Here is a 72,089-nt window from a genome sequence, read left to right on the forward strand (position 1 = left end):
TTGCCCCAGGGTAAGGGGTTCTGGTGCTAGGGCAGGGCTATATAGATCATATAGTGAAAGTGCATTATTTCTTTGAAAATCCTCTTCTCTGCCCCTGGGTATTATTTAAACAAATCAAATACATAGTTATGATACGCAAGGATGCCTCTTCCAAAATTATGAATTTCATGGCCCCAGGATCAAGGGTTCTGGGCTGGGATTCATAAAACTTCTAAGATTATTCTTAAGTGTAAGAAAATACTTAAGTTATAGATTTTTTACTTAAGTACTCTAAGCATTACTTAAATTTATTAGAAATACTTAAGCGTGATTCATAAACTAACTTAGTGCTTAAGTATTCACTTAAAGTTAAGGGAAGTAAAGAGGTGTCTTAAGTATATAAGTATTTCTTAAGTTCTTTCTTAATTCTAAACAAAATGGCGGCTCAAAGAAGAAATTTCAGGGAAAGAAGAGATTATTTCAATGAATATTCAGACATGGAGTTGGTTAAAAGGTTCAGACTTGATTCTGCTGGAATAAACTTTGTTGAAGGGTTAATAGGAAATGAAATTAGATCTGCATCCATTAGGAATCATGCACTCACATCTACAGAAAAGGTTTTATTAACCCTAAGATTCCTAGCAACTGGCAAGATGCAGCTTTGTAATGGGGATGATATGGGAGTTTCTCAATCTTCTGTATCGAGAGCCGTGTCTTGCACCATAAGAAGTTTGTCATCAGACCGAATGGTGCGTAGATTTATTAAATTTCCAACATCACCCGATGCAATTCGACGAAATCAGGAACATTTTTTTCAGATAGCAGGGTTCCCTGGGATTGTTGGTGCCATAGATGGCACCCATGTTCAAATAATTGCTCCAAGAAACAATGAGAATGAGTTTGTCAATAGACATCATTACCATAGTTTGAATGTGCAAGTTGTCTTTGATACCCAATACAAACTAATTGACATTGTTGCAAAATGGCCCGCATATTAAATGAAAGTGGGCTTCGAGTCCTGTTCGAAAATGGCCACATTCCTGTTCACACACATTTGTTGGGTGACAGTGGCTACCCATCTCGTAGATGGCTACTAACACCATTTAGGATTCCTCAGCCTGGGCCACAGACAAATTACAACAAGTATGTATAATACATTGAATATATGAAAAAGCCAAGATAGGGTTAACAAAAACAAATCTTTAGTTTCTCGGGCCCCACAGCATTGGCACTGATCATTGAAAGGGGAATAACTCAATATGCCATTTTTATTTTAAAAGAAAAAAGTTATTTCCCTTGTCACCTAAACATTCCCATTCTTGTTATACTTTTATTCGAGTTTTATGAGTAGGTGGAGTATAAAAATGTATAATATCATAACTTTTAACACAAAAAAAAAGGAGAAAGCTCTTGTTAAAAAAAAAATTTCTGTCTCCCACATTTAATTTGGAAATTTTTGGCCTGAGACACTAGTGGGTTTTTTTTTCACCAAAAGGCACAATAATATTTATGAATTTAATAGCATAGGGATGCTATGATTGAGCCATAGACTACATTTCTATACACAGCAATATAAAGTAAATGTATAAACGAAGCTATAATTTATGGTTCCAAATTACATGTGTGACCAAATAAAAATTTGCTGTAGCATTCAAAGAAAAAATTTGGTAGTCCACCATTCTGTGTCGGTTTCTTCGTTGTAATCATTTAACATGACTTAAAACAGAGATGAATCAGTACTTAAAACATCGGTAATAAAAAAATACACATAATACATGTACAGTATATATGGCAACATATATCAAATCTCCTTGTGAGTTAAATAGCTTTAATTATTTATAGTGCACATAAAAGGACTAGGAGCATAGGGGGATAGGCCAGTTAAAACGCCGCTTTCATGTTCTGCATGGAGAGATACGATTGTCGCCTCAGAAGGCATGTCAGGTTGTGATAGCATGCGCGGTCCTCCATAATATTTGTAAAGATCGACAAATTCCAATTCCTGCTGATGATGATGATGATGACAGCAATGATGAAGACGATAGTGATGATTATGCTCAGGATCACATGCAAGCAGGAAATGATGGTGCTGCTCGAGGCAAAAACATTAATGGCACATTGTACAGACAGCAGTTTGCTGAAACTCACTTTTGACATCACAAATGAACAAAGTAAACTGTCAACAATTAATATTTAATATTCATGAACACACTTAACATGTGAAGAGCCATTATCTTGACTTATTTCAGGTCAAATATAAAATTTTATATCTTAATAAATATCATTTAAAATCTGATAGGTACAACAATAATATGCACAGTATTTAACAAGAGGCCCATGTGGACTTTGGCTAGAGAAAAGCAGAAATTGATTATTGAATAGATCAAATATATAGTAGTCCAACCCTCACCCCCCCCCCCTTTTCAAAAAAGGGGGCTAGGGATGAGGCATGATTTGAACAAACTTGAATCTACACTATGAAATGAAACCTTCAATGAAGTCTTTTTTCTTCTTATTCTTTTATGGCCCAATGGTTCTTGAGAAGAAAATTTCAAAAAGATGCCTTTAATTTTTCACAAATTCTTAACTATCTCAACTTGAAAGAGGGTGTGCCACTTCACTTAAACAAACTTGAATCCCTTTCACCCATGGATGCTTTGTTGCAAGTTTGGTTGGAATTGGCCTTGTTGTTCTTGAGAAGGAGTCCAAAATGTGAAAAGTTTACAAATGACGGACAGATGCCGGACACTCTTCGATCAGAAACACTCTAGCCTTCAGCTCAAGTGAGATAAAAAGTATGTATAGATTTCTTTATATACTGGAATATAAGAAGGAATACCACACTTGGACTTGGCCCTTTATTTTAACAATTTAAGCTCCCTTTCAGGTAAGTATACTTTGTACCAAGTTTGGTTAAAATTGGCCCAGTGGTTCTTGAGAAGAAGTTGAAAATGTGAAAAGTTTACAGATGGACGGACGGACAGACGACGGACAACAGGTGATCAGAAAAGTTCACTTGAGCTTTCAGCTCAGGTGAGCTAAAATGGTTTGATTACATATAAGATATTTTTAAAATTTGAACCAATCCAGATTGAAATAAAACTGAATTAAAAAGAGAGATAGTGTCTTTAAAGATTCATTATATAACATTTTGGTTCGGTATTCCTCCTTTATTGTAAAAGGTCACTTCAAAATTTTCAATCCTCACTCTTCCAGTTTACGTTGGAGGGCCTTTACTTTCAAATTGAAATATTCTATCTCTAATTTTAGCTTCTTTACAGTCAACTCCTCAATCAAATCTTGCTTGCTTTGAGATGGCTTTCTTGACATTACTGGTGCTATTGTGCGGGGCATCAAAGGTGACTTTTGTGTCACCACAGGCAATGGCGAAGTTGATGTAGGAGTTGGTGATAACAAACCAGGGGATAGTGGCAGAATGCTAGTTGATGCTGATGCTACATGCTGATGATTGTTGGAACTTGCTTCTTGTAAAAACTGAATGGAACTGAAACAATTAAAAGACCATCAACTTTTATAATTATTCACATTGTTTATCTTTTTTTAAGGAAAGTCTTATGTTCATTGAAGATAATGTTTATGACTTCCAAAACATTTTATTCCTTATTCTCCTAAAATTTTTTTTACCTTATATTCAATTCACAATTTATTTCCTAGAAGAAAGTTATCTTTCTTTCTGCTTTCCCAAACAACCCTAATTTATAACGCTGACCCTAATGTTTTTTACTGCTTTTTTCAGTGAAGATCTGAATTTAAGAAAGGTTTTAAAGAACTATTTCTTTTGTCATCAGTGCTACTTAGAAGTTTTGTTTTTGTAAAGAAGTCCTGGAAATATTTCTTAATTGATTTCCTACTCTTCATTACCATATATTTGTTTTTAGCCTGAAAGCAGAATCAAACACTTTTCTTCTAGAATGTTAGAATGTCTTCTAGAATTTAAAATGTTTAATTTCTCATACCTGCATGCATACTGATCGAGCTGAGAAACTAAAATTGATTATACAATGTATAGTATATGGTAATGGAAGAACATTACTTTTATTTACCAAACATTTTCATCTGTAAAAAGATGTAGAACCTGTGAAGAGTCAATGCCTCCATCTATCCCACTTATTATAGAATTTGTTTCCCCAATTACCATTTGTACTGTCTCTGCTACAGCACTGAGAGGTTTTGAGGGAGGTCCTCCGCCTGTGGTAATACAGAAATTGATAAGCTAATCATGCAAATAACACATTGCCATGCATGTACATCTACAAAAAATATAAATTTATACCAATTGATCCAAATGCCAAGTAATAGTTATTGTATATTTATTATGGTGTATCCTGATTCATTTGGACGAAGGGCGGTGACGAGTGCGAAGCACGAGTCTCCGCCCCTTCGTCCAAATAAATCAGGATACACCATAATAAATATTCAATAACTTTCTTGTATCATGGCCAATCAAAACGTCAATAACTGTTCTGTCCCAAATTTTCAAGCATGATTTTTAATTACACCAATAAAAAAAATTTAGTTTTTGTCAGGTGACCGCATGGATATTCTCTCCTTCCCGCCAGTATTTTTTTTAATTTGCACATTTTATGTGCGTGTTCATGAGAAAGAACGTCGGATTGCAGCTCTCCAACTTAATATAAAAACGGATTGTTAATGAAATTCATAAGAAAACCTTCGGATTTCAAGGATGAAAAATTCAAAGTTGATGAAGGGAAATTCAGGTGTTAATTGAAAGTCAAGGAAAAAAAAGATACCCATTGATCATTTGACATATTCGAGAGCTGTGGCATGAGCAAAAACGCTGTAAAAACATTTTGTATTTTGGGATACATGTGCACTGTAATTTATTATGTGAAAGACCTTTATTTCATTTTCAGAAATTTTGTCTTTGTATATATCAAAGCCTATTTTATTCTGTATTTCTTCAAAATACATGTAGGCCTAATTTAAAATGTTGAAATCGCCTTGGTGTTCAATAATTTATTTACACGGCACAGTTTTGCTGGCTCCGTCCATAGGTGTATCTCCATTGTACACTTTACTTCAAAGGAAAAACACCACAGCCATGATACAAGGCACTTTACATACGTACATCTACACCACTATCTATTCATGTTATTGCGCTTCACATCTGCAAAGTTCGTCAATTAGGTCGAATCATATATAACTTGAATTAGTGTTACCTGTGGCAGTTACCTCCTTTCTGTAAGAGGAAATCTCAGATTTGGCTGTTGACAAGATATTCTGCCATTTTTTTTCCACTTCTTCGACGGTCCTCGGCGTACTTGACGACGCGTTGAGTTGCTCCATCACCCTCTCCCAAGTGTCTTTTTTCATTTTAGATGTAAGGTTAGGCCCTAATTTGGAACGCAGAATGTGCTTCTTTTCATTTACAAAGGTGGCTAGAATCAAACATTCATCCTGTGTCCAGTTCGCTTTCCTCTTTTTTTCTCGTTTTTCATCGGACGCCATCTCTCGTCTGTATCTAGATCTATTTATAAACTGTATTTGACAAAAAATACCTCCATCACATAAGAGCGCTCTTTTTTGTTCGGGAATTTCTATGCGTTGCTAGGGTGATTGAACTTAAGTGTTCTAATTTTCTTAGAATTCAAACTTAGCTAAGAATTGTACTTAGAACTTTTATGAATTGATACTTAAGATTTTTTCTTAGCTAAGATTTTTTTTAGTACTTAAGTGCAACTTTTAAGAATAATCTTAGAAGTTTTATGAATCCCAGCCCTGGTGAAAAGGTGGGGGGGGGGCTCTATTAATTATATATTGAGAAAGCAAAATTTCTTTGAAAATATTTTTCTTTATTCCTGGGTATTATTTAAACAAATTAAATACATAGTTATGATAGGCTGACTCTACCAAATTTGTGAAATTCATGGCCCCAGGGTCAAGGGTTCTGGTGAAAAGGAGGGGGGGGGGGCTCTATTGATTATATAGTGAAAAAGCAAAATTTCTTTGAAAATCTTCTTCTCTACTCCTGGTTATTATTTAAACAAATTGAATACATTATTATGGTAAGCAAGAATGCCTCATCCAAAATTGTTAAATTCATTGCCCCAGGGACAGGGGTTCTGGTGCTAGGGTGGGGCTATATAGATCCTATAGTGAAGGTGAATTATTTCTTTGAGAATCTTCTTCTCTGCCCCTGGGTATTATTTAAATAAACTAAGTACATTGTTATGATATGCAAGGATGCCTCTTCCAAAATTGTGAATTTCAGGCTCCCAGGATCAAGGGTTCTGGTGAAAAGGGGGGGGGGGCTCTATTGATTATATAGCGAAAAAGCAAAATTTCTTTGAAAATATTCTGGTTAAAAAGCAAAGAAGCTAAGTGTATAGTTATGATGAGCAAGAGTGCTTCTTCCAGAGTAGTAAATTTCATGACCCCCTGGGTCAGATGTGCTGGTGTAAGGGTGGGGGCTCTTGATAATATAGTGAAAATGCATTAATTCTATTAAATAATCCTGTCTGCTCTTAGTGTTAAGTAGACAAACAAAGTGATTACTTATGATGAGCAAACTTCTGGTCCCAGGGTGAGAGGCTCTGTTGTTTCTCGGTGGGGAGGGGGGGGGGCTCTTTGATAATATAATGAATATAGTGAATCTGTAGTAAAAATGCATTATTTCTTTAAAATCTTCTCTGCACCTGGGCATATCAGAGGCAAAAAGAGTAAAAGTTTTAATAAGGAAGGGTATTTTTACCAGATTTTTGAACATCTGGACCATTTGTTCAAGTGTTCTGGTCCGGGCCAGGGCTCTATTAATTTGTATTCTACTGAGAGGAGTTATTCCCCTTTGCCATTTACTTTTGATAATTAATCACTGTAAATAATGTACTTGAAAGGTTAATAGAATAGGAGAATTATGCAAGAATTGTTATTGTATAATACAAAAAGTACTTTCTTAGTTTTAATGATCAGGTAGACTTGTAAGTAGTAGATAAATAAAAATCAGACAAAAATAACTTGTCTTATGAAATGTTGATCAAAGACCAAGAGAGGCTAATGTAAGAGATTTCAACAAGGAATTAAAATATTACAGAAGCACTGATAGTTTGTTAATAGACTTATGGTGAGAGTGATAAATGGGGAAGAGATTAGAATCTAATTTATAACTGTTAATGAATACTAGACTAATTATTTTGTTGATCCTGATCACCCTATTTTTCTTGCATTTGGGCAACAAAGGTTCACCTTTTAGTTCATTTTATACTCTATGGATTCTCTAAATTGTTGTATGATACTCAGGTGACCGTTAAGGCCCTTGGGCCTCTTGTTTATCATTACAGCCTAATTTAGCAGACTTAAATAGCCATGAAAATTACAACATACACGTAAAAAAAATTAAATTTAATTACACCTTTGTAAAATCACTAAATCTAGAAATTTTCTTTGAATTTCGTGTAGAAACACATGCATATGGTCCACGTATTGCAGTCCTTTTTTAAAGGACGGCAACTTGTCATTAATTTTGTGACCTTGACTCCTTTTGATACGATGACATATAACACATTTTAAGGATTCTTGACTTTTGATCTAGATAAATAATTTTACTACAATAACTATTAAGATCTTTATAAATTATTTTCACCATTATTAATTTTGAATACCATTGAGAATCAGAAACAAATACACAAGTTTCACAAATATCAGTTTGACAGATATCGCCACAAATGAATTTTCTTACTTGTAATTATACATCAAATAGAATGAATATAAATGTATTTATTCTAAACGTGAAGTGTGAAGAGAATCAACATTAGAAGAGTGAAAAAGAACTAAAGAATGGTGGAAAATGAGAGTTACCTTCATACAAAGGAAATGTAGAAAACAAAATATAAATCCACAGTCCCATGATCACAGACGTCTGGGTTTGACCGAAACTGAAAGGTAAATGCTTCAACCGATAACTTCTTGGTCACTGATTAACCCGTGCAACTTACGTGTATTTCGGACTACTTAACATATTTGCTAAAATGAAAATAGATTGTGAAAATTCACGACACATATTTGTGTTGAGACGGCTCAATGTCAAGATAAACAAGTACTGTGGGTTTTTAACGAGAATAGATTCAATAACATGCCTGTATTTTCCTCCCGTGTCTGTAGTTTTTCAGAACCTTAAGTTCTTATGCAAAATGTTAATATTCTCAGAAATTGTTAGGATTTTTACATTTGACGACCAAAAAAATCTATGTGTATCACTGACAACTTAGGGGGTTTGTTTTTGTTGTTGTTGTTTTGTTTTATATTTGTTTTTTTTTTTTTGAGCCGATCAAAGCTGCACTAACGGAACTTAATAGAGGACAACCCAAATACATACGCAAGATATTGAGAAAGACAAAGAAACATTTTAGAGCATTCGAAGAAAATGGGTTTTAGGAATGTATTTCAAAAGAAGTAGATGATATCTTATATTTCAGCCATATATCGGCGATTCAATTTAGTTCATATGACAATATGTACATGTATAACTTATCAGCCGGCGATAATATGTACCGATGGACGACAATATGTGCAGTGAGGATAGGTACATATTGTTGCAATATCTACCGTCATAGACGCAGACTGGTGATATTGTTTCCCCATTGGGATGGTATATTTTGTCACCAGCACATATTGCCGCCAGCGACATTATTTATCTACCCTCACTGCGATATTATCGTCCAAATTCAAATGAATGTCGCTTCGTGTATACTCACGCGTTGAATTATACACAGTAAAACTAGCAGTAAAGTGACGTCACATGACCTACAGAAACGTTAATAATCAAAGTGCAGAAAGAACCGATGAGAGTTGATTTTAATTACGGTTTCAATATTTGATGTTTTAAACTCTACAAATGATTAAAGAAAACGAGAATAAATTCAATAACATGCCAATATTTTCCTCCCGTGTCTGTAGCTTTTCAGAACCCTAAGTTCTTATGCAAAATATTAAAATATACTCAGTAATGGTTAGGATTTTTACAATTGAGGACCAAAATAATCAATCTGTATCACTGACAACTTAGCGATTTTTGTTTTTTGTTTTGTTTTGTTTTGTTTTTGTTTTTGTTTGTTTTTGTTTGTTTTTTTTGTTTTGTTTTTTTTTTTGAGCTGTTCAAAGCTGCACTAACGGAAGTTAAGAGAAGACAACCAAACAATACATATGCAAAATATTGAGAAAAACAAAGAAACTTTTTAGACCATTGGAAGAAAATGGGTTATAGGAATGTATTTCAAAGGAAGTACATGATTTTTTTTTATTACTGTTTATTGCTGAGTCAGTAGTATTTCAGCCATATATCGGCGATTCAATTTAGTTCATATGACCGCTTTTTGAAATTTTGTAGTTTTTCTTGGACCCCAAGTGAGCCTATTCTATTTTGAAAAACAGAGCAGTTGGCACATATGTCAAAGGGGTTGTAATCCTTGAAATGGGCACCATCTACCCTCCCATCTATCAGTATTAAAGTTTGAAAATATGTCAACAGTTAAATTTATACTCATATTAAAGTTTGCCAAGTGTTCGTGCATCGTTTGTATATTATTAAAATGTCTTCGAATCGGTGAAAAATTGGTACATTCTAACGAGATATGACTTATAGTTATTGGACAGTAACAATGCAAGTGAGTTAGGGCTTTGTATTGGTATTTCTAAGCAGATGAACTACATGTACTTAAAACGCATATACCGGTTCCTCATTCAAAAAGAGATGAAAATTTATTTTCTTACACATGCATTGTACAGACGGTATAATGTAACCAGGACACGTTTTGATGTCATATGATGTCACGGTTCTTTACTATCCGAGGTTATATTACATAGCAACAAAACAATTCCAACACAAGGGCATACCTTATTTAATTTTGCAGAAACAGGGTAAATTAAGGAGCACAATAATTTAAGGATTTGATGTTATTGCTACACAAACGTGGTCAGTGCAACTGATTAGTCACTATTGGTAAAGATTTCATTGAAAACGGGATAAAAATGCACAGACAAGCGTAGGTTTTCTCAAATTTTGATCAAATGCGAAAGTGCAAGGATTTGTGGAGCAATTTCATAAATTTTTAGAATATTCCTCCTAGCATTATGGGGGGTGTCCAGTAAAATCGTGGACATTTTTTTTTTTTTGAAAATAATACACGCTCTGAGTTTAAATTTTCAACAAAATTTTTTCGTATCACTTTGAGTATGATTTTCTTTTTGGTTAAAAAATAAACAAGAATAAGGATTTTATTATGCTTTAATATGCGCAAGATATGGTCCTACGACGCACGACCAAAACATTACAATTTCCTCAGAAAATGTGTTAGTAATATTTCAAAATAAAAATTATATAAATCAAATTTTGATGAAATTATCGTATTTCAATTTCTTGCCTATTATGCCGTCATTTTAAGAATTGCAGGGTGAATTGCGTCATTTTTAACAGTTTCCCGAGCTTTTCAAATGCAAGAGTAGCGAGCAGCAAAGAATGAATATATCGACGTTCGATGAGGATACGGCGAACCGGAATGCTGTTTAGTTTTACGTAAATTTAAAAATGACCCCTGTACAGAATTTAAAACAAGTGTAACAGGAAAGGAGAAAATGAATGGCTGGACCGGGAATCGAACCTGGGACACTTGCATCACTAGTCAGGTGCTATACCGTCTGAGCTACCCAAGCCGATATCCACAGCCCAAACCATTACATTCCTCCCTCCTTAAATTTCCTTTGCCCTCGAAGACACAGCCCGAGTTCTTATTAGCCTTTGGCAGGACTTCACCTGTAAGTCCAGGGGTGGTCAACGGCACCAAATCTATAACAGGAAAGAAGAAAATGTATTTCTGGACCGGGAATCGAACCTGGGACCCCTGCATCACTAGTCAGTCGCTCTACCGTCTGAGCTACCCAGGCCGATATCCATTGCCCAAACCATTACACAAGTAAAGACGACTGAAAAATCTATGAACATCTCCAGATCTTTTATTTACAAATGGCATGGACGATTTATTAGCGGAATTTCTGGCATTGTGTCCTGTGGTAGACCGAAGCATTCAGACAAACAACTACTGGCTGCAGTAAAAAACCACCATCAACACAGACCGTGGAAGAACGTTCGGGAGATAGCACGTTTTGTTGGATGTGGTAAAACACCGTCCATACTATATAAACACATAACTTGTGTTAATCTTACGTGTGTGTGAGATGGGTACCTCGCTTGCTTACTGAGGATCAAACGGCAGCTCGCGTTCGAGCATCAGTGCAATTTCTGGACCGTTGTTGGATATTTTACATATATTTTTAATTTTCATAACATATACTTAAATTTTCAAATCAATATTAAAAACTGATTATACATTCAATATTAGCTCATTCCTTTTGTACATATTTTGGCCCTGATTAGTCAAAATTAAATATTTCTTAAATGAAAATGCTTAAATTGATTTTTTTTTAATTTCAGGTAGTTCGGACTTGTTGCATGCTATACGCAAGAAACGCTTACATCTTGCAGAGAATTTTTAAAATATTGTATTTCACCAAGATAATGCCCCAAGTCATCGGTTGAAACGCACAGAATTTGAGCTGGACATGTTAAGTTTTCATAGAATAGAGCATCCTCCGTTGTTGCCGGTTCTGGCCCTGTTGGATTTGGCATTTCGCAAACTTAAGGATCACTTGAGAGGTCATCGTTTTGAAAGTCGTATTGAATTAACATATAAGCAAAATGACATTCAGCAAGGACTTAAATTCTTAGTGGTTTCAAGATGTTTTTTAACAAATGTGCTGGCACCAGAAATGAATACGGGGGAGATTATTTTGAGAAAGCGTAGAAAGTGCGAACAGAAACTATGACAGTATTATCCATGCGCCGTTCGGCTATACCATCTATAACATGAAATGCCATATATTTTTTTTTATTATTTGACCATATACCTAGTATTTGAAATTTGCTATAAATATTGAGAAATTATATACTTAAGTATAGTGAAAATTTCAAAATGCAGTCTTTATTTTTTTTTAGTCTAAACAACTTGTCAACGATTTCACCGGATAACCCTCGTACATGTATACGTTAGTTATATAATTATATATCAATAGGATATGCCCTTCCGCCGAGGCCATTTTCTTGATGTGCTTATTTACCTTGACTAGTAGAAAAAAATGACGTTAAATTAATAAAGTTAATTCGCATGCTAAATTTCCCCAAAAAGGTAATTTACCTTGTTGATCGTGTTGATAGTACAGAATTTAAATATCCAAAATATGTGTGTAGTTAATGTTCATATTTGGATGGACCGAAAGCGCTTGAGAGCAAATTCAAAAAATAATTTTTTGTAAAAATTATAACTAGAAGATTTTATATATTCATATGCAAGTTCTAAGGCTTTTGCTTCAGCTGAAAAAAAATTGCTTAATTTTGAAGCCGTGTAGGAAAAAAACCCCGATTTTTGTGTCGCCTGCAGAGGAAAGCTACACTATGAGATTACTTTAACTTGCGTCTGTCTCTCTGTCCATCCGTCTTACATATCAAGAGGTTTTGATTACGTATGGCTTTCGTAAGATACCATGTTTACCACTACTGACCTTTCAAACTTGACCTTTGACCTTATTTTCTAAATAGTTCATGATGCTGAAACAGCATATTTTTTTTTAAATTGAGTCTCTGTTATTCAGCATGCGCATTGTTTGTCATAGGACATAATAAAAGAAGAACAGCGCTACATTCCACTTCACCTTCGATCTACTTTTCAAATATACTCCGAAAGGTTAATTTATCTTGATCTTATGTCTCTAGATTTTGAGATGCAGGTCTCCGATAGCTGTCGTATATATTACGTTTATGAGCTTTTGCAACTGAACATTTAAACTGTATGAAATGCAGTACCATACAAACTGAAGTTTGAAAATAAATCGGTATCGTTGTAGCAAAATGCATCGTTTGTCGCAGTAAAGACAGGTTGAAATCTCTTTCTAGTTATGAATCGAAGAACTGCAAAGTATAGTATTGTTCTACTGCCTTCCTTCAAGTCAATTTTTTAAAAGTGAACATTTCTGAATGATTTTCAATATTTATATAAATAATTTTGTGACATTTTAAAAAAAAGCATAACTTACTTGGAAAAAATGAAGAGAGATAACATTATAATTTGTTAAAATTTTTGGCTTTTTCACAATAGAAATTATCGGAAAGTTTTTTTAAAACATCATCCTTAATCAGTGAAACAAAAATTCCTTTTTATACGTATTATGAATAGTTATTTCACAAATTCATACATGTACCAAAGCTTTTGTTGTAGCAGCAAGAGTCTTTTTTTTACCAATTTAAAACGACATTACAAATTAAAAGAAATGTACCTTGTCCATATCTTATATGCTAATTTTACCTAAATTAAACGTATGGACAACTTTAAGGGTCATTTGTCCATTTCCATGCTACCGGTTGCTCAGTCGCTAGAGCGCTCGCTCCGCGATTGGAAGGTCATATGTTCGAATCAGTCGATAAAAAATAGGTAGCAAGTGTTCCTTCGCTAAACGTTTGGAACTTTGCAGTGAAAGTTGCGGGTGCTTCGTATGAGCTAGACCCTAAAAACCGAGACCCTGTGTCACAGTAGGCGTTGGCACGATAAAGATTCCTCACTGCTCAATGGCACCTGAGTGCCGAGTTAATGACTAAATTTGAAGCCTTTTACCGGTATATGGTGACATCTCTATATGAGTGACGAATTCTGGGGACGGAAAACAACATACAATCAATCAATCCATTTCCATGAGTATCTGAAAGTCTGGTGATGTTTTAGAGCCGGATTTCGATTGATAAAATTATTCAACATTCAATTAAAGAATTGCTCACAAATTTGTAAAAGAAGCAATATTTATAAGGAACTATTTATTGTGGTGGAAGGATATTTAGAAGAAAATTCTTCAAAACTAGATATTTGTTAAATTAAATATCTTAGAAATTTAGCCCTACATATTTTTCCTTAGAGAATATTTTCCGTTATGGTATGATAGGAATTTTAACTATAGGTCTCAATTTATATTTTTGGAGCAAATTTTACATATTCACTCAATATATCATTCACATTCACTCAATTCATACCAAGAAATGAAGATACATGTATATTAAAGAAGTCATGATTTTTTTAATAACACAGTTTTTTGCCTAAAATTCGCATCATTGGCTCCAAATCTTTCTCTCTCTTTTTTTTTTTTTTTTAAAAAAACACGATACTTCCAACCGATTAGCTGTTAAGTCATAAAAAGTTTGATACAAGGACATATTTTATTTTCTATTTAGATATTTTGAATCCCCAGTGTAATACTTTTTTACTGCTAAAAGGTCACACAATAATTAATGCGCATTAATTTGAATGATTTGTTAAATAATAAATATTATTCAAACTATATTAGGTAAAATAAGATTATATTTATTGCCATAATTACGTCTGATAAAATATGATAAAGATTAAAGTGATTAACCAATGAGTTACAATTTACGTGCAAAAAGGTCAACTTAATTGTACCGTAGCTCAGTAAGATGCACACTGACACCCTCCCCCCCCCCCTTTTTCTTGTCTCTTTTTTGAGACATGTTATATGTAACGTGCGGATGCACCAACTAGAACTTTCTTCACTGTTTTCAACAAGTCAAGAACTCCATTGAAAGTTTATAAATTTATTTCACAGGACACAAACAAAACAATACTGTTCATTATTCACAAAAAATGGTGTTTCATAAACTAATAAAAAACTCTATAACTGGAATCGTATCTAGTAATAATAATGCATGTGCGAAGCTTACTCCCTAAGACCTAATAAAAATTCTGGTAATCCTAAGTATAATCCCAAACTGGTAATAAACCAGTAAACGTGAAAATCTAAACCAGTAATATACTGGTAAATAAATATTATTCAATCTCCGAATAAAGATTTTCCTAACCACTTAATATTATCAAATTATTGACCTAAAGAACTAAATTAGACAAACACCTTGATACAGTCGTGTAGACTACTTTTCAAACGCTGCAATTCCGCGTTCTTACTATAGATACGTCATTAAATAATACTAAATAACGTAAAATACGTTAACCAATCAGAAACATCGCGCACCTGATCATCAACCAATCACAGGCGATACTCGATATCCCACGGCAACGAAAAAGTGTGCACATGTTTCACCAGAAAATAAAAACAAGTAAAATATTATAACTACTTTATGAACAATAAGTAACTTTCGTAAAATTACAATTAATTAAATAAATCGCCGCTTACAAATTTTCATATTTGAAAAAATGCATTATTTTTTAAGGCTTTGCATCAATTTTTTATCTTGTTTGTTGATTGTATCTTTGAATTATTTAATGGTTTGTTTGTTTGCACACACCGTTGCAGTTATAATACGACATCTTTCAAAAATGTTTATTCAACGCTGAAATGAAACGGCATACACTCTTACTTTATAACAATAATATGAACATCTGTTGCTGAATACATTGGGGAGAAACTTTGCACTATATCTGTCATTTTTTTTCTTACATAGAATGCTATTTGATCTATGACTTAGTCACAATTTATTTATAATAAATAATACAGAAATCACTTGTCCTAAAATGTCCAACCTGCTTAGAAAAAAAAATCCTGTAAAAGGTGTACAGACATCACAGTCCTAGATGAGCCATAACAACTGGTGATTATCTTATTTAAAAGGGGTGTTAACAGAAACTCGTGATCATTCATGTATATTTGAACACCCACGATGAATGAAGAGTTATCCCTAAATGTAGATTGGTGTATTGATAGGACTTTTTTTAAAGTATTCGAAGCGAACTTGACATATCAAAACATTCACGTAGACATATGATAAGATTACAGTTCTGTTTACAACTCGGGCATTGCACGATTAAATGGCTCAACCCTGGTATATAACGTGAAAACAAAAACAGTTGTCTCAAAAAACCAATTGAGCAATACACTTTTGTAAAAGACAAGTGCACTTACTGAAAACGAATCCACAAATCTTGTTTTGTTAAAATCTTAAATAACTTCAATATACCCGCAGTCATAAGTTGTTTTTTTTTTTATATATAAATGCTTAAACAGGATGTATTTGTACTGAAATTGACCTGCTATTTGTTTTCTTATATATATTTTTAATATTCCAAACAACTAACATGAATTTGAATTACCATATATATATTGGATTCCAAAACTTCATAAAACTCCTTACGAACAAAGATATATAGCGGGTTCCAGTAAATGTTCTACCAAACCTCTTTCTTTACTCCTCACTAAAATAGTGAAGGAGGAACTTCAGGAGTACTGTGCAACAATGTACTCGAGAAATTGTGTAATTCAGATGTGGATACTTAAAAATTCCAAGGAACTTTTGGAAAATTTGAAATCATAAAATTTTACCAAAATCAACAACATAAAAACTTACAACGTTTCAACTTTACATATAACCGCTCCCAACGATAAATTAAAGTCCAGGCTTTTTGATATCATTGACAGCTGCTTTTTCAATAAAAATGGAACTCGTAAATTAACTTACCTTGTCATTGGTCATTTGCAAAATCATTTTGTTAAAAGATATTCTGATGGTACACTAGTACTCTGAAGTTGATATTAAAAAGATGCGTGACGATATCTATGTGGTTTTTGGAGACCAGTTCTTCCAACATTTTGTTGGAATTCCCATGGGTATCAATTGCGCCCCGTTATTAGCAGACTTATTTTTGTATTCATATGAAGCAGAATTTGTTCAAAATTTTATACATGAAAAGATCACTTACTGTGGCCTTCTACTCGACATTTAGATATATCGACGACGTATTGCCAATTAACAATAGTTATTTCCACTCTTATGTCGATACGATATTTCCCAGTGAGCTTGAAATAAAAGATACCACAGAGTGTAACACATCTGTTTTATAATTGGATATTTTTCTAGAAAAAGACGTAAATGGTAGTCTAACAACCAAGGTTTATGATAAACGTGATGACTTTAACTTTTCAATCGTCAACTTCCCTTACTTATGCAGCAAAAAAACCTTCATCACCTGCATACGGGTTTATATCTCTCAGCTGATTCTATACGCAAGAGCATGCTCTACGTATGAACAGTTTCTAAAACGACATACAAGTTGATGAAAGAAGAATATCAGCAGTCACGTTTAAAGTCGTTATTTAGTAAGTTCTATGGTCGATACAATGACCTTGTCAGCAAATACAACATATTAACTCAAATGCTGACTGACGTTTTTCATACTAATTGTTAGGCCATTATTCACACACTGATTTGTCGATGGATTTTTCCGTTATTCCCCGATCATGACAAGGAGCACACGGCGGGTGTGACCGGTCTGCAGGGGATGCTTACTCCTGCATGACACCTGATCCCACCTCTGATGTTTTAGAGGTTCGTGTTTGCTCTGATCCATGGTTTGTATTATTAAAAATGCACTTTGGAGCTTGAATACTGTTCGTTATCTCCATATATTTCATAAAACATTAAAACGTGAACTTTTGATATCGGGTACGAAACGTATATTAAGTTAAAATTCAGGGGAATATTTGTTACGGAATTTTTACGGGAGATAATTTTCAGCAACAATTTAAGTTATAATTCTTGAAATATGATAAACTTTTGTTTTTTGATATAATTCAATAGTATGAAGTGTTTCTCTCCTCCAAATGTTTTTACACCTTTATTGCAAAAAAAGATTCTTGGATTACGTTACGAAATTTAATTTCTAGAAGAGACAACTCTGAATTCATTTTGGTACGTAGAAAAAGAAATAATCTTATTATCTGATACGCAAATATTTGATTGTTTCGCCACATATATTTCTTTAATATTCCATGCAATTTACTCTGAACACTAAAGCAAGAGAAAAATCGTCTTAGTTTGGAATAAGTTTTTTTTGTCACAATATTTTTTTTATACCTAAACTCCAATAACTGCTTTCAATTGTTAAATATAAGATACACCACGTGTTTATGTTGAGTTTTATAGTTTAAATGTTTTTTTTTTATAGATGTATCAAAGATAATATTAAGCATACAACTATAAACTTCTTAGTGACAAAATTATTATAAAAATATTCTTTGGTTATTTATTTTTTTTCTTTTAAACTGAACTGCGTTTTTGTATCTATCAAATTCAAATTTTTAAAAAATGATGCAGATCAAAGAATTTATATTAAACTGGACAAGCCTTAAAACTCAAGAACTTTGTATAACAATAAGATAGAAAGTTTTCACAAAATATAAAGGAATAAATAAAAAAATAAATTTAAAAATAAAATAAAAGAAATAATAAAGAATTAATAAAACTTAAAAAAAAAAGGGGGGGGGCACTGTAGTGGCTTGCATTTTGGTTTGTTACTTCGAATTTTAGTCTATGATTCTTAGGTACATGGACGAATGTAGAAAATGTTGCAAAAATTAATCTATTGTTTATTGTTCATGTTGTTTATAAGTCTCATGCTTAATGTTCTGTTTGCTGATCAATAGTTCTGCCTGCTGTTTATATTAAAGTCAGATTTGCTGGTTTATGTATTTTGGTCTGTATTTGCTTATTGTTCATGTTGTTTATAAGTCTCATGCTTGATGTTCTGTTTGTTGATATTAAGTTCTGGCTGCCGTTTATATTAAAGTCAGATTTGCTGGTTTATGGATTTTGGTCTGTATTTTGTTATTTATCTTAAGTAGTCATGCTGGTTTCTATTTAATTTTCATATTAAAAAAAAAATTTCATTTATACAGAAATCATTTTAGTAAGAGTCCCTATATGTACGACAATATGTACCTTACCTCACTGCATATAGTGTCGTCTATCGGTACATATTGTCGCCGGCGACAATATATACCGAGACGAGCCTTATTTTACTCCTGCATAATGGATGAAAAAATGTACAGTCAAGCACCAGCACATATTGTCCAACAATATGTACAGTCAAGGTCGGCACTTGTAAAATTATGCTAATTCCCTTAAAAATGTTTGAAACTAATGTGCTTGTACACAATGCAGACGATTTGCTAGGGAACACAGGCGTTTTGATAAAAGAAAGCTCATAATACAAATGAATTTTATCTTAATTTTTGTTCTAAAAATTGCGACGACATTCATTTAAAGACAGGTCGTTGTATGCATTGATTAGTTAAATATCTATGATGAAATGTGTATCCAACCGCACCTTAAAGTGATGGATAATATTTCATCTACTTTGGAAGATTTTTCAATAGTAAACTGTTATAGGCACGAAACCTGTCAATAGATGCATCAATTAAATTTAATTATCTATTTGCGTCTATGTTTTACAATGAAGTTGACTTTGTCAGGAACATCATGTCAATGTTATAGAGAATTACACTTTAACTTTTTCTGCTCTGTAATCAGTGAGCTTGAGAGGAAGAAATAATGGCTCAAAGCTTCATCTGAAGAGGGTTAAAACTATTCTTGATTTAAGACATTTTTATAATTTAAAACCAGCAGCTTAAAATCTTGTACGAACTGAAACCGCAAGATTGAATTGTTAATATTTGAACTTCTAAATATTTCTTTTAAATCTAGTATTGCATGTAATAACTAATTGAAAAAAATATGGAGATAATGTATTAACGTGGTACGTAAACACAATGTTTGTTTTTTTAGCAGAACGACAAGACAATTATATGCTCGAAGAACTGATTAATGTTTGTATTTTTAGTTACATATCTAAAATTAGTATATGGAAAACCCAAACTTATTCTAAGCCGGAATTCGTTGTATTCATGCCTTCACGTGCTAAATCGACAGAGTGCTCAGCAATGAGCTGTTATGATAATTTTTTATACGTCCTAGCTAACTAACTTTATCCTCAATTCAAAGAAGGAAAAAACAAAACAGGCTATCTGATACCGTCGTTGATGTGTTTTTTTTTTTTATAGTAAATCAATATACACACACACAGAGAGAGAGAGAGAGAGAGAGAGAGATTTAAATTTTAAAACATAAAAAGCTCATTCATCAAAATTTTTTTTTTTTTTTGTTTTGCTTGCTTAATTTACCCTTTAAAATTTTTCACCCATGCTGGGACTCCATCACCTTCAGGTTGGGAGCTGCACATTTAGCACCCGACTTGGCACATAATGGCCCTTGAGCAGTAAGAGATTTTCTTTGTAGCAACACCTACTGATATACGGAAATTCGAATCACATGTTCCTGTCTCGAACATACAAAAGGTGATCTGTGTTAGTTATGCTCGCTAGAGTCAATGCTGATTGTTAGCTCCAATTTCTGATTTATATATGTTTCTGCTTACACTTGTAATTCTACATACTACCTTTGTCCTTCTGTTTTAAATTTACCAGTATGCAATAAAAGAGATCCTTCTACGTGACTAGGTGTAATGATGACAGTTTCATATCATTTTAAAATAATAGTTTTTATTTTATTTCTTCAAGGAGTTTTGCTAGTACACCTCATTAATAAAAATGCCACACATATAGATGGTGACAATATACAAACAACACAACATAATTCTCTAAAATACATATCAGTGCACTTGAAAAAAAAATAAAATACCAACAGATCTATGTTAATTTTTTGCACTAATATCGATATACGAGGGGTGATCAAAAAGTTCGCGAACTAATTGAATTACTTCTTTAAAAGAAATAAAATGAAGTTTCAGTGTTTATTATTTTTTAAAGTAATCCTCTCCGATTTTCATGCACATCTGCCATTGTTCTGCCCATGCGCGAATCACGTGATCCAGACAGTCACGTGACATGCTTCGAAGCAGTCTGTTCAGAGAAGCTAAAAGATTTTTCCGTGTCTTATATTTCTTACCATGCAAGTTATTTTTTATAACAAAAACAGTCCATCTGTCAGAAATGGCCAAATCTCGGCAATAGGATGAGTGGATAAGGATATCCCTTCCCACAATTAGTATGGTGACCCATCACAACCCGAGTCCTCTGTCTCGGGAGAGTCGTTTTTCCAATGTGGATAAAGTATGGACGCCTTCTTTTTATCATATCTTATATGTTTAAAGTCTAAAGTAAACGATATTTTAGAGATTTAATAATTATACTATTGTTAAGATATACAACCATTTTTCTAATTGTTACTTGACGACGTTTCATAACAAATTGCTCAACTGAGGACACATCTTTCCCCCGGCTTGCTCTCGCTGGGCAACAGAACAAACATCATTTTTAACCGTCTCCCTGTCTTTACTTAAACAATCAATCCAATTAATGATTGAACTTCTGGTAAGTCCTTTGTCTTCATAAACCTTGTACAAATTATCATATTCTACTGCAAAGGAATTTCCAAGATATACGTTAAACTTTACAGCCGTTCGTTGCTCGAGTACGACTGAGTCAACCATTTTTTGTCACAAGTGACCTACATATTGACGTCATTTTCACATTGTGACGTCACAAACACGGAGCAAAACATTATTTAACATATGTTATTTATAGAACATGTGTATGACTATATGTGTGCCAAATTTCATTCTGATCTGAATTGTGGTTTTGTAAATATAGAGATAGTTCGCGAACTTTTTGATCACCCCTCGTACCAGCGTTTATAAGGCAATGTTACGGAAGTAACTGCTTAAATATGAGTCATTATTACTCTCATAACCTAAAACTGACCTATTTTTCATTATCTAATGTTGTGTATCGAAGCTAAAACACGACTTTAGATAAGGCAAGTATCTGGTATAATGTTAAAATTTCTGAAAAGACAATACTGGTTACATGTAATCGTTACGGGAGTTAATTGTAACGAAAGTTTATTTTAAGCAATAAAGTTGAAATTCTCGGCAATAGAAACAATTAACATTTTTAAAAAAAGATATTAATCATGAGTATGCAGTATTTAACTCCAAAAATTATGCCTTTCTATACCTTAAACACAAAAACATTCCTCGATAATCGTAATGGAAGTTCATGTCATATTCCCAGACTAATAACATGTGAGCTTGCTATTTTTAAATAATTAAAACCCCAGATGACATCACAACTATAAATACCAACCACCATGCTTAAATCTCACATTGTCTGAAGTGATTTAAATAAGTGATTCATTAATCCATGGATTCTTACATGGGTGAGAAATTTAAAAATGTCCCTCATCTTTCACATTCAGGGTATGTTTGGATTAGGGGCCCATTCTTTTCCTACAGTCTGGCATGAGACATTAGTCTATTTCTATTCAGAGTATAAATACACATGTAGCATGTAAAAGAACTGACAATAGATTTAGTCAAAGAGTTTATTTCGAAAAATCATTACATCAATCACAGTTTAATACACTATTCATAGAATAACTTGAAAAATTGTCTTGAATATGTCTAAAATTTTCTGAAATTCTTTGACGATGACCAGTCTCCAGTTTTCAAAATGTTCGTTAATGAAACACCAATTTTCATAACTGCAGAAGAGGATGCCGCAAGAACGGAATATACCTTAAAATTACTCATGTGCTTTGTATTACACGTTTAATCCACCTAGTGACAGTGCTTTTGGAAACATTACCTGAAGTCTTATACGAAACACGACGTTGGTCACACATTCAATGATTATTAATTAAAAAGTAACTTCATCTTTGTACCTATGGAGACTAAAAGAAAGACCTTCCTGCTCTGTAGGTTATGAAGCAATATTAAAATATACAACTCCCTCTGAAGATAATACTCATATTCTTAATATTTTAGTTTAAGAGAGTGTGTGCCCTAAAACTAAAAATGTATATAACTTCCTTGTAAGTTGCTCCATGTCTCATGAATGCAAAGGAAAAATCTTTTTAAATATATGAAGATTTAAGTCACATTCCCTGTAAATTCATATCTTGGCAAACATGGTCTCAGTTAAAACAAATCTTTCATGAATTTAGAAAGTAATTGGATTTTTTTAAATTACATTCTTTATCTAATTATGGTGAAGTCTGAGCTACAGCCACTTTATGAGGGGGGGGGGGGGGGGGGTATTCAAACATGGATGACGTTCGGCTTCAAAACATGTGAGAGAGAAAATTATTTTGTGTCGAATTCATTTTTTTTATCGGAAATTTAATGGTCTTACATGTAATATTATCTGACTCGAAAGTGAACTTATACATTACATAGACGTCGGAACCGGAGGGTTGGGGAAGGGGGCCTAGCCTCCCCCCCCCACTTTTTTTTTGCATAGATAGACATAATATAGGCATTGAAAATTTGGGTTTACCTTTTTTGTTGGTTTAGCCCCCCCCCCCCCCCTTCAATTAGCTACTTTCAATTTGCTTCCGACGCCTATGCATTTCATGATGTAGTAAACTTCTAACATTCTGTAAATTATGAAAAAGAGACGTAGTGTAAAAAAAGGTTCAAATCGCTGAAGAAGAGAATTGTCTTTTGATTAACAGAAAAATGTTCAGGTCACACAGTGAACTTATAAAATAACATCCTAATTTCCACCACAGTATAAAACATTAATATTCGTATCACATAGTCGTCTCTTGAGATTGTAGCTCATGCTGGCACACTCCATGTAGAAGATAATGGCGATCCATAGCAATGTATTGTTACTTCCGTGGTCACCAGAAGGTTGGGGGTTCCTTCACTATTTTCTATGCAATAATGTTACTTTTCAACTAGGTAGAAAAACGAATCCTCTTTCTATGAAATATTGCGCATTGTAAGCAATTATCAGTGACAACATTAGGACTATTGCTGTAAGAGAATGACTTGTACATCCATTGATTGTATCAGTTTTATTATTCCCTAGTAAAGAAAGAAAGAACATATCAGTTTAGTGGGAAAAAAATGTTAGGCCATTCCAAGTGTTCCCTATTGTAAGCGTCCGCGGACGGATTGCTTTCTGAAGTGTATATAAATAAAAAAAACATTCACTAAAAATGAACAAAAATACATATATTTGCAAAACAATATACTCTTTTGAGATTGGTACATGTATCTTATTTTTATATTTGTGTATCGAAATTTTTAATTTTTAGTTTATCTTTATAACAATGCGAGGAAAATTCTAAGATGATGAGAAATTCTTTTTCTTATAATGTGGTGTTTTTTTTCCTTTCGGTTTGTGTGTTTTTCCCGGATAGAAAGATAGGTGTTTGATTTTAAGTTGGACGCTAAACATAGAAAACAAAAAACTTGGAATAGCCTTATATGTGAACAAAATATAAAAAGAATATATGAAGATAACAGGACAATCTATGTGATTCTTATGCATTACCTATAAATTTATTACTGGAAACACTCCATTGTCCACTGCCTGTAGCACTCGTCGCATGATTCCCTAGATTAAAAATAAGAGTAATTTGTATTTTTAAGATTTTTTAAGAGACTTAATGGTATAATTAAGTACGAAAGCTTTTAGAATTTCATCTTCTATATAAATAACAGTCATACCTGGGGTTGAGGAGACCTTTTCCGGTTCGAAGTCAATAGTCTGTCCGTCCATTATGCACTGATATTCTTGCGGATAATCTGTAATGAAGCCGTCTATTCCATTCTTGTGGATGTGTCCTAAAGGGTGTCAAAGAACAAGACTGTTTTATTGTCACATATATTCATTTTTAAGTTAAGTTCGATCTAATAAATTCTGATTTGTTTAAAACTTAAAATGAAAGAAACATTTCATAATTAAACTCGAGAAAGAACTCTTAAGTGCATTACAATAATTCCTTTCTTATTTTATTGTAACATTTCATGAGTACTTATATTTCAAAAAGATTTAAGATCTCATTAAAATGTAACTATCCCCTAAGAAAAGCGCTGACCTACCCTGTTCTTTGCTTTGACATTGTGTTGCTGCTATTTTTTCGTTCCATTTACAGAATTCGATGAAGTCTCCGCTGTTCTTGTTTTTTATGTAAATTCCTCTTGACAAACTAAAGAAAGTATGTTTGCAGGTCAAAGAAGCGTGTGTATTGTTGTGAGTTGCCTTAACTGTAAAATCTGAAACTTTAAAACAAACAAACAAATAATAATAATAATAAAAGTAATTTTTTTTTAAATTCATGAAAGAGGGAGAGAGAGAGAGAGAATTTACTTACCACAAGGTATAAGATTTATAAGTCTTTTGCTAGCTCTTCCATCCCTACATGTGGAATTAACCCACAACCGTTTTCTCGCATGTTTTTCATAATAAAAAATGAAGCTGAACTTAAGCAAGTGATGGGTTTTATCATAAGTCCCAAAATGACACCCTACTCCACTTGAGAAATCGCACTGTACAATCAGATTAGAATCACTTTCTACAGCTACTCGAATATCTTTAACATCACATTTAAGGACAGTTGTATTAATGTCTTTTGTTTCACCGTGGCAGAATTCTTCAGTAACTTCGTTGCCGTTGATACCTTGTGACAAAACCACTGTGAATTAAAAAAAAATGTATATTAAAATTTACAAAATCTGATATTTCGCATAAAATCGCACTGAATGTATATTTATACTTGTTTTTTTTTTTCGAAAATATGGTTAAATAGAGAAACCAAATATGCAAAGCTCAAGGGAATTAACTCTGACTGTCTTGTTGTGGCCTACATATTAAAACTGTCGACTTTTCTTCCCAGTTTGTTTTAAGATGGTCTGTGTTTTAATATAATTACGTAAAAAAGAAGAAAAAAACATGTATTCCTTGCTTCTTGTATAAATGTTATCAATTGAAGAAGCTTAAGTGTATTGATTGCAGTGTGGGCCTAGAGTTAAAAAATCTCTTTACATGACAGTATCCGTGTATAAAAAAAACCCAATCCAAATATACATTTTTCAATATATCAAGTATGATTCCTAACCCGAATAAAAAACTTACATGCATATGTTATGGTTTTAAAACATGATGTAATTGTTACAAATACACACAGCAAATCATTGTCAGTGACAAGGATTTACCCAAGTACTACGATCTAATATAAAACCGAAAGTAAATCCTCCAAATTTTTCTATTTTTTATCTTAAGCAGAAATCAAAACAAATTCCTTTGATAAAAACAACATACAGACATTATATAAATGCACAATTCAAGACCCTTCCGCAAAATGAAGAAATAAAAAATGATTAATTGCTTTTTTAACCTCGTTGAAAACCTTAACGGTCAAATATTTACATTTCTAACTATACGCTAAACTAATTACAAAAGTAAAAAAAAAATTACTCTAGTTTATAAATAGCAAAATTATTGTATTAAAACATGACAATACGAGGATTACAGTACCTGGCATAAGAAGGCAAATAATTGACATCAACTTTCCCAATACGAGATGCATGTTGTCTCACAATGATATTGTGTTGTATAAATACGTGACTGTAATGGTAATGTATTTTATATTCTAAAGGGAAAGCCCCATTTCTATAATTAGGAACAGGGAATTCCAGATATATGATTCAGCTCTAAACTTTTCACATGAAGAAGGCGTTATTATTGTAACTAGAGTAAGAAAGTGAAATATCTGTTGATGAAAGGGAAGATGCATTGAAAACAAAAAGTAATATTCAAGAGATTTGTTGAGATTAGCGCATCCAATTATTGTAGTGAGATTTAGGCCTATTTTTACACTCGAGGCTAAAGCTATTCTCTTTAAAGATGTGGACAGGTTTTCGCCTACATCCACAAACGTGCTTCTACATTAAGCAGGTTTAAAACCAATAAAATATATTGAAGATTTAATTTTTTTGTTGTTGCTTTTTATCTTTAAATTACATCTTTTCATCATTTTATCTTTAAAAATCTTCTTCTCAAGAACCACTGTGCTTGAAAATTTGAAACTTATGTGGAAGCATCCTCAGGTAGTGTAGATTCAAGTTTGTTCAAATCATGACCCCCGGGGGTCGGATGGGGCCACAATGGGCGATCAAAGTTTTACATAGGAATATATAGGAAAAATCTTTAAAAATCTTCTTCTCAAGAACAGCAAAGCCATGATTGGTCATATTTACATGGAAGCATCCTCAGGTAGTGTAGATTCAAGTTTGTTCAAATCATGACCCCCGGGGGTCGGGTGTGGCCACAATGGGCGATCAAAGTTTTACAAAGGAATATAAAGGAAAAATCTTTGAAAAATCTTCTTCTCAAGAACAGCAAAGCCATGATTGGTCATATTTATATGGTAGCATCCTCAGATAGTGTAGATTCAAGTTTGTTCAAATCATGACCCCCGGGGGTCGGATGGGGGCACAATGGGCGATCAAAGTTTTACATAAGAATATATAGGAAAAATCTTTTAAAATCTTCTTCTCAAGAACAGCAAAGCCATGATTGGTCATATTTACATGGAAGCATCCTCAGGTAGTGTAGATTCAAGTTTGTTCAAATCATGACCTCCGGGGGTCGGGTGGGGCCACAATGGGCGATCAAAGTTTTACATAGGAATATATAGGAAAAATCTTTAAAAATCTTCTTCTCAAGAACAGCAAAGCCATGATTGGTCATATTTACATGAAAGTATCCTCAGGTAGTGTAGATTCAAATTTGTTGAAATCATGACCCCCGGGGGTCGGGTGGGGCCACAATGGGCGATCAAAGTTTTACATAGGAATATAAAGGAAAAATCTTTAAAAATCTTCTTCTCAAGAACAGCAAAGCCATGATTGGTCATATTTACATGAAAGCATCCTCAGGTAGTGTAGATTCAAGTTTGTTCAAATCATGACCCCCGGGGGTCGGGTGGGGCCACAATGGGCGATCAAAGTTTTACATAGGAATATAAAGGAAAAATCTTTGAAAAATTTTCTTCTCAAGAACAGCAAAGCCATGATTGGTCATATTTATATGGTAGCATCCTCAGATAGTGTAGATTCATGTTTTTTTTTCAAATCATGACCCCCGGGGGTCGGATGGGGCCACAATGGGCGATCAAAGTTTTACATAGGAATATATAGGAAAAATCTTTAAAAATCTTCTTCTCAAGAACAGCAAAGCCATGATTGGTCATATTTACATGGAAGCATCCTCAGGTAGTGTAGATTCAAGTTTGTTGAAATCATGACCCCCGGGGGTCGGGTGGGGCCATAATGGGCGATCAGAGTTTTACATAGGAATATAAACGCGGGTATGTTAAGGCTACACCCAGAGATATCCTACTTGCCTTCACAATATGACGTCATAGTAAGCTTGTGTGACGTGAACTACAGAAATAATGATTTCTTAATATCTATCTTTAAAGTTTAATTTCAGGTCCAAGAAAAGAATGGAATCATTCAAAACATAACATAAACTAAATCTTGTCGTTTTTGGGTGGTATAAATAGCTAATTATTTAGCACGGGGGTTAAATACCAAACCCATGACGTCATAACTATTGATCAAATATTTGCCGAGTGAAATGAGAATTCATGTAAACAAACATATGAAATGGGAGTTTTAAAGCATATACCATGAATGTTATGTGTGATTCATGAGGAATTAAAGATTAAGAATCAGGTACGCTGATATATTCTTATCATGTTTTCTTATAATGAACATAGTCAGTGCTTTGAAATCCCGATCAGCGGTTCCTCTATCGTTCTATAACAACAAAGATGCAAAAGTTCAACACTACGCCGCATACTTTGAAATATAATTTTTGTTTGTATCGAAAGCTTGTATTCTATAGTACTTGGAAAGTGCTGCTAGAATCGTGTGGTTAACATGAATTGATAAAAATTCCTTGATCGTATGTATAAAATGTTAAAATTTTGGTAAGGTTTCATGCGAAATTTTGGAATATTTTTTTCTGTGTCAGGAGAGTAGGATTCTAGCAGCACTTTTCATGGCCCAGTGATGTTTTTACATAATTATTTTCACTAAAAGAAATGAATTATCTCCGGGGTAGTGTTGAACTTTTCACTTTTTCATTAAGGCAATTTTTCTATTTATAGACGTCACGTGATGACGTCGTAGTGGAGTGCTTCTTTTAGCCTAAGACTCAATGACGTCTATACAATGGATAATAATAGTGAATGTTTTATCTATGGTGTTTCCGATTTATCAATGTTACATTCTACGAAAAAAGTCTAAATTCGCCGAAATATGATCTGGGTACTGCCTTAACATACCTGCGAAGGAAAAATCTTTGAAGAATCTTCTTCTCAAGAACAGCAAAGCCATAATTGGTCATATTTATATGGAAGCATCCTCAGATAATGTAGATTCAAATTTGTTCAATTCATGACCCCCCCCCCCCCCCGAACCACTTTTTTATTTAAACTTTTCAACCTTTCAAGACTGAACTGATTTCTGCCTTTTCCTAGCCATAGTGCTCAGGTGAGCGATGTGGCCCCTGGGCCTTTTGTTTTGAATTGCTAAGAGCTCGACTGCCTTATATGCAAGAGTCAAGAAGAGGAGTTTAATACTTTTTTTTTAAATTGCTAAGAGCTTGACTGCCTTATACGCAAGAGTCAAGAAGAGGACTTTAAAAGATTGCAATAATTTTGATGGTTTTGTCCCAACCCTAAGACACCAAGGGGAGAAGCATAAAATTCACAATTTATGATCCTCTTTTCAAATGCTTTATAATAAATTGAAATTTGTTCAGTGATTTTTGAAAAGTTGAAAATATTTAACGTTTACGAACGACACAAGATTGAAGGCGAGGGAAAACAAGAGGCAACAACGTTCATCTGAGTCACCTTTAATATGTTTTTCTTCAGAACATTGGTCCTTTCCCAAGGGGCCATGATTTGAACAAACTTGAATCTACACTACCTGAAGATGACTGCAGCAAAGGATAGTGTCTTAAACGCAGTGCATTTTCGCCTGACACCACGAACGTCAGGCAGTATAAGGATCATTTTTTCCATGGTTCGAAACTGAGAGATCATACTTAGTGAGCTTGATTATATGCAAGCTGATTTACATCAGAATTTGTTACCTGCATTTTAACAAATACAGTTTGCATAAGAAAGAACCATATAACTGATGCAAAATAATGATGTGTTTACTTCTTTCATTTTTTTTTTTTTGCATGCCTCTGTTTATTCCTTGTGATTTTTTATACAAGCATGTCCGTGTAACATTTTTTCTGCGTTTCTAAACTACTTGATCAGTCCATTTGTCTTCTACGAAAGGAGTGACACAATCATTTCGCACCAAATGACAAGTAAATTATCTTCGCACCTTTTTCTCGGATTGTTCTATTGAATGGGTGTGATACCTTCAATTGAAATAAATAAAGTTAGTTCCTTAACCTGATTCTTAAGCTTTGGAATTTTATTAACTGTAAATTCTATCCGATTTTTTAAATAACACATTGTGTATGGACTGGCAACACTAAAGCAATGGATTTTTTAATTATTCTTACTATCTTGTATCCCGGTTATCCCATAAGTGGACTAGTCCAAACATAAACAAACTCCCTCCATCTGGTAAATCGGATATCCCTGCTTGATTCAGTCTGTTTCCCCCCTTTTCTTTTAAAATAACAACAAAAATAAAACAAAATAATGTACGTTACAAGGTTAGCTTTTTATAAAGCTTAGAAAGTCAGCCAGTGGCATATTATTCCGTGCTTTCTGATGAACAACGGTTTCCTTTTAATACAGCGAGAAGAGTGTACGCCAGTAACCGTAGAGGGATGGGCTTCACTCTTGTATGGTTTTAAGTAAACAATCGACAAAATGAAGAAGACGTCATGATCTGCACTAGTTTTAATTTCATAGAAAAACACATTATTATAGAAGAAATGAAAGGTCCTGAAATCGATTGAAAAGAAAAACTGTAAACGATTTTAAAACTGTTTATGAAAATGTATTAAACTCATTCATGAAATATATGGAGATAAAGAACAGTATTCAAGCTCAAAAGTCCATTAAACATAACAAAATAGGAGTAGAGCAAACACGGACCTCCAAAACATCAGAGGTGGGATCTGGTGCCATGGAGGAGTGAGCATCCTCTGCCGACCGGTCACACCCGCTGTTTGCTCCTTGTCATGATGGGGAAATAACGGAAAAATCCGTCGACAATTTAATGTGTAAATAATGGCCAATGATATAAAAAACCCTGTACTTTAATTTTCGTGGGGAATGGTTGTGTATAAAGTTGAAATGTCGGAAGTTTTTAAGCTGTTGATTTTGGTAAAAATCTTATGATTTCAAATTTTCCAAAAGAATTTTTAAGTATCCACACCTGATTTTCAATTTTCATCACTTCTCAAATATATTGTTGCAAAGTACTCTTGAAGTTTCTCCTTCACTACTGTTAATATCTTAGTGAGGAGTAAAGAAAGAGTATATATGTTAATATATGTTAAATATAATATATGTTAAGACCATTGTCGTACGTGAGTTTTGTCCGGGGGTGGGGGGTGGGGGCGATTATTAGTATATTGTTTACTCTATCTATAAAGTGTACCGGCTATTTACTTTGCGTCCTAGAGCAGCATTTAAACATTTTTTGTATCAGCCACTTCAAGACAATTTTCTTAGTTAAAACTGTTCACATTTTTTTTGTCAACGAAAACGACGGAGACCTCTATATAAACAGAGGCCGTCTCATCAATCTCTCACTGACCAGAGAGTGTGCATGAAGAAAAGCGCCGTCTAGTAAGAGAGTAATATGAATTTCTTTAGAACGACTCGCCTACCTATTTTTCCCAGATTCCAATCTATGCAAGCGCACTTGAAGTTTCACCCCAACGTTACTAGTCAGCCCGTGGGCCAACTAATTTATTAAATGAACAAACAGTGGCCTATCTTAGATATTCGTTAATCTGTAATATTTCGTTATGACATTTGAGAGAGTCACTTGTACATCTTGTGTAATGAAGTATAGCAACTATAGTATATGTCGCTCCTTGATAACGGAAACATGAAGCACATCTCTTGCTTATACGTTCCATAGATAGTGATTGATACATGTATAGTCAGGTAAACTTTTTGAAAAGCTATTCCTTGTCTATATTAGAATCTATATCTTCATTTGAACTCTTCACCCAAGGATGCTTTGTGCCAACATTGGTTAAAATTAGCCGATTGGTTGTCGAAAATGTGATGTTACAGACGGATGGATAGATAGACAAATGGACACACGGACGCCGGACAACAGACACCAGAAAAGCTCTTTGGAGTTTTCAGCTCAGGTGAACTAAAACATATAGCAATTTGTCACCTACATTAATCAGGAAACCTAACCACAAATGCATGTAGGAGTAGATGAAACACGGAGAAAACGAACAGCAACCAAGCTTGAAAGTCCAATACAGATCGAAAGCAGAGCAAACGCGGCCTCCAAAAGCATCAAAGGCGGGATCAGGTGCCATGGAGAAGCAAGCATTTCCTATAGATCGATCACACCCGCCGTGTGCTAATTGTCAAGATCGGGCAAAGAAGAAGCCGTAGACATTTCAGGGTTTAAATAATGACCTAACAATTAGTATGAAAACGTCAGCAGTAATCGACTTAATGATAAATTGTTTTTGCGGACAAGGTATTGACCATAAAACTTGCGAAATGAGGAATTTGAACGTGACTGTTGATATCCTTGCTTCATCAACTTGTTTGTCAATAGCTTGCATCGTTTTAGAAATTGTTTATACATGCTCTTGCGTATCGAATCAATTGGGAGATATAAACCCCTTATGCAGTCGATAAAGAAATATTACTACATAAGTATGCCATTGGGAAGTTGAGGATAGAAAAGTTGAAGTCAACACGTTTCTCATAAAGTTTTGTTGCTTGGTTACCATTAACGTCTTTTTCTAGCAAAATATCTAAATATGAAACAGATGTGTCAGACTCTGTGGTATCTGTTATTTCAAATATTCTCGTTCATATAAATTATATTAGAAGTAAAGAAAGTAATAAAACAGGTTGGTAGTGATTATATAAACATTCTGATAATTAAGAAATGGATTTAATTTTTGAAGATTCATGAGGACATGTACTACGACGCTTCATATTTCATGAAACACGTTAGCGCTTCATGATAAATATGCCGGCGTGAAGCGTTGTAGTTCATGTACCTCATGAATCTTCAAAAATTAAATTCATTTCTTATATTTACATTATTTTTTCCACAATTTACGCAATTCAACTGTCATTTTTAAAGCAAAACAGTTTGCACTATAGTTTTGACGTCAAGTACGGTAATCTGACGTAGCAATAGAGATATTCATGCTCATCCATGGTAGTTCATGAGAAAATGAACAGTCTTCTAATTTGCAAAGAATCTTAATGAAAAATACTTGGAAATGTAAATATATTGAAATGAACAGAAAAGTTAAATATCGTGTTTTGTCTGATTTTCAATTTGAAATGAAATAAAAACTTTCCTTGTTCGTGCGGAATTGTTTGTTGGGTAATAGCCCCCCCCCCCCCCCCAGAAATACAGAAAAAGCCCATTTTCGACATGGTTACATTTGTCGTAAAATTCCTTGACGAAGAATCGGAACTTCGCCCCGTGGCTTTATGTCGAATCAGTTTGCAGTCACAGATCACTTTGCAAGGTGAATAGCCAGGATTCCTTCATGTTTAAATTTTATTAATGAATGTTTTTAAATCTGAATCTGTCACTGCGCTATCTCGTTATATTTTATTAAGGTCTCTTTAGCCTCACTTTGACGTCACTTTAGCGCAAGTTTCTCCGAGTACATTTCTACGCGTGAGTATACACTAAGTGGTATTCAAATCAATTTCACGTTTGGCTTACTAGAAAAACAGAGCAAATGAAATGTAAGTATATGGAAATAAAAACAATGGAATATGATGAATTTTAGAATATTCTAATGTGGTTAACTTGATTCCCTCGATATACAGATTTCAGGGAAATTTTTCAGTAGTAATGTCTATTTTTTTTCTCTACTGTATTTTATACACATGTACATGTAAACCTAGCTTATTTTTATCAGAATTAATTTTCCCTTTGTTTGTACATGTAAGGTAAAACACATGTGCGTTCTTACCAGTATGACATACTGTAAATGTATGACATTTAGCTGTGTATTCATTTTAGCGCCTTTTGGAGGAAAGCAACTTCCGCTCATTCAAGTAAAATGCTAAATGTCTTGCACATTACATAAATAAAACATATAAAAATGCGCTAAATCAAATCATCTCTAACTTGTTCAAAAATAAATTTCCGCCAAATATCGTACATGCTAAATATGATGCATTTACAGTATTAAGCTGCAGGAAGTTTGATCAAAAAGTGTAACCATAAAATTAATGCAGATGGATTTGTAATTGTGAACGAATAATGTAATGGTTAAAGAAATTAGCAAAGGAAGAGTTGGAAAAAAGAATTACCTTCATAAAATGGATAGACCTGTATAAAAAACGTTATATAAATCCACAATTCCATGGTCACTGTCGTAGACGTCTAATGTTGAACAAATATATAAAGTAAATAATGAAGACGATAACGTCTAAGTCATTAACATTTCCATGCGCTTTGCAGATATTTGCGCTTTTAATATTTTTAACAGTATTCAATGGAGAGATTACGTCGATATTTAAATATGTCAGCTAAAACAGGATTTTGAAAACAAGTTTGATTGTAAGGCACCCCTGTCCCCCTCATTCTACAGGCCTTATATTTCGTATATATCTCAGGACCTTTAATTTGAATGGAGTATTTTGTATGTTATCAGTGATGAGAATCTAAGTTAAGTGTGTAAAGGTATAGACATTTTTGACACGCTAACTAAGCACTGCGTCATTTGATCGCCATGACCCTTTAACACAATTCATTTGTAAACAAAAAGAAACGCTGTCGACCACCTTTTTGTACTCTGTTTGAAATATTTTTTTCTGTACAAGGTATAACAGTATTCCAGCCTCTGATGTACATGTATTATCAAAGATTTCAATTAAAAATTGGAAATTTTAATAACTACGTTAAACATTTTTTTTTTCCTTTCTTAATCTAACTTTTTAATAACTTTTAATGCAATCTCCCTTGCGTGGAAAAATGGTTCCTGACATTTAATAAGTATCAGATTTACTTAAAAAAAATAACAATTTCCTACATACAAAAGAAAAATTGCTCATGAAAACCAAAATGATAAACATTCTCCCTTGAATGATCTGTAGTAGAGAGATTTGCTGTGCCACTCACACTCCATTATCCCTTTTAGAGAAGTGGACAGGCTTCCGCCTACATCCACAATGTTGATTTCCGGGTACATTTACTTCTCTTCGCAAGCCTTCATGTTTTGATTCGAGAAAACATATAAATGTCGAACCGGTGACGGCCGAAATTTCGTCTAAAATATGTCCGAATGTACGTAACAGACGTGCTATATTAACAACTCAACATTAAAAAACCTTTAGTCCCCTCCGGTTTCACCGGTAGGGGATAATAAACACAACTCTCACAAAAAATCAATCTTTACATATTGTTAATCCATTTTCACAAGCCTGTCTACTTCTCTAAAGAGAAAAACACACCATATCATCTACCTAGAGGATAAGAACCTGGACAAAAAGGCCTGTAGCAATGGTTTCAAAAGTAGAGGTCAAACTTTCCAAAAAATCTGACAATCAAAAAAAAGGTTATTTACTGTCCAAATCATACAATTTGCTAGAGCTCGACCGTACATCAAAACGAGGGGGGTGGGGTCAACCAGCATCTAAAAGGAAAATTTACTATGGCAAAATACTACTCAGAAAAAAGTAAGGGGGCACCCTGCCCCCCCTTCCCGCGGTTTACAGGCCTGACCATTGCTATATTGATAGTAGAGGAACATGATAATGAACACAAGAATACGCGATAATCATGAATCAACTGTGTTTTCAAAATGACAGCGTATAAATAAAATAAGAACTGAACATTTACTGGGGCAGATCCAGAAATTGGTTAAGGTTTTTTTTTTTTTCAGAGGCAGGAGGCCCACAGTGGGTCCAGAGCAAGGCCCTGTTGGGGACCAAAGGGGGGTGGGTTCCTAAATTTTCGTGATTTTAAAAGTAAATTAACTTTATAATAAGGCCTTCATAGGTGTAGTTTTACCCAATCATACAAACATTTTTTATCAATAATCAAATTATCCAAAATTTCTCATCAGAGTAAATTTTTTTGCCCGTCATTGGAGAGTGATTTGAGCTAATCTACGTTTAAGTCACTTCTTTCATCATGTCTCCACCCCCCACCCCCCGGCGCCTTATCATCAGTGTCATGACACTTCTTTACTCAATGCATGACTTCTCATTTTTGAAGTAATCAACAGATTTGCAAATTTTTTTAGGTTAAAGTAGCAAGAAAAATGAATGATTTCTGAGTCAGAATGCCTTTCCTGTGCAAATAACGAGGGCAATGAAAATAAAACAGTCAAATAATTTTTTCAGTATTTTTTAAATTTCGTTAAAAAGAAATTTTCGAATGAAAAAGTTAAAATGATGTTTCATTTTACTCGGGCATTTTAATATTTTTTTTATCTAAATTATGATATCTTAGAAATGTAAAATCATTCAAACTAAACTGCTTTTTGATATAGCTGCCAAAAATAGACGTCAGATCCTAAAGCCAAACATGCAACATGTGCGCCACTTATAGACATAAGGCTTTCAAAATACGAACTTCATTACGGTTTTACTAGGTTTATTTAATAATTATTGAATATTATACACCAATATACTGGCTATGAGGACAATAGCAAGTTTATCGTTTCCCAAGACTGCGAATACTTCCCGAATCGCAGCCGAGGGAAATAGTTGTTGTCGAGGGGGGGGGGGGGGGGGGATAAACTTGCTGTTGTCCGAATAGTCAGTAAATAGGTGTTTTATTATACCGAAGCCGACTTTACCTTTGTTACATCACAAACCAGATACGTCACAATACAACAACGCATATAGTTTTTAGATGAAAAACGAGGGAAATGGAATGCTTCCGGTGAATAGTTTGATGACTATTTCACCATGGGCAAATAGCACAAAAACTATTCCACGGTAGGGGCTGTTTAGAAAAAGTAAAAGTAGAAGATTTATTTGTCATACTTTTATGTAGAAAAAATTCACAGAGGTATAATTATTGTTAATACGGGAATGGAAGTCTTAAGACATTTCACCACTGATGTTGCTACTTTTATTTTCACACGAATTCCTTCAAAAAGCCGAAGAAAAAAGGAATTTATTTCTTGTCGATACACGATCGCCATTTTCACAAAATAATTCTCTTTCACTTTCCGAGGTTAAAAGAATTTCTGATAAAAGTAAATCGACATTTTAGTAGGATATAGTCTTTAGATTTTATTAGTATTAAAATCAGATGGTGGATCTGTATTTTTGGAAATATATGACGTTGATAACTTGAAAATATATATATAATTTTTCGACGTACATGTATTTTAATATGCTCATTGTAATATCATGAAAGTTTTTTTTCCTTTATATGCATACACATGTGACCTAATGTTTGGCTTACATATTTTTTTAAACGAATTTGTTTTAATTTTGATCGCATATTGTTAGGAAAAAAGTAATAGTAACACCAAGAACTTGTCGATTTAGTATTTCATAACCCTAAAGTTAATTGGAATTGGGAGTTAAAATGGAAGTGAGTTTCTTAGGCAGTTCAGCATTCGTCATAGTGCTACCATAATGATCAATGTTATTGACATACATGTATGGAAAAGGGAAATAAATAAATAAAAATATTCAATTTGAAATTTAAAGGTTCTCTTTTTTATAAAACGTTCTGTTCATTGTTGTAAGATTAATAACTAAATGACGAAACAGCAAGAATAAAAGCTATGAAATTCCTTCAACATTGAATATGTGCTCCTTTCGTTGTAAATCTGGCAGCAAGAAAAGGGACGTTAAGAAATAAGAATTATCTTTAGAAAATCCCAATCAATTTTTTTTTATCGAAAATTCTATGCTAGGGGTTTATTTATAAGAAAGTAAAAACCCGTTATCTATTTATAACACAATTCATTTTATAGCAGTTATAAATCATTTGCATTACAAGTAGGCTTTTGAAAACACTTCGTAACACGAAGTGGCTGTCACAAGTTATCACCATGCAGGATTGACTTTTAAAAATCTATTTTGAACTCAAATATAATTTATCAGTTATTTTTTATTGAGATTAATTTTAAATGCACTGTGACAATCTTTGAACAATTGTTGAGAACTACAAAGGGTTAAAGTGTTAACACCATCACTAATTTGTAATACCTTATAAAAGCATTCAATACATGTAATTATTCTATTTGTCTTTCTGTCATGTCTACGTTGTTAAAACTTTTCACAGACTGTAATTTATTCAACACATGTCATTTTATCACTCCGTTTGCTAATTGTTGTCAAAGAAATTTTTATATACCTTTATCTGAATTGTATATGGCAGTTCGGAGGCCTGACGCATTACTGGCCACTTCCGTCTGTATACTTCTTGATTGTTAAAATTGGTATCCATCGATAAAAGATTTGATAAACTCGAAAACCTGATTACCCGTTACTCTAATTTGGATTTATAATATGTGCATTTTCGAAGAGCCCTAGAAATAGGGCACTACTACTTTCGGCCACCAGCGCCACTCATTTCACTGCCAGCATTCCCTCTTTCCCGATCAACGACATATCTTTTTAGACTAAAACCAAGCGGACGAATCAAAATGAGACGAACTCTGTGCATGACAATGTTATTACAGCTGCAATTTTTCTTTCCATCTCTTCAAAAAAAAAAATAATTTTGAGGCAAGATGCATGTTAGTTAAGATGTATTTTATTATTTTGTACTTAAGCCTAATTTCATTTTGACATTCTGATATTAAAGGTGACATTTAGTTCCGTTCTCATTATATCGCGTTCAATACTTAATACTAGTAAAGTTTAAAAGAAATGTATATATGTAAAAAAAAATTTAAAATATTTAATTTTCAATCTGACATTTAATTGATAACTTATAAATTATAATGGAAATAATATAACCTTGTTAGGAGAGGTAAGTCGTAAATACAAGCATTTCACCCACACCATTATTAATTGCATCAACTTAGAAAGAGTGGTTTAGTAACGCTTCTAAAAATAACAAAGGGCAATCCCCAAAGAATTTAAATCGTAACTGATACGTTGTGTGTTAAGTCCGTTGTTAAGATAAGTTTTGAACGTCCTAGTTAATAAACTTTTATCTGCATATTAAATGAACCTTCACTACAAACATTTACCATAATGAAAAAGAAAAATAATGTTCAAAACATATGGAATAACCATTGGAATATTGTTAAGATTTTTAAGTATTTTCACTCACAATAATCGAGTCCATCTTGAAAAAAATGTTTGGTTGCCCTCTCCCGACCGACTGGCTAACAAATGGCCCGACTGAAAACATTTTTTTCTTTTTTAAATTTTTTTTTTAACTTCAGGTGCAATTATTTTTTTATTCATTTTGGAAAAAGGATTTTGAAAATTCAGCATTGAAATTCAAACTTTCTCGGGGGGGGGGGGGGTCCCACCTTCCTACCGACCCAAATTTTTCATCCTGACTCGATAGAGGGCAATCAAACATTATTTCACAAGTTGGCCTGATGTACATGCATGTTTTATTGATGTACAATATATTATTATTGTTATAATCTTCTCAATCTAATTGACCTATATTTAATACAAACAAATATTTGATTGCGTTCCTTTGTCACGAGTCTATATACAATGTATGACTAGACTCACTAGAGAGAGACCATCGCTCTGAGTGAAAAAAAAATATTGTTTATTAAAATCATAATTCTAAGCTCTACTTGTAAATTGAAACAATGACACCACCCCAGTTTTTGATCTATATACTTAACAATCATGTTTCCGGCATCTTCTCTTGTACATTGACCTGTGTAATACGGAATTCATTTTGTGATGTAAACATACAGGTCATGCATGATAGAAAAACGCATACGTAGCACTTAATTAATTCATGTTAATAGAATTGTAGGCCACACGTTTCACAAATTATAACAAAATTTAGTTGTGACACTTTGTTTGTATTACGAACGGAAACCCATTGAGGACATAAAATATTTTTTGAATTCGATATAACGAATTGTCGAATTTGTTAAAACGAATTTAATTCGTTACGAATTTTTTTTATTTGTTAAAGCAAATTAAATTTGTTTTAATTGACTTGTTGAATTCGCTATAACGTATTCAAATATTTGTTGAGAAACATTAAAGTGATTGTCTGGTCAAAATTCTAATTTATGTATATAAAATTTCACCTCTCATATTTTAAAGAAAACAGCATCTCAAGACGGTTCACTGTATACGTACATTATTATTTCCTTCTTTTATTTTCCTCAGTTCTGAACCACTACAATCATTAGCATATAAAGTTATATTTCCTTTATACATGTAACATTCAGATTCACGAAAAAAAAAAATCGTGAGTACACAATTGGCACATTTTCATATCTTGATGCTGACATAACTTGGATCCAGTGTGCCTGGAAGGCATCATAAAAATGAGGATGGTGGGAAATATTTAACAAGCGTATAAAAACATTCAAAATGGCAGCCTCCAGCAGTAAGTTCACTATATCTATAGTGTTCTTAGAACTATTATATAACTACATGTAAGTAAAACAAATGAGTGTATCAGGTAAAATTTATCAATGATCATCAAATTAATGAAATTTCAAAAAAGTTAGTCTACACCGGATGTTCCCTTAAATGCGTGTAAGTGAATTTAACATTTATTATAACAAATCATATTCGTTTAAACGAATTCTCAAATTTGATATTAAGAATTTAATTGTTTAATTGAATTCGACATTTAGGGCATATAAAACATAGAGAGAAATTCGATATAACAAATTGCCGAATGCGTTTGAAAGATGTTTCTTTCTATACAATTCCCAAAGACTTTTAAAGCATTGCGTTACTGCTGTCCATTTCAGTGTAAATTGTATTGTTGATACATTTTATCGTCTACGTTCGTTTCATTGCACTGTTGTTGCATCACTGCACTGAGGCGACTTCCATATACTGGAGCACAATTGTACGTATTACTGTGCTGCAGCACCATCAGGGATTGGGAACCCCTACATGTTTTACTCTCATAAAAGACCGAATAAAGATTAAGTTAATAGAGCATTGCAAGGTAAAAGGAAGATTAAACATGGAATAAATCTGTGATAAAGGCCATGGACTGAAGGATTTACCCCGCCACTGTCTGTACCATTTCTCTGTGGACTTAATATGGCATCTATATTAAAAAAAGAAAAATGAATAAATAAATTGAACGTAAAGTTAAATTGACTTTGAAGATACATGTATTGATGCACATTTGAGAAGAAAAATTAATATTCATTGCAAGTTGTGTGATATCGTATATAAATCCTCAGTATATCCTTTCAAAAATCAAATAACCTCACTTTCTATTCATCTCTTTGTCTCTCTCTCTCCCATTCAAAGATAGAATAAGATTGTGAAGTACCAGCTCATCGGTATGTCAAATGTATGAGGTTTTTAAACCAAAGTTTACTTAATTACTAAAAAACTGCCCTTCGTTTGGAATATCTTTGTAATCATTATCAACTTTTGATTTTGTTTTTAAAATTAATATTTTTACCTTTAATAATGGTTATTATCTCCTGCATAATCACCTGAACTTTTTGAGCATCTAGCTGGCAATAGTAAATAGTATCCGGTTTGCAAGGATTAATGTAGCTGCCTATTCCTTCTGGGTGTCCTATAACACAACCAAACAACAAGCCGTAAAACCCTACACAATAATGCCAGATTCAACATCAGAAAAAACATATATACATGTGCAGCAATATATATATATATATATATATATATATATATATATATATATATATATATATATATATATATATATATATATATATATATACCATGCAATCAGTAGACTGTTTGCCTAACAGTGGTTTATGGAAAGATTTGTTTTTTCCATACCCGGATTATTGCAATCAAAATTCGTGTATACCCAAGGTCACCATAGGAACATAACATTTATCAAGGGTATACATGTAGTCGATATGAGATTATGAACAAATAGCTGAAATAATTAACTAATAATATCGATATAAAAATTTCTGTAATGGCAATATGCCGGAAAGTGAGTTACTATGTTAAAAACTGAAAAAAAAAATTATTCCTTTGTTTTATTTTTTTGTGGATGTATATCTAAAAATTTGCAAAGCAATAAATCGTTAGGGTCTTCTGTTAACCTTTATTATGTACAGATTGTACTTATAGCCAATCAAGGACATTTGGTTTTTAATCAAGAGGCCCATGGGCCTCATCGCTCACCTGAGTAACTTTGGTCATGCTGTTCATTACCAGACTTCCCCCTTTGTAATACCTATTGTGGCCTCGCCCTACCCTCGGGGGCCATGATTTGAATAATTTAGAAACAGGGATTTATCAGCCTATTTTGGAAACGCAATTTTTGGGGAATGGGGAAAAATTATCGGCTTTTTGATGAAATTGGGAAAAATTAAAAATGTTACTTAAATCATGTATTCAGGTGTAATTCATTTAACATTTCAGCATGAACTCTAATTTGGACAACCAAACAGACAATTATATATGATCCAACTTCATACAAGATCAATAATGAATAACAGACTAATAAAAGTAAAATTGACTTCAATGAGTATAAAGTGTTTATACAACTTAGGGTAGTACATGTGTGTATGAGATTCCAATTTAGATCATTATAGAATCTGTTTCTGGAGAATATAAACCTCCTGCAAGTATACATTTTCTTAAAGTCCTCTATTAATATGTATTAATGCATTGAAAATATATTTTTCTATTTAAAATAATGCCTACAGTCCTTACCATTCACTCGTAGATCAATTGAGTAGGTAGAAATAACTTAATAAATCTATATAATTACACAATATCACCATTTTTAGAAAAACAGAGGAATTTCGGAATAAAAGTTGGCGATGTTTTTACAGTGTTTTTAAACATGTGTTATGATTGTAGCTTTGCTAAATTACTTAAATAGATGAAAATTACAGACAATCTGACAATTTTCCTTGTGTTTTTCCAAGATAATTAAATATAAAAGCATTGTTCACCAATTGGGAAGAATACTGCCAAATTGGGAACAACTGAACTCATTTTCAATTGGGAATGGGGCCGAATTTCGTCCCCTGAGAAGGTACTGATAAATCCCTGAGAATCTACACTACCCCATGATGCTTCCACATATAAGTTTCAGCTTTTCTGGCCCAGTGGTTCTTGAGAAGAAGATTTTTAAAGATTTTTCCTCTATATTTCAATGTAAAACTTGTATTCCCTATTGTGGCCCCGCCCTACCCTCGGGGGTCATGATTTGAACAATTTAGAATCTACACTACCCCATGATGCTTCCACATAAGTTCAGCTTTTCTGGCTCAGTGGTTCTTGAGAAGAAGATTTTTAAAGATTTTTCCTATATATTTCAATGTAAAACTTGTATTCCCTATTGTTGCCCCGCCCTACCCCGGGGGTCATGATTTGAACAATTTAGAATCTACACTACCCCAGGATGCTTCCACATAAGTTTCAGCTTTTCTGGCCCAGTGGTTCTTGAGACGAAGATTTTTAAAGATTTTTCCTCTATATTTCAATGTAAAACTTGTATTCCCTATTGTGGCTCCGCCCTACCCCCGGGGGTCATGATTTGAACAATTTAGAATCTACACTACTCCAGGATGCGTCCATATATGTTTCAGCTTTTCTGGCCCAGTGGTTCTTGAGAAGAAGATTTTTAAAGATTTTTCCTATATATTTCAATGTAAAACTTGTATTTCCTATTGTGGCCTCGCCCTACCCCCTGGGGTCATGATTTAAACTATTTAGAATCTACACTACCCCAGGATGCTTCCACATAAGTTTCAGCTTTTCTGGCCCAGTGGTTCTTGAGAAGAAGATTTTTAAGATTTTTCCTATATATTTCAATGTAAAACTTGGATTCCCTATTGTGGCCCCGCCCTACCCCCTGGGGTCATGATTTAAACAATTTAGGATCTACACTATCCCAGGATGCTTCCACATAAGTTTCAGCTTTTCTGGCTCAGTGGTTTTTGAGAAGAAGATTTTTTAATGACCCCACCCTATTTTTGTTTTTTCTTGATTGTCTCCCCTTTTAAGGGCGCTCGGCCCTTTATTTTAACAATTTAAACTTCCCTTCACCCAAGAATACTTTGTACCAAGTTTGGTTAAAATTGACCCAGTGGTTCTTGAGAAGAAGTTGAAAATGTTTACAGACGGACGGACGGACAGATGAACGGACGACGGACAACGGGTGATCAGAAAAGCTCACTTGAGCTTTCAGCTCAGGTGAGCTAAAAAGTGGACGCAACTTTACACTTTAGTCTTATTTATCTTTTGAATAATGCAGATATGAAATTCTTAAAAAATAAAAATCTTTAAGGTATTCAATGTATAACGACCATATTTTGTACCTAAAAAATGAATGGTCCAATATTTTTAATCACAGTAGCATTTTGAAGGTGTTACCTAATAAAAATGCTCCACCAAATGAATTTACAAAATTTTGATTATTTTCCAGTTAATTGCACCTTGAATTTTACATTGAAGTCTATGGGCAGTGCATGTTTTTTTAAGATATTGTAAAAAGTAATTTGAATTTCAAACAAATCTCTTGGTGAAAATAAGCATAAACTCTGTCTCTATTAATCTATGAAATAAAATGGATCATTTACCGCAGAAATTTTTAGAAATTAATAATTTCCTGATTTTAATCAAGGGGAGATAACTCTTCAAAACTTTTAAGGTGCAAAATGACCGTCGTCTTACTTGTAATCAGTCATGTGAATTTGGTTCATTTCACTTTTATCGTTATCTAGCAATGCATTTTTAAATAGTTTAAATTTATTCAAAATTGATAAAAATCCCTTCATTATACATTGAATACCTTAAATGTCTCATTAACATATTCTTACTTTTCCAAACTCTGTTTATAATTTTTATAATTTTATTAAACGTAATGAAATAAAAATTATTCACCCTTGTTTACACAAGATTTCATAATTCCATTTTTCTATCAAAAAATTTATTTAATGCTTAGTTTAATCCTTCTCTACCACATCGGTCAATATGACCGATAGTGCGTTAAAACAAGACTTCGCGAAAACAGCATCTCCGCATCTTTTTATGATAGCATTAAGGTATATAATATATATATATATATATATATATATATATATATATATATATATATATATATATATATATATATATATATATATATATATATATCATCTTTTAGGAAATTTTCTCTACTTTTAAACCCTGTAAAAATTTTATAGCTTATACGTCGGTAATGAATAGATTTTTTGTTTTGAAGACATTCATGACTTTTTGAAAATGGCGCAAATTTCCAAAGCAAGGACGATTTACCCGAGGATTGGCATATTTTTTCCCGATTAATTGCATAAAGTTTGATATATTTAAAAAGCATATTTTCTCTGCTTTTAAAATATGTAAAAATTGTTGTTTTTACTTTAAAATATTTTGTAAAAACAAACATTTTCTTCCACGTTTGTGTTTTTTCTCTTTTTTATTCATAATATTTAAACAAAGCTCATTTTTACTTGTATTTCTATATTGAAATAGGGAAAACAAAATACAGCTGGTAAAAGTGAAGAAATTTTCCATTTCAACAAGCCTTTAGTGGTCTTCTAACTCTCAGTATTTTCTGAAATACGATAGTTTGAATTTTGGACCTCCGAGTAATATTTTGTTGAAAAATCGGGGCTGATCAATATTTAACGTCAAGGTCGATTTCATTGCGCCTCACTCGGAACAACATATTGTTTCGTTCTATTTTATTTAATATTTTTATTGAAATAAATGCTTTTTATAAAATAATTGGTTTAAAAAACAAAAAAAATATCTTTAAACCTTTAGTGAAGTGTGTTTTTTTTTCATATAATGAATTTATTTATCTATTTTTATACATACAATAATGTTAAGTAAAAAATTCCCTAAGAGTCTTTACGTCGAAAAAGTCAGAATTTATATTGCTGTATGTGTCATATATTCTTTATACAAAATATAATTAGACCTATACTAACATGAAATTTAAATTTAAACCATTTTGAAACAAGCACAAAATCTCGCATAAATTTTACACGACTCATCACTGTAGGAGTTAATACGAATCGAGATAACCACGTGTTTCCCCTGTAGGCTGTAGCAGTAAACAACATGATGTGAACATCAATTTTCATAATTATTTTATGATGGAGAACATCACATCAATTCATCAGATAAGACGATCATTCCATTGGTATTACAGGTGAGTAATTATTGGTTGAAGAGTTTAAAACTGTTTTGAAAGTGCATTTATTCACGTTCAAATGAAAACAAGTGGTACACTATGCACACTGATACTGATACATGTACATGCATATGCGTTAACCGGTATGAACTCGTATTGTGAGATTGATACTTGTTCAGCTAATTTTGTGTTGTTTTTGAAGTGTATAAGTTTTGATGACCACCCCAAGTACCATTCAAAGTAAAATCAAGTTTGGCATAATTCTTGAGAGTTGTCGTCTAACACAAACACATCGAATTTTTTAGCATGTTTAGGGTGTTGGCTTCGGAACGTTCAGCTGTGAAGATCCACTTGCTAACCCTACCATGCACTGGAGAGACCATGATGTGGAGGACACAGGTGCTTATTATAACCAATGAACAGGTAAAGAATTTTTTCTTTCTTTTTGTAGTGAAAATTTCTGTATTTCGTATCTCTAAACATTAATTCTAAATAAAGTGAACTTTAATTGTATTTACTTGATATTGCATTCACACATTGACTAATACTTTGAAAAAAATATGTGATACACATGATATTTATAATGCATGATTATTCATGTAAACTCGCCATTTTACCACCCATTATGCTCAAATATAGAGCCAGCTTTCTTTTATAGACTGCTGTGGTATTTTCAATCTGCATGATGTATGTGGTTAGAATTTCTCTTTCTCAATTTTCAGTGTCCTTTGAATTATCACATATACATGGTGGTCAAACTTCATTCAATGGATGGCTATTCTTCAACACTCCCATGTACACGAACAACCTTGTTCGAAGAATTTTGCCCAGGAGAAAGAGTTTTCAGTCCATTGTGTCCTTTCTCTTAAAAACCCTGACAGCCGAAACTGAAAAAGGTATTTTTTTAATTTTGATAGAATTAATGGGTATATTATTTCTTTTAGCTCAATAATTGACTGAAATGATGGTTTACTAGTAGGCTGGCAATTTTTTAGTTATAGTACATTGACGTCCCCATACCATATACATGTAACTACATGTATCACATAATAAATAAACTTTATAAATAAATACTTCTAATTTGAAAGGGAAAGTCATTTCAACATAATCATTGTGTTAATTCTAGCTTTCTTACTTTTATATATGTAAATTTACATAAACTTTATAATACCTATTTAATTATAAAAACTTTATCTTTTATAGGATAGAAGCTGATTGCGCGAATACAACCAGAACTGATTATGTCTTGGACAAGTCAAAGGAGTTCCTCCAGTCTTTCAGAGAGATGGCAGTTGATGAAAGAATGATGGCCACAAAGCAAAAGTGCTCTGGTATTCAGCATTTTGTGATTGATGTCTGATTTGGAATTCATTTAGCAATATTTCTGGATTTGTATATTTGGGTTAAAAAAAATATTTTTAACTGATTGACTAAATGTTTGCATTAAATATTTCAATAAATAATTTTTTTTTCAAGATGACAGTTCAAGTCTATTGTACCCCTAAAGCACTTGGCGGAGAATTCAAAAATCTTGTGATGAAGTCAGTTAGTTTATATTGTCTTGCTGAATTAAAAGTTGGGGTAAAATTCATAATAATAAAGATGATTTTTTATGGTATCAAGAAAATTGATTTATTTTTGTTGAACAGAAAGATCGTATAGTAGTTACTGTTATGTAATTTTTACATCACTGTTCAGCCAGACCTGTTTCTTATTTTTCATTGAAATTCAGGTTAAATTGAGTGAGGAAAGAAATTTAAAAACCTTTACTAACCAATCTTACAGTAAATGTATGGGAGTTGTGGGTTTGTCAGTTCAATTTGCTTGTAAATATCCATCACACATAGGAACTTAGTTGCACTGGTGGAAAGTACTGTTTTTTTAATTATTTACTTGATATTATGATTGTTAACTCTTTTTTAAAGAAATTGGAACAAAAGAGAACCAATTCGCAAATTGTTCATCAAATTTTAGAGAGCTTGAATTTTTACTTGCATTGTCAATTATTGCATTAAAAGACCAAGTCAAATGTTTCTCATCAAACATGGCTATTGAATATCGCTATTCTTCTCACAAATCCTTAGCCTATCTTGCTATTTTAAGTCAGAATTTTTTTTTTCTCGAGTCATGATTAGAGTTTATAGACATCATTTGACCAGACAGCAAGTGCTAAATGACATTATCTTCATTCAGGATATTTCTGGACTCTCTATAATGAAAAACTCATGTAAACAATGATTCATAAGATACTAGAATTCCATTCTTTAAATAGCCCAACCCAATTGAAGATGATGTGTACATGTAATCTGGAATCTATATTGCAGAAATAGACTTGCAAATATACTAACAAATAAACCTATCTGCTTGTTTATTATTCTTCAGATACTTCATTTTTAAAAATGCTCTTTATATCTATCAATAATGCACGCTGTGATTCGAGATCATGTGACCTAAACAATCCTGACTTTTGATAGCATAATAGGCCAAGGGTTTGTGAGAAGAGTAGCAAATCAGAAATCCTTGGCTACCAAAGATGAGCAAATGCATGCCACATAAATTAGATGAATGAAAGGATAGTAATGAAAAAGCCACTTATTTGAAAAGAGATTCTAAGTTCCATGCATTGTCCATTTTGTGAGGTTTCTTCATACTTATCAAATGACAAAAAATGTTTTAACAAGTGACACAATAAAGCCATGGAATCTGTTAAAAACTAGAAAATGTTGCATAATAGGCCAAGGGTTTGTGAGAAGAGTAGCAGATCAGAAATCCTAGGCTACCAAAGATGAGCAAATGCATGCCACATAAATTAGATGAAGGAAAGGATAGTAATGAAAAAGCCACTTATTTGAAAAGAGATTCTAAGTTCCATGCATTGTCCATTTTGTGAGGTTTCTTCATACTTATCAAATGACAAAAATTGTTTTAAAAAGTGACACAATAAAGCCATGGAATCTGTTAAAAACTAGAAAATGTAAGATAATTCTTGTAAGAAAAGAAAATTGTAAGTATTTTCTTACGTTCCAATAGACAAAGACAATTGTGGTAGTTTTTGAAAATGATGAAATAAATAGTTAATTAACTGTATAATTTATGAAAATCTGTTGATAACTGGTTGCATTACTTTTTTACCATATTATTTTAACAGTTTGTGTCACTAAGGTTGATATACATGTAATCACATCTTACAAATTTTATGTCAGTTCACTTAAGTTATAGATATATTTTTTGAATGGCAATCAAGATATGCAAAATAAAAAAAAAGAACAACTCATTCGTGTAATATCTCTGTGGATTTTGTCGTTCACAGTGTTATATGTCAGTTATTAGACAATATGTCCATAATAATTGTAGCATTTCAAAATGGATATGTTCTTGCAATTTAAGGCAGAATTCTGTATTGATATAACCTTGACCCCCTAAGAAAAGAAATGTCAAGGTCAATACTTAAGACAATTATCTAATGTACATGTATGTTCTATACATTATTTTGCCCGATATCTTACAACATCATGAAAAGCACAAAAGTAGCTTTCAATGAATGAGCGATAAAAAACTTATACAACTGAAAAATTGAAATTTTTGTTGTTGCTTAGCAACCACTTAGAGGTCATTGAACACATATTTGAACATAAGTGGTATATGGATGTTGTAGTTCAGCATGATGCCTTCTAAAGAGTTTATTCAGAACTGTCTATTTCAGCATTCACTGTTGTAAAATTTTAGCTAGAATATTGAAAAGTGTTGAAAAAAATACTGATAAAATTCTGCACTTATTTGACCTTTAACCTCCTAAAAATAAGCGTACTGAGGTCAAACTTTAAGACAAATATTTACTGTACATCCCTCTTAATATTATGGCCCCATATCTCACTTTAAAAGGCAATGGAATGCATAAATGTGATTTGGATGAGCAAAAAACAAGAAATACTGCCCGAAAAATACAAAATACCCGTTGCTTAGCAACCTCTTTAAATCTTTATTTTGCAGAATTGAAAAAAAAGTTTATGTGATTAATGTAGCTCTATATAATGCCCTTTTGTGAGTATATTCTAAATTTCCTATTTCAACATACATCTTTGTAACTTTTTAGCTTCAAGATTAAGAAGTGTCCAAAAATTCAATAAAATTCTGCACTTATTTGACCTTTGACCTCTATTTTTAGTAGTAAGGTCAGTAGTGAGGTATCTGAATAGCTATGGAATATCATCTCTGGAAAATTCCCTACAAAATGGTATGCATTATGCCTACATTTCCCTTTGGATAAAAAAGTTAAAAATTAATTTATACCGATATGTCAAAAGGTCTCCAAAGTCGCTTAAAATGCACCGGTAGAGAAAGGGTTAAAAAAAGTTTGAAAATACGCAACATATCTTTAAAGATTCCATGTTAAACAATAAAGGTAAATAGAAACTTTTCTAACACTATCCATGACAATTGGTACATCCACGACATCCTTATATTCAGTGCAATTGTTAGAAGATGTTTACTTGGTTATTTTATTGAATTTTAATTAGAGCAATTAGGCACTTAATTTTGTCTTTGTGCAACAACAAACACAACGAAATGACTTATTAAAGTGAATACTAGCGTTAAATATAAATGCTTATTATTGAAAAAAGTGTTTATTTTCAGTTTTTTCCAATAGAAAGGGCGTTGCAAAGAATGCTTATATATTTTCTTAAAATTATTTTGTTTGTTTGTTGTTTGTTGTTATTGAGACGCCAACACTTGTTGGTGGAGGGCTGCAAATGTAAACCTACACTCGGCACTTAGGACCCTTGCGCAGTAAGTTTCGTCCCAGCATCTACTGTGACACGGGACCTCGGTATGCGGTCTTATCCACAGGCCCTTAGATCGCTTTAAAAAAATTAAGGTGTTAAAAATATCCTTTTTTTAATACACCCAATTTTTAAAAGTCTGATTTAAGCGATCCAAAGGCTTGTGGTCTAATCCGAGGGATCCGTCTCCACGTCCCGCTGTGGTATTAAAAAATTGGTTAACTCAGTACAGCCAAAGCTTCGGCGGGCGATTTGACACTTTTATGAAAATGTCCATAAAAAACCCGTAGTTAATTGTCTTAAAACGTTGTGAAAATAAAGAAATAAAATAATGATATGCATCACTGAAATTGAACATGGTCATTACTATAATCCTGAGTTGATGCATCTGCTGCAAAGCTTTTAAATACGTCTTTATGTGATTTTTTTGGAAATTAATAAATGATTTACAATAAAAAAGGGTCACCCGCGTGGCGCATTGGTTAGTGCGTCTGCTCTAGACTAGAGTTGCGGAGAAACAAGTTGATCCTTACGTCGTGGGTTTGAATCCCACTGTTGGACGTTGAGACCGGTCCTCTGGATGCGACCTAATATACCGAAGTCCCGTGTCGCAGTATAGGTGCTGGTACTTAAAAGATCCCTCATTGCTCATTGGCTCTGAGTGCCGAGTATAGGTCACAAATGTGCAGCTCTCCACTGGCCAGTGGTGGCGTCTCAATATGATTGGAAAATTCTCGAGAGGGACTTTAAACAACAAACAAACAATATAAAAAGGTGCGACGAAGGACTATTTTATTGTTAATTTGATTGGTATTGTAAAAGGGCAAGTCAACAATATTTCAACCATATTTAGGCGATTTAAATGAACGATTTAAATGATGTTTTAAAAGTTTTTGCGACTCTCTTGCGGCCCTCAGTTAGGATATTCTTTTTCGAAAACCAGAGAAATTATCTTTTGCGTGCTAAGGGGGTTGTAATTCTTGTCACAGGGCTCTATTTAACGTCCCATCAGAGGAATCTGAACTTTAAAAATGTAAATACAATAATTAAAACATAAATGCTTTATAACTACATGTATATTTACATCTTAATTCTACTGTTAAAATTGTAAAATTGAGCAAGTACTGATGTTTGTGAAAAGGTAGTGCGCTGTTTGCACATTATGAAAGAAGTCTACTTTACACAGGCAAACAGTTAGTACATTCTTAAAGAATATGATGCATGATTACTGCACAGTTACAAGATATGCATTCAGGTTTCTTCTTCCTGTTCAGTGGTAATAAATGGGTAAACCTTGAATGACCGATATCTTTTAATAGAACGTTTATTTTTATTGTATTTTAAACGGACAATTACATGCTCAAAACTACTTTCAAGATGTTTAACAATTCTTTCAAGAAGGAATATCATCGTTGATGTTATCATCAAATAAGTTGTTTATTTTGAAAACTACTATAATTATTTCTCAGTATTCAATGTTCATCATCATGTGATAAAAGTTATATAAACAGGTTTTGTCCATAACCAAAATTCAATTCAAATTTTCATTCTAAGTTGCTTTAATTTGAATAATTGCGGTAATAAAACATTACAAAATAATATTTACTAAAACTTTAAGTACAGGCTTCGTAAAGTATAAACAGAAATGTCGAAAATATAAAATCAAATAAATTATGCCTTTGATTTCGAAAAAAAAAACCAACTTTTGAATAACTTTAATTATTTTCTTTTTTCAAATTTAATTTACAATGGTTTATTGATTAGAGCAAAACACAGCAACAAAAAATGTACTTTAACTTTTTTTGCCATATATACTTAAATAATCGATAATTGCAAATGTATGTTTAAATAATAATGAAATTTAATGATAAGGGAAAGATGAAACGTTAATAGTTTGCAAAGAGAGTATTTACTCCTTCCAGCAGTTTACATTAATTATTTTTGGAAAGTAACTCTATCATTAACATAAATGAAGATACGGCAGTAACTTCAAAGACATTTAATTATCATTTTTAAAGGTCCATTGACCGTGTGATAGGGGAGAGATAACATTTACTTTGATATATGTCTATGGTATTCCTTTGTAACATTTTGTTTGTTTAACGTCCCTCCCGAGAATTTTTAACTCGTATATTGAGACGCCACCACTTGCCGGTGGAAGGCTGCAGATTTATTCCTACACTCGGCAGTCAGGGCCATTAAGCTATGAGGGATCTTTTTCGTGCCAATAAACGGGACTTCGGTTTGTATGGCCTCATCAGAAGGACCGATCTCCTTGTCCGAGGTGGGATTCGACCTTGCGACGCAAGGATGAACCACATTCCCCGCGATTCTAGAGCAAACGCTCTAGAATCTTTGATTAAATCAGCGCACTATCTGATCCAATTTAATGGGCACTCAAGGAATAGTATAATCCTAAGCAAGAGAGATGTAATCCGGGCAAGGGATACCAAAAGTACTCCCGGATAAACTGATCGCTATAGGGCACCCGCACTTGCGCCTTTTTATTTGGTATTTAGTTTTCTTGCAATACTAAACTCAATATGTTAAATGAGATTGGTTGTTTATAGACGCTCTGAATAGTATTTTTAAGATAAAGAAGGTTTTTGTCAAGGTGTCTATATTTTGCGTGTTACACGATTTTAGGATCCTAATGTTCAATTCTTTTTCCAGGAAGAAGACAGAGATGTTCTTCAAACTCCCTACCATGATGTTTTTAACATGTTTGGCTTTCATAATCTTTCCTAAAGGTGATAAAAAAATTATTGAATTCAGGAAAGTATATCTTCTTAGAAAATGAATCAAGATTAACTTATTTTACAAAATATTTTTATTAAAGCTACTATATTTAATGTTTCATATTTTAAGGATCCGACGCAGTGGAATGGTCAAATTCTGAGTTACAAAAATGTGCTCCAAGTTATCAGCTACATTCTTTGAGTAGGAAAGCAAATGCTTGCAGGTATTGTTTTCTCTTCACGAATCTCAGCTTTATAGGTAGGGTACACACCCTCTTACAATCCACAGACTTAATTGCACCATAAATTGCTGTGTTCAATAATTTAGAAGACGCATGACATGTTACTTTTTTATATACCGTCCTTGTAACCACTTAAGCATAGAACTCTGATTTTGTATATGTATAATAATTAACTTTTAAAAATCTTTGTATCACATAAGAACAAATTAGGTTACTGGTGTGCCACACCAGAATAGAAAGTCCCCCCCCCCCCAAAAAAAAAAAAAATCCCCGTTGATTGAATATTTACAAAAAATCAATATTAGCGACTTCCGTCAGCCCTCAATCCTGGACTTTAATTTATCGCGGGGAAGGAAAATAAAAGTTGGAACTTAATTTTTTTTTTTAGTGCAGACATTGGAGTAGAGATCACGAATGTATGCTCTATTTCTTTTTTTCAATTTTTTTTTGGCATAGCTACAAGATTTTTCCCCTGAAAAAAGTTTAAGGGAAATTTTTTTTTTCCATTTTTTACTTGAATATTCCCCTGCCTCAGGTTTTAATAATGAAATCACTGCTATCATTTTCTCTACGCAATTTTAAATTGCACTGTAGGTTAATGGGAGAAAAGTCGTGAATTCATTCCTCCTATTCTTCAGATTAAGCCAAAATTAAAAGAAATGTTTGTTTCTTCGAAAGGAGTATAATTCAGGGTCAGTAAGTTAGATAATTTGTAAAGACTTAATTGTATTTAATAACGTTAAACTGTTATTATTTATCTATATTAAAATGTATGTGAACCAGGCTTGGGGCAATTATCATTGTGAAGTAATGCATTACATTACCATTACTTCTAGAATTTGGGCATTAAATTACCATTACCGGTACTTTTGTTTCTTAAAGTAATGCATTACATTACCATTACTTTAGCAAAGTAATGCATAACCATCACTTTTGGAGTTTTTTTCAAAAATAAAAACAAAACTTTGCAACTATTTTCATAAACATGCACCTCATCCCTTCAATGCAGATAATTGAAATTTAATTTCAAGCACTTGTATGTATTACACTGTAAATAATTTGCATGTATTTTTTTTTATTATATTCATATGAAGTTCAAACTTTTCAATCGCCAATAAGATAAAAATTAAGATGTACAATATGCACTTTTTGTGTAAACTATTTATGTCATAAAGCAATTTAACTTTTGGGGCAATTTACTCCCTCCCAAAAACGAAAATTGAACTTAATAAGACATGTAAAGATTATGTGGATCTAGTACCCTAAATTATGACAAAAATTAAATGCATTGACAAACTTGTAAAAAATGGTTGGACAGTATTTACATTTCTTCTAAAAGTAGAATGTCAGTCTTCTATTCCGATTTGATATGGTCAGCTCAAGCTGGACTAGCTCAATTAATGTTTCTATGAAACTTTTACACTTATTAGTTCGACGTAAGGATAAACTCATAAATGTAAAATTCTAAACACTAAGCCGATTGGGCGTTATCACACAGAAACATAGGTACCGTATATACTCGCCTATAAGTCGGTTTTTGGGTATTAAAGGTACTTAGACACAGATTTGAACTTAATATTATCTCAAATTTTCTGAATAATATCACAACTTATATATTGCAATAGCATTTCACACAAAAATATAATTAAAAACTTGTTTTATCTGGAAATTATTGGAACTACGAATTCCGGGACGCGTTTGATTAACACATCTTTGCACTTACACAAATTTTAACTTTCTCATTAATATTTAAGAAAAGAAGCGATTTTGTTATGTATTAATGAAAAATATTACATCAATAATCCAGAAAATTCAGAGTAGAAATGTTCGAAAGCAAAACCAATTCATCAGTATTGTCAGTCCGTGCTCTGTGATGTGTACAGAGTTTACCAAATTGAACACACCCGTGAAACGTAAACTGTTTTTGTCAACAGGGCACGAGCTCTGTTATTGTTAATGTTTACGATTCACCGGGTGTGTTCAATTGTTCAATTGTTAAACTCTGCACACATCACTGAGCACGGACTGACAATACTTTAAGTGGGTTTTGCTTTCGAACATTTCTACTCTGAATTTTCTGGGTTATAGTTTTTAATATTTTTCATTAATACACAACAAGATTGCCACTTTTCTTCAGAATAAAATTAAAATATGTGAAAGCGCAAGGATGTGTCAATCCAACGAGTCCAGAAATTCGAAGTTTTAATAACTTTGAGATGAAATAAGATTTTTATTATATTTTAGTATGAAATGTTATAGCAACATATAAGTCATGAAATTATACAGAAAATTTGAGAAAATATTAACTTCAAATCTGTGTCCAAGCACCTTTAAACTCAAAGCAAATCAGAACCTATAGCCCCTGCCCTTGTTCTCAGCAAAGGAATGAATACCACGGACCTGTTGAATAAAGAACGAATACAATGTACATTGGGGATGTGGTAAGGAAGAAAAAATACAATCTATCTTGAATCACAGGTCCTTGAAAGACCCCCTCTCAAAAAAAAATGCCAGCATTTAAAAAAAAAATTCCAATTATTGGGGTGTAGGGGGCATAAGGGTTTCACAAACATCTCTTGTTACATTTGTTAAATTTGTTTTGATTAAAATTTGTGAGCTGTATCCACAACTGAGAACTAACGTAAATTTGAATTGAGCGTTCTTTTAATTGGTTGTGATAACACATGACAAACAATTACAATGATCTGCAATGAAATATGGAGAAAACAAACAGTATTCAAGCTCAAAGTCCATTTACACAATACAAATCGGGAGCAGAGCAAACACGGACCTCCAAAAACATCAGAGGTGGGATCAGGTGCCATGCAGGAGTGAGCATCCCCTGCCGACCGGTCGAACTCGTCATTTGCTCCTTGACATGATCGGAAAAAAACGGAAAAAAGCCATAGACAATTCAGTATGTAAATATTGTATCAACCATAAAATTTGCAAAATGATGACTTCAAACGAGGCTGTTGATAGCCTTGTTCCATCAACTTGTTTGTCAAAATCTTGTCTCCTTTTAGAAATTGTTCATACGTAAATCTGGCGTATAGAATCAACTGGGTGACAAAAACCCCATATGTAAGTGATAAAGGTATTATGCTACATAAGTAAGGATAGTTGAAGACAGAAAGATTCACGTCTATGAAATATGTGGAGATAACGAACAGTATTCGAGCTCAAAATTCCATTAAACACTACAAAAGTAGGAGCAGAGCAAACACGGGCCTCAGAGGTGGATCAGGTGCCATGGAGGAGTGACCATCCCCCGCCGACCGGTCACACCCGCCGTGTGCTCCTTGTCATGATCGATGATCGGGAAATAACGGAAAAAATCCGTCGACAATTCAGTGTGTCAATAATGGCATAACAATAAGTATGAAAAAAGTCAGTCAGCATTTCACTTAATGAAAGATTGTATTTGCTGTCAAGGTCATTGTATCAACCATAGAACTTACCATGTGATGACATTAAATGAGACTGCTGATATTCTTGTTTCATCAACTTGTTTGTCAATAACTTACCTCGTTTTAGAAATTGTTCATACGTAGAACATGCTCTGGCGTATCGAATCAACTGAGAGATATAAACCCCGTATGCAGGTGATAAGGGTATATTGCTGCATAAGTAAGGGAAGTTGACGATTGAAAAGTTAAAGCCATCACGTTTATCATAAAGCTTTGTTTTTAGATTTCCATTAACGTCTTTTTCCAATAAAATATCCAAATATGAAGCAGATGTGTCAGACTCTGTGGTATCTTTTATCTCAAGCTCACCGGGATATATCGTGTCGACATACGAATGGAAATAACCATTGTTAATTGACAATATGTCGTCGATATATCTAAATGTCGAGTTGAAGGCCAAAGCATGTGTTTTCTTCCTTTCACGTAAAAGATTTTGAACAAATTCTGCTTCACATGAATACAAAAATAAGTCTGCTAATAACGGGGCGCAATTGGTACCCATGGGAATTCCAATAGATTGTTGGAAGACCTTGTCTACAAAAACCACATAGATATCATAAAGCTTTGTTGTTAGGTTACCATTAAAGTCTTTTCCTAGTTATCTTTGATTGCTTTGTTGTTGTTTTTTTTTTTTTTGTTTTTGTTTTTTTGTTTTGTTTTGTTTTGCATGGTATGAAATCGAGGAACGGTTTTTGGTCAGGTCTTCAAACACATAGAAAGATGTTAATGCAATTGATTATACTCATGTACTGCTTTCCATCTTTTATGATATTGTGTCTTCCCTTCCATGATGCAAATCTGACAATATGTCACGGTTTGGTTTTGTATTAGGTCTTCCGACGCGGTGGCTCTGGTCGATGTCTTGCACATTTAGGTTCAGGTCCATTGTCTCTTTTACAATCTGATTTACCAGGACATCTGTGTTCTCACCCTAATTTTCAATGATTCCAGATTTATCAAATTTTGTGTACGTGTGTATTGTTCCAAGTCATCATTCTTTAACTGTAGTTCAAAACATCTCTGCTGTGATTTTCTCAGTTGGTCAGTAAGATTATCGATAGATTTTCTTAGAGGCTCTAGAATACTTTGTAATGTTTCTTACAAACTTAGGAGAAGATGACTGACAAGTGATTGAAGGAGCACTTTAGAAGAACAGATACATTCTACAAATTTGGACATAATTTCTGGTTTATTTAAAGCACCCACTAATTTTGCATTAGAGTCTTCATCAAAGTCTTCATATTCAATACTGTTTTCCCGTTCTCTTTTAGAAAAAGGTTTAGCACTTTGAGTCTGTCCCAGACCTCCACGTTGTGTTTTTTGCCCGGTTTAGGCATTTGTAACTTTAAAAACATAAATTGAACAGAAACACAGTTTGTAGGAAAATTTTTAAATGATGTAGGTGAATTCAAACTAGATGACAGATATTACTGACAGCTGAGTTCTTTAACCAGCGAGTGAGTTAGCCATAGGGATTCAATATGGAGGTCAGATTCCAAAACACAAACCCTCCTTGTACTACTTACATTGTGATGATGCCTAAGGATGTTAAAGAGGAATCCCACATCTTTACAGTCTCCAAATCTCGCATAAAACACTCATTATACACATTTTTGCCTGTTCGTTGAACACTACCTAGTGGTGATTTGACCCTTGACCTGACACGGGTTCGATTGTCGTTTGCGTCAAACAGAGGAGGTAGATGTAAGCACCGGGCATTAAAAGTGAAAATCAATGGTCTTTCGAATGAAACATTAAACAAGAGGCCCAAGGGCCTTAACGGTCACCTGAGTATACTACAACAAGACCGTATAAACCGAGATCCCGTGTCGCAGTAGGTGTTGGCACGAAAAAAATCCCTCACTGCTCAATGGCCGTAAGTGCCGTGTATAGGACAAAATTTGCAGCTCTCCACCGGCAAGTGGTGGCGTCTCCATATGAGTGAAAAATTCTCGAGAGGGACGTTAAACAACATACAAACAAACAGAAAACAAGTCTACCTGATTATTAAAACTATCAAAGTATTTTTTGTATTATACTATAACATTTTTGCATAATTCTCTTAGTCTATTGACTTTTAAATACATGTACATTATTTACAGTGATTAATTATCAAAAGTGAATGGCAAAGGGGAATAACTTCTCTCAATAGAATATAAATTAATAGAGCGCTGGCCAGGACCAGAACACTTAACCAAATGGTGCTGATGTTCAAAAATCTTGTAAAAATATCCTTGCTTATTAAAACTTTTATTCTGTTTGCCCTTGATTTGCCGAGGAGTAGAGAAGATTTTCAAAGAAATAATGCATTTTCACTACGGAATCAATACAGCCCTATCCTAACACTAAAACCCAGGTCCAAAAGTCGAGAAATTCACAGACTTTGTAGATGTACCTTCATCATCATCATAACTATGCACTTAGTTGAAGATTTTCCAAGAAATAACACATTTTCACTATATTATCAATAAAGCCCCCCCCCCCCCCCCAAACAACCAAAAACTGGGACCACAAGTTTTAAAAAAAATTGCAAGAAGCACGAGAAATAATGCATTTTCAATATTTTATCAAAGGAATTATGCTTTTTCACTATTTAATTAATAGAGCCCCCTCCCCTCCCCTCCCAACCCTGGGGCCATAAATTTCACAATATTTGAAAATGCATCATTGCTTATCATAATCATGCACTTAGTTTGTTTGAATAATACCCAGAAGCAGAGAAGAAGATTTTCAAAGAATTAATACATTAATATTTTCACTATATAATCAATACAGGCCCGCCCTAACACCACAGCCCCTGAGCCAGGGTACATGAAATTCACATGAAATTCACAATTTTGTAAAAGGCGTCCTCGTGCATCATAACCATGCACTTAGTTTGTTTAAATAATACCAAGTACAGAGAAGAAGATTTTCAAAAATCAATGACCCAGGGCCATGAAATTCACAATTTTGTAAAAAGCATCTTTGTGCATCATAACCATGCACTTAGATTGTTAAGAAACACCCAGTAGCAGAGAAAAAGATTTTTTTCAATATATGACCAATATAGCCCCGCCCTAACACCAGAACCCCTGACCCAGGGGCGATGAAATTCACAATTTTGGTAAAGGCATCATTGATATAATCATAACCATGCACTTAGTTTGTTTTAATAATACCCCGGAGCAGAGAAGAAGATTTTTAAGAATTAAAGCATTTTCACTATATAATCAATAGAGCCCCACCCTAACACCAGAACCCTTGACCCAAAAATGCATTGCTAATCATAACCATAATCATAATAGTTTGATTAAACAATATCCTGAAGAAAAAAAGAAGATTTTCAAAGAAATAATGCATTTTCACTATATGATCTATATAGCCTTGTCCTAGCACCAGAACCCCAGACCCTGGGGCCATGAATTTCACAATTTTGGTAGAGGGCCCAATGCTTATTACAATTACGTCAACAGTTTGACTGCTTGGTGTCCAGGAGTAAAGAAGAAGATTTTTAAAGATTGCATCAATTTTGGTGGTTTTAGCCCTACCCGTCGGGCACCAGGGGGGCAGGGACCATGAATTTCACAATTTTTGTTCCTCTTTACCCATAGAAGCTATATGCCAAAATTGGTTGAAATTGGTTAAGCGGTTTTGGAGAAGTTGAAAATGTTCAAAAGTTAACTCACGACGGACGACGACGGACGAAAACAGATAGCAATAGTCACCTGAGTGTCTCAGGTGACCTAGAAACGAGGCCCTGTGTTAGCGTTGGCACGATTGATTGATTGTATGTTGTTTAACGTCTCTCTCGAAAATCTTCACTCATATGGAGACGCCACCTCTTGTCGGCACTCAGAGCCATTGAGCAGTGAGGGATCTTTTTCGTGCCAGCACCTACTGCGACACGGGACCTCGGTTTATACGGTCTCATCCGAAGGACTGTTCTCCACGTCCCGAAGTGGGATTCGAATCCGCAACGCAAGGATCAACTCCTTACGCCACGGCTCTAACCACTGCGCCACGCGGGCAACAAATGACACGAAAAGGAACCCACACTGCTATATGGTCCTGGGTGTCGAATATAGATCCGAATTTGAAGCCCTCTATCGATATATGGTGACATCTCTATATTAGTAAAGTGAGTGAAGAATTCTCCAATGGGACGTAAACCAATATACATGTACAATCAATCATATTACCTTGATGATTTGAATAGAAACAATACGTTTGATTTCCATTAGTGAACTCTTCAAAATTAGAGGCGCGTTTGGTCGTCTGACTGGGACAGCATGGCGTAGCGGATAATACAAAACATGGCAATCTCAATCCAATTTTAAATGTTAAATGTATTTATCATTCCAATTAAAGAAAAGAAGAACTAAAAGACACGTAAGAGAGCGAGAACCCTAAATTTATCATCCATTAATAAACAATACGACATTTCCGAGGCATGTGTATTGTATTAGATGTACCATTTGATTTAGCACTTCTTTTTATTGTACAAGTCATAAATCTTCTCCCTATTGGTATTGTTCCCATGTACTTTTTAGCTTGATAGTGTTTCTTTATCTTCATATTACTTTAAAGATATTTAGCGACGTGTTTATTCTTCGGAAGCTGCTTTACGCACAAGGCGTTGGATACAATACAAATATTTCTTGTGAAATTGCAATATTTGTTTTTATATAACCTATACATCAGAAGTCCATAGATCCACAGTGGTCGGTTTTGCAGTATAATTAAAATGAAAACACGACGAAATTAACACAGTAAAGCTTTATAATAAATATCTGTGATTATCCTGGTGTTCTGTTTTTTCACCAACACATCATGAAATAGTAATTCTTCGTTATTTGTCTCTACAATGAATTGAATATTGGTGTTTAATCCATTTAGTATTCTGTGAAATTGGGTTAATTTATCCATTTCGTCGTGCCATATATATATAATTAAGCAGTCGTCGAGAAATATTTTCAAGTTAGCAAACTGGAAAAGATTTCTGCTTAATTATATTTTTTATAATTTATTACAAAGCCACAGATACACATCAGTATTTAGAGAAGAAAGTACGTTACGGACCAAAATCGGCCCTGTCCCCAAATCTGATGAAGATATTTTTGAAACATGCCTAAGATGTCATCTTTTTAATTCAGCTTAATTTTTGTAATTATCTCAACTCAATTTTCTTACAACGCTATCTGAATATAGATAGTTTCTTTGGAAAATAACACTATGACGTCAACCTAGCGACGCTACACAAATACGAGGGTTGTTGGAAAGTTCGTCATATTACTTTCAAGAAATATCAAAAAAGAACACATTTTCTCATATAAAATATTTATTTGAAGTTTCATTCCATTCGATTTAACAGAAATCAATTTACTTAATTTTTAAAATCAACATGTTTGGTATCCCTGGAGCTACATTATAACGTCAAAAAACATTGTGTCATGGTGTTTTAAAAAAAAATCTCCCTTTACATTTCGCTCAGTTTGGTTCAATAGTCACTTAATAAAAACGTTTCTCCATCAATTTTATTTTATATTGCTAACAATCGTACCAGTATAATTTAATTTTGTTTGTCCATGTTTTATTTCTTTTTTATTTTACCGCGTAACTGTGCATTAAATTTTACAAGATCAGCAACTGTGAAGCGCCTCTCTCTTTCCATGACTTTAGCAACTCAAAGTTTCTGTTCAGATTTTTACAGATTATTCATTTTCTCACAGACCGCCCTTGTCTTATACAGAATTTTAATCATTCGAATACAGCCTCTATCATTTATACACATATGCACAAATCGCTTTTGACATTTGCTTCCTACAATATTTCAGAGTTTATTCTGAAGATTTCCAGAGTACAACACAAAATTTTGTTATATATACCTTTAAAAATTGGTTTCTATATAAATCTATACACATTCCTAATGTTGTACTGAGCGGTGTTTGGCCGCGGAGTAAGATATTTGACCTGTCGATGAGAAATTGGACCGCTTACGTTAAAATTGTGGGCGAGATCAGCTAAATTTCATTTGCAATCGTTGGTGTTCGACAGTGACGAAATTGACCAATTTTAACCGCAGTATTATTTTTAAAGTAAATCTACATCATGGAAGCCTGCACAAAATACAAAGGTATAACAAAACATTTATTGACTAGGTTCTCGGGCGAAATGCGTTTTGTTGACCCATCGAACGGTTAAATAACGGCCGCAGAGTGAGACAAACAGTCTGGTTTTTGGGTCCGACAATATACGTACAAATAAAAGATTAATTTATATGATTTTAAAACGAGAGAGGGAGAGGGGGTAGAGAGAGAGAGAAATGCGTAAAGGTATATTTGATAGTACGTTTATTATAAGTATCCGATTATTAATCGTATTCAAGCAAGAGTTTGATTTTTAAAAGCTAGACTAGCGAATTACTTGGTTTGTTTTTTAGATTGCATTAAAACTTTTTATATGTCAGATTCCCTATAAAAGTTTATGAAAAAGAATTACAGATATTTTCGAAAAGTATTTGCAATTTTAATTAATAGATAACATTGAAAGGGCAAATTCCCCAGCCCATTCTCGCGACGTCATTCACGATATTATCTAAACAAAGTGTGTTTAAAACGTTTCTGTCTTGTCATCTGAAAAAGTCTCAAAAAAAAATGAAAAAGTACTGTCATACGATTAATAATTTTATATGTCTCCAGATGGTTCTTCTCAAATGCACGAATCAAGTAAACCCCCCCCCCCCTAAACAAGCTGTAGCACTTCTCGTGGATAGTTGGCATGGGCAACCTTCTATCGAATTTTCTTTAGCAACTAATTGAGGCTTTTTTCACCAACTTAGTACAGCTTCTCAAATAGATAAATAAATAAAATAAAAATAAACATGTATAAACATTTACTTTTTTGAAGAACACTTTTACGATCTTTTTTTTTAAAACACGTAAATATAATTATAAATAACTACTGTTGCTTGAAGTTTCGACTTTGTTTGCTTGAAGTTTCGACTTTGTTGCTTTAAGTTTCGCTTGATATGAGAGCCTATCTTTAAGTAAGTATTGTGAGCCTTTGATACCAAACCTATGGAGAGAATGATTATAGGCACTTACGCCTGCTTTTCAATCCATTTCAGGCCCTGATCGGAAGGTCGTATGTTTAAATCACGGCTGCGACCGACCTAAGTCGATAAAAAAAAATAGGTAGCAATTGTTCCTCCGTCAAGCGCTCGGCACTTTGAAGTGAAAGTTGCGGGCCTAAAAACCGAGGCCCCGTGTCACGGTAGGTTCAAACTTTTTTTCTTTTTTTTCACAACCAATTTTCCCCCAATACACTAAATCCCTAGACTTTACCTATGCTACAGCAAATGGGGGGGGGGGGGGGGGTAGTCTTTCAATGAACATTTTCAAAGTTCGGAAAAAGTGGGAAGGGGCCCTGCGTCCGTGATTCTTCGTGCCTGATAAATAACTTGTTTTCAGACTTGTCCACACTGACAGATAATTTTGTTCCACAGTACTTATATTAAATTGTGTGATACACTTACACTGCCGTAATCGGCTGACACAAGAATTTAAAAGAAAATCACGTGATTCTATTTATAGATATACCTTTTCAATTCAAGATCAAACTATGTAATATGATTTGAGGACGAGTGTTATATTTTCGTAGTTGCAAGTATGACAAATGACAATCATTTAATTTGTTCAATATTCAAATTCTGAGACAAAAGATTTATAAAATCAATAAAAATAAAACAAGTAGCTATGAATTTGCAAACTTTAATAAAATAGTTTAGGACTGTTTTTTCCCGAGCTACTTTCAAAGTGTATTGTGTATATTCCCAGCAGGCACGCAACGTTGTTTCAACGATGAAAGTAGGTGGAATATAGGTTGCAACGTTGAGCAACTATAGTTCAACGTTGTTTCAACGTTGAGGTTTCAACGTTGAATCCTCAACCTTTTTACAACGTTGAAACAACGTTGAAGATGCAACATATTTTCAACGTTGAATATTCGTCGATATTTCAACGTTGAAACAACGTTGAAGATTCAACATATTTTCAACGTTGAATCCTTAACCTTTTTACAACGTTGAAACAACGTTGAAGCTGCAACATATTTTCAACGTTGAATGTTCGTCGATATTTCAACGTTGAAACAACGTTGAAGATTCAGCATATTTTCAACGTTGAATGTTTGTTGTTTCAATGTTGAAACAACGTTGAAGCTGCACCATATTTTTAACGTTGAATGTTCGTCGAAATTTCAACGTTGATACACATTGAAGATTCAACATAATATTTTCAACGTTAAATATTTCCTTTTATTTTAAGGTTGAAGCGATGTTAAAAATGCAGCATCTTTTCAACTTTGAATGTTCGTTTATATTTTTACGTTGAAACAACATCGAGGATGCAACATATTTTCAACGTTGAAAAAGTGAGGAAAATTTAATGTCGAAACAACGGGTAATGAGCGCCTTATTTTTCAAGGTCAAAATAGTAAGGGTTATTGAACGCTAAATCTGTGTAATTTTTTGCTATATATATATATATATATATATATATATATATATATATATATATATATATATATATATATATATATATATATATATATATGCATTGTTAGAAAATATCATGATTATTCACAATAAAATGTATTATGCATTAATTTATTTAAATTTCATTCAAAAGAATTGTGCTTACAGTACTGTAATAAAATGTTAAATATGAGTTAATATGAAGTCTGACATCTAAATTCAACTCTCCACTGTAATTACATGTTTCAAAAAAGTTAATTTGTAAATTAATTCTGAATGCAGTTTTTACATAAATGAAAAAGAAAAACTTTTTTGTCCTTAAGATAAGCTTAATGACATCTTTATCCAATACTTCACTGTTATTCCATGCTACTATAGAATTAATAAAAATAATAATTTATTCGAAATTAATGTAATCGAATTAAACTTCTTAGATCCGTGCCGACTCTGCGCAGAATGTATACAGAGCGGATCTAAGAAGTCTGATTTTACATTAGATTGTGCTTTTGTTGCATTTTTATGAAAGGGAAAAAAAGGAAACTGTATTAGATATATTACTGTAATCTTTCTTATCACAAAATAGAAAAACATTAAAATAAACACGTTACAAAAAGGTTTAACAGTATTCACACTAACAATTAACCCCGGTCAGTTTACATTACTTAGATCCACTCCCCAAATTTATCTTCAAGGCATCAGATAAGGAGTGGTTCTAGCTTAGCTGGTCAGTTTCAGTGTCATGATAACCTTGTTATGCAATTTTCTTGCTGGGCAGCGATACAGAGAAGTTGTCTGCAGCATTTCTAGGTCAAATTTTGAATTCAACTGATGGACAAGAAGTGCGCGTCTTCTTGCAGTTCACATATTATGTATTTTACACGCCATGCACAAGGATTAAGGCTAGATTATGAACTTCTGCTCAGTAAGTATAACTTCCTTTTCATGGATTTAGAAGAAATTTTAGATTTTCTAGTACCCATACATTATTTTATTCTTCTTTTGTAATAATATTTGTAATCTGCATGCAAAACTTTAATTACTTCGCAATAACCAATTCCTTTATCCTTACAACTTATTTTGAATGGAGACAATAACCTTACTTACAACCAAAATATTGCAGTAACATGTTCATGAATTTATTACAAAGAGATTTGCATGATATTGTTTCTCTTCTTTTTTTTTTAATTGTCAAACCATAGAACCAGCATCTATTTATGTGTTCTTATTAACTTTCACATTTAGGCCTCTATTATTTTTGTTAGTCATATACGTTAATTTGCAAACATATTGTATCATCAGCTCACTTATAATTAATTTTCTACCATTTATTTTGTCTTATTTTTATAAATTTCTTTTGAATATACACATGTATATATTTCTTTTTTCAATGATATGTAACTAATATTTACTTGTAAATGTATGACATTAACCTTGTATTATGGAGAGGACTTATATAGGCAGTGCCTGTTGTCCAACCTTATTATGATTATACATAATAAAATATTGTTTAAATTAATCTGCGTGAAATGCACATCCTTAGTTCGTGTATTTCAGTGCCTGGGAAGGACAAGTAACTGATGGGGCCAATGGCCCCCCTCTTCATAAAATGATGGGGCCATTTTGAAACTTATGGGGCCAAGAGAGAATACAATGGGGCCATTTTTAAAATTTTCGTAGTATGAACATATTCTGTTAATGCTATGATTATGCATGCACCTCAGACAATAAAATTAATGCAAATAAAACAAAAAAAATTTTTGGATTGCTTTATTGACATATCATAACATTATGATAAGCCTACATGCCTACTGATCAGAGATGATACGCTTTTTCAAAGAATTCCATTTTTTCAAAACATCATCATAATTGATAGTATCTTGTATGTTTAAGGTCAGACGACACGTTCCTCAAAAATATATAATTTTTCCCAAGAATTTGTCATTGAAGTATTGCTACTTAAACAAGTTTCCTCACCAAAAATTGAGGTACCTTACCAGGCATTTGGGCAAGGTACCAGAGGGTGATATTTCCTATATAATCCATATAGGTAATCTTTTGAATTGCCAATGTTACAATTTCTGGTGTACTTATTTTTTAAAACATATTGAAAACAATTAAGAAATCACAAGAGAATGACAATTATGAATAATTTTTGATATAATACCAAGGTATACAAAACATATAATTAAGTAACGTGTCGTCTGACCTTAATCGAACTCTCAGCAGTCGGTCGGAAATTTTGGGTGCCAAGGAGTTTCTCTGCTTGGTTAGAATAATGTTTTGTTGGGAAAACACACGTTCACAACTTGCAGTGTGAAGGGGCAAAGTGAGTGCAATCTGTGCAAGCTTGATCAGTTCATCCAAGTCTTCTTTATGGTGTTTTGTGAGTAGTTCCCACAAGTCTTGCATCCGGTCAGTTGGGTATCTGGCAGACTTAACAATCTGCTTGGCCAACATCCACTGATTTCTAACTTTCTCTGCACATAATACCGGCTGTGATATGGCAGATTTGTGAGACTGCAATTTGAATAGAAGTAAGTAGATTAATATTTATAATATAAACATTGTCATTTTTTCATTGATTTGAAATAATCTTTAATCTTCAAATAAAATTATTTTGAAGAATGAAATAGTTACTTTTGAAGTTCCATAGTAGTCAAGAAGTTCATTTACTTCTTCAACACCATATGTCTCTGTATCACTGAAATTTATGGTTCGCATGGACAGGACATAGAAGGCATCCATCAGGGACTTCTGTGGAAATCTAAAGTCAAAGATATTTTTTTCCAAATAATTTGTATTGTTTAATAACATTAATCAATTAATGCAGATTTCCTTACAATTAACTTATATATCTCAATCTGTCTAGCCTATTCTTGATGTACAAAATGAAGAAAAAATTATTTTATATTACAGTAGCAGTATGTTATTGTCTCTATGACTGGAGTGGAATAACCAAATAAATGACCTTTTCCTAATATTTGAGACCAAGCTATTTATAAATTGGCCCTTAAGTGACTGGAAATTTGCACCAGGAACTTTATGAATTCTGTGTCCCTTGAATTCAGGATGGTCATCAACTTCTGTAATATCTGAAGCAAACTGCTCAACAAATGTAGTGTGGAAAGTTTTTCCTTCTTTGAAAGCCTCCAGCTCATGCAGACATGAGTCAACTGAAATCTATTTTTAAAAGTTTGATATATAAATAAAATTAAATTATACAGAATCACGATTTGTGCTTTATTTTTGTAATATGTATTGTAAATTAAAATGCATAATATCTTATTATGTACCTTAGCCCGAGCAACATCCAAGTCATCCTTCTGAAAGGTTAGACACAATCTCATGACAATTGGAAGAATGTCCATCATTAGATAGGTGATATATATAAATTGCGTTGTTGCCATTTGCTTTAGAAGTCCTTTGGCTTTAGGGTCTTTTTTGGCTTCTCGGTTGTGCAAGTAAGTTAAAAGAGGATCCAGAGTTTTGTAAATGGTTTCTAATCCATCGTAGAATGAGAGCCAGCGCACAGCATGAATTTCTTTATACTTAAGCATTGGATGATCCAAAAGAGCTTGAACTTTGTGAACTTCCTTCTCCCTATCTGCTGACACTTTAAAATAATAGAATAATTTTGTCATAAATTCCTGGTATCTTTTCAAAGCAGGGATGCCATTAGCTGCTTGTGCAGTGCATAATGCTAATCTGTGTGCCATACAATGAATGTTTAAAATGTGGGGATTCAATTCTTTCAGTCTTCCAATAACACCTTTATCTAAACCTGTCATTACTGATGCTCCATCTGATCCAAAACCGAGAACCTTTGACAAAGAGATGTTTCGTAATTTCAACTCCTTAGTTATCTCAGAAGTCAATCCTTCCCCTGTCCCACTCTCATACTCAATGTCTCTCAAAAACACAGTTTGTGCTCTAGAATTTTCTGGGTTAATTATTCTAGCTGTCATTGTCATTCTCTTCTTGTTACAAATGTCTGTACTTTCATCAGCAAATATTGTTACAAATGGTGACTTCTGAAGCTTTTCAGTTGTTTTCTCTTCTATCACATCACTAATTGCATGTAGAAATTCATTGGCTGAATAGTACGACTGATAATCGATTCGATTTCCAACTTGTAAAAAATGGAGACTTGGTGTGCCTATATCTTTAAGAAAATCCATCATACTTTCAAATTTTGACAGTGGTAAATTCTCATTGGCAAGCCAATGCACAGTCTTTATAGCCTTTATTAAAGCTACATCATGGTCTGTCATCATTTTAGCCACAGCTACATTCATCTCTTTACTGAGTGATTGTGCTTGTATACTATCCCTGTGATCTTGAGAATTTTCATGTCTATTTAATGACGATGTTTTAAATGTGCCACAACCCTGCGTAAATATATTGTCTTTACCCCTTCCTTTACAGATAGTGCAAAACATTTTTTTCCGATTCGTAAATCATCCAGGGCCACAATTTCAACCATGATGACTGAAATTTCCTTTTTTGTTTATCAGTATTACTGGTCTCGTCATTGTTCGATTCTGCATCAGCATTCTCACCTCTTATATTTGCTGTATCTCCTTCCTCGGGACTCGATTCTGAACTTAAGCCTGTTGGAAATTGCATTGATGTTAGTGTCTTTTGACCACGTGGAAGTGAAAACTTCATTTTCTTTGCCGGCGGCATGTCAGAATTTAAATGGCGTTTCCGATACTATCATTCCGTACTCCTCGGACAATTCCATCTAACTTTGGTGAAGATTACCGATAACGCCGACCTCGATAAAATAACGAAATAGAAAATAATGCGTGTGCGCATTTCACCAGATATTTTGCGGGATGCGCCGCATGGCGCAGCGCACCATTATTACATTGCGCCATTTTTCGGCAGTATGCGCATATGGCGCGTGGCGCGGCCCTTTCCCGGGCCCTTGTATTTATGTGTTTGGTTGATATTCATTTGCTCATGAAATTAAAATATAGTATACAATTTAATTGCAGTTGGCCGTAAGATTCCATCAACCACTGACGGCTTTGAGACGTAGTTGATGCCCTGATTGGATGAGATCCATCGCCCGTGAAAATTACAAAGGAATGCAAGATTGTGTATGTACACCTCCATGTTTTTAACATTTTTCTTCAGTAATAATTATTTATAACCATACTGTTACAGTTATGAATTTTAACACGAGGACAAATATAATTCTTTTCATTAATTCCAAGTATAAGAACATGTACTTTTGTCTGTTTTTTTTTTATTATTCATGTTTATTTTTATCATTTGAAATAACAAGTTATCAAATAAATGACTTTCATATCATTATTTCTTTCGGTAATAGGTTTTGCATTAGAGGATGGAGCTTCTTGTTCATTTCTTTCCGACTGACGAGTCATTTTGTGGGACTTACATGTAACTATGCGCGTGATTTAAAATCAATGGATCCGCCACTTTGTGGAACTTAGTTTTAGACAGATGCGTGATATGATGAACCTTGATATGATTACTGTGACCCCCTTTTCACTAGGAAGATAAATTTTGTTAAACAGTGATTTTTGAGATTCGTTGAATGGATCCTGGATTTATCTTTGTTTTTAAAATACAGTTTAAAATAAATTTACTCAGAATCTTAATACTGAATTACAACTTACATATTTCGCAACTTGAATAACTTTTATTAGAATGTGAAATGTATTTGTTTATAAAGCAAAACTCAGTATGACTTCAACGTGATTTCAACCAAATATTAACATTTGTACAACCAAAAAATTTCAACCAAAAGTACCTAATTTCAACCAATGTTCAACCTTTTCTCAATGTTGATATTTGACGTTGAAACAACGTTGAAGTTTCAACGTTGCCTCAACTTTCATTTGCAACCAAAATTCAACTATAAATCAACCAAAGTTTAACCCATTTTCAACGTCTATTCAACGTTGAAAATTGACGTTGAAACAACGTTGATGTCTCAACGTTGCCTCAACTTTCATATTTAACCAAAATTCAACGTTGATTCAACGTTGAAGTGCAACGTTGATTCAACGTTGAAATGCCTGCTGGGTTATAACTTTCTGGAATTATGTATATCATAAAACGTAATAAAGAAAAACGTAGAAAAGATACAAAAAGAAAAACAAATTTAAGAAAGCATAAATGGAAAAATGTGGGACTTGAACTCGCTATGACCAT

General features: G+C 33.3%; 3 protein-coding genes across 3 annotated transcripts; all 3 read right to left on the minus strand.

Moving 5' to 3' along the window:
- Positions 1–2,356: 2,356 nt before the first annotated feature.
- On the minus strand, positions 2,357–5,469 carry LOC133199219 (uncharacterized). The gene is made up of 3 exons (XM_061335058.1): positions 5,181–5,469; positions 4,044–4,188; positions 2,357–3,484 (listed from the first exon to the last, which is right to left on the minus strand). Exons 1-3 carry the CDS (start codon positions 5,467–5,469, stop codon positions 3,184–3,186), a joined length of 735 nt encoding a protein of 244 aa, XP_061191042.1. The 3' UTR covers positions 2,357–3,183.
- A 17,776-nt stretch (positions 5,470–23,245) lies between these two features.
- Positions 23,246–35,088, minus strand: LOC133199221 (uncharacterized). Its single transcript, XM_061335059.1, has 6 exons — positions 35,019–35,088; positions 25,040–25,360; positions 24,768–24,947; positions 24,393–24,509; positions 24,217–24,279; positions 23,246–23,744 (listed from the first exon to the last, which is right to left on the minus strand). The coding sequence occupies exons 1-6, from the start codon at positions 35,086–35,088 to the stop codon at positions 23,611–23,613; spliced, it is 885 nt and encodes a 294-aa protein (XP_061191043.1). The 3' UTR covers positions 23,246–23,610.
- Positions 35,089–67,893: 32,805 nt separating this feature from the next.
- On the minus strand, positions 67,894–70,589 carry LOC133199222 (zinc finger protein 862-like). The gene is made up of 6 exons (XM_061335060.1): positions 70,424–70,589; positions 69,197–70,239; positions 68,923–69,083; positions 68,541–68,667; positions 68,110–68,420; positions 67,894–67,933 (listed from the first exon to the last, which is right to left on the minus strand). The coding sequence occupies exons 1-6, from the start codon at positions 70,587–70,589 to the stop codon at positions 67,894–67,896; spliced, it is 1,848 nt and encodes a 615-aa protein (XP_061191044.1).
- Positions 70,590–72,089: the final 1,500 nt, after the last annotated feature.

Source organism: Saccostrea echinata, unplaced genomic scaffold (assembly GCF_033153115.1).
Source record: "Saccostrea echinata isolate AGI-Se365-2 ecotype Australia unplaced genomic scaffold, CSIRO_AGI_Sech_v1 ptg000033l, whole genome shotgun sequence".
Taxonomy (NCBI): domain Eukaryota; kingdom Metazoa; phylum Mollusca; class Bivalvia; order Ostreida; family Ostreidae; genus Saccostrea; species Saccostrea echinata.

Bases quoted from the DNA above. Each gene is read 5' to 3' on its own strand.
- LOC133199222 (XM_061335060.1), bottom strand. From the start codon at position 70,589: ATGCCGCCGGCAAAGAAAATGAAGTTTTCACTTCCACGTGGTCAAAAG. The intron at 70,240-70,423 runs GTAATACTGATA...AAAATTCTCAAG, and splicing joins ATCGAACAATGACGAGACCA to ATCACAGGGATAGTATACAA. The intron at 68,668-68,922 runs GTCACTTAAGGG...CTTTGACTTTAG, and splicing joins GTTCCTGGTGCAAATTTCCA to ATTTCCACAGAAGTCCCTGA.
- LOC133199221 (XM_061335059.1), bottom strand. From the start codon at position 35,088: ATGTACCCGGAAATCAACATTGTGGATGTAGGCGGAAGCCTGTCCACT. The intron at 24,510-24,767 runs GTAGGTCAGCGC...GACACCCTTTAG, and splicing joins ATGTCAAAGCAAAGAACAGG to GACACATCCACAAGAATGGA. The intron at 23,745-24,216 runs GTAATGCATAAG...TTTCTTTACTAG, and splicing joins TTCCAGTAATAAATTTATAG to GGAATAATAAAACTGATACA.
- LOC133199219 (XM_061335058.1), bottom strand. From the start codon at position 5,469: ATGGCGTCCGATGAAAAACGAGAAAAAAAGAGGAAAGCGAACTGGACA. The intron at 4,189-5,180 runs GTAACACTAATT...GTATTACCACAG, and splicing joins AAAGGAGGTAACTGCCACAG to GCGGAGGACCTCCCTCAAAA. The intron at 3,485-4,043 runs GTAAATAAAAGT...TAATTGTTTCAG, and splicing joins TTTACAGATGAAAATGTTTG to TTCCATTCAGTTTTTACAAG.